Consider the following 70,562-nt stretch of genomic DNA (forward strand, 5'->3'; position numbering starts at 1 on the left):
TCCACCCAGGAGCGAGCCCATCAGGCCCATGGCCTTGGGGGACAAGGTAAAGACCACTTGGGAGGGGCGGGTCAGGCACTTGTGCAGGGGCAGCCAGGCTGCAGCACGTGATGCCTTGGAACCAACTTCCAAGAAGGAAACATGGTTAAGATGTAGAGTCACCTCCTCTTCCTCTGGGACTGGAGAGGGCTCTGGAGGTGTGTGCAGGGCACATGTGCACACCTGGGTGTGGGCGAATGCTCTGGGTCAGGGGGTGGGGCGTGCTTGTGTATCAGCTGCCCCTGCTCCTGAACTCTGCCTGCAGAGGAATTAACTGCCCTGCCTACCGTCCAGGTGCGTGGCCAGCACATTTATTGCACCTGACGTTTTCAACCTGCCAGGAGTGTGGGCCCTAAGCCCCCGGGTGGCAGGGTTGAGAGGGGACTTCATTTACAACACTGACCCTTCTACTCTCAGGCATCTTCCAGCCAGTCCCCAGGAAGTGACTGTGGAATTTGTTTCCAAATATAGACTCTGGTGGCCCGGGCTGCCTGTACACGGCCCCTTTGGCCTCCTGGCTGAACAGCTGGGCTGTGACTGCCTTTCAGGAGATGCAGGGGTGCAGACCTCCGCTTGGCGCTGTTGGTAAAAATAATAATCATACAAGTGGCCCATAAAAAAGGAGGGTAGCTGAACACTAGGTTATGAGCCCAGGACACCGGTTGCCCCGTGATGATCTTTGGGTGGTGGCTACCCTGCAGGCTATACGCAGACACAAGGCATTCCACAAGGACACGCGGACCCACACCAGCCTGCACCATACACACTCGGGGCCCCAACACCGTGGAGTCACAAGTGTTTTCCCATAAGGAGATAAACAGAAAATATATATATGTATTTTCAGTGCTCTCTCTCAGGGAAGGACACACAACAGCACACACACACACAGAAACACAACAGCAGAGAGACACACAAAGTCCCTCCTCAAATGACACACAGTCATCCAGAGAGACTTAAGGATAATATCATATCCTTAAGGAGGAGACACACAGCCCACCTCTCCTGGTGGGTAGTAGAATCTCCGGCTTTGTTACAAGATGGAAACTGGGCAGAAGGTTGGAGAGTGAGCTAGAGCCAGCCCTTGCCTGTGCTCAGATTCAGGTGTTGTGGAGTCAGACACCCACTCCTGCGTCCTGGGCACTCCCTAAGATGTACCAGGAACCAGTCCTCCTTGGGGCAGCTGTTGTTGGAGAACTGGCATGGGAGAGGTTGGGGATAAAACCCCAAGAACCCAGCTGGTGTCTGTCCCCCAGGGTCCTGGAAGTGGGAGGTATGCAGGTGGTGCCGGAGGTCCTGGAGATGGGGCAGCCCAAAGGAGCGCGCCTTTTGCATGGAGGAGGGAAGCCTTGGTCCCTGAAGGCCAAGGGGTCCGGCAGGTCCCGGGAGGAAGCTGGAGTGAGGATCACTTGTGCCTCCCTTTGGGGCGCTGTCCTGGGGTTTGGATCTCAGAGTTCCTCACTTTCTAAAGGAGTCCCTCCCTTCCTAACTTGGATTTGCGGCAGCCGGTGCTGCGCCAGGAGCCGGTGTGGCAGAGGTGCGCTCCCGGGCAAACGGGTGGCAGGAAGAAGGGTCTAGAAGTGGGAAGGCGAGGCAGGCGCGGCTGGGGAGGCTGCAGGACTGGTGCCAGGCGCAGACTCCTCCGAACCCCAGGTCCGGAGCCCCTAAGAGGTCTGGGACTTCCCTGAGACCCACGCCACTGGTGCACTCTCTCCACCCCGAGCATGGAGCGTCTGGGAACTGCAGGCTGGCTCCACGCCTTCAGCAGGCTGAGCCTACAGGCCCCGCACACTCCCAAGCATCTAGGGTCCCCTTTCAGGCTCCTCCTGAAGGCGCAAAGCCCAGGGATGGGCACGGAGCTGGGTGAATTTCCAGCAGAGGCTGTGTGACTCTCCCCACCCTCTCTGAGCTTAATTATTTGTTTCAAGAAAAGGAGCCAGGCGCATCTCCTCTCCCCCTCTATCCTACCCACCCTATTTCTCGCCCTCCAGGGGACAGCGTATACTGGCTCGAAGCTGTGATAAATACGGGCCAGGGTTTGCGAACAGAACGCTGAGGTCTGGAGAGGAGGACTCAGCATCTCCCCATCTTCTTTCCCATCCTGCAAAGTGCTGTGGATCTGGGGCTGTGTGTCCACAGGCCCTCTTTTGGGTCCCTCTGCCTCCTTGGTGAGAGTGGGGAGAGGAGATGGTGACACGAAAAGAGATCTAAGCCTTTATCCCACGACTGAAGGAACAACTGCCTTCAGCTTCAGACTGTGCTGTTAGGTGCTTACAAAGTGCCCTTCGCACCCCCCCACCCCGCAATCCAAGAGACCTCTTCCCATTCCTTCCCTTTCCCTGGCCTTGTCTCATAAAAGAGGAGCTCCTGGCTTCTGGAGTCAGAGTGCCTGGGTTCAGGTCCCACCAACCAGCATGTGACTGGCCAGGAGCCACCTTCTCATGGAGCTATTTAGAACTAGCTGAGCTGAGTGAAACCATGTTCCAAGAGCCCCTGGCCTGCCATAAATGTTAGCTCTGATGGCACCTCGAAAGCTAGTGGACATTTGAGCCTCTCTCCTTGTGGCTGTGTGGACACAAGCAAATACGAATGCAGAATGCTGGGGAGGAAAGAAATGGGAGCTTGAGTGTGCTAAGGGAACCCCTGAAGGTTGTCTTCCAGACTCAGATGCAAAAAGTGGGTAGCAACATTGCAAGGCCAGCCCAGAGTTTTTGGAGACATTGGATGCCCCATTGGAAGTAGAGGGAGAGAAGTTTTGTCTTTCCTGACCAGCTGGGAGATGAATGAGGTCCACAGCAGAGAGTGAAACGAGGTGGGGGGGTGGACCCAGAACAGGACTTGCCCTTTTGGCTCCATCCATTCTGCCAAACCCGGCCGTCCAAGCTGGTCAGCAACCTGGTTCCTTCTGGGAGCTTACTGCCTCCAAAATGAGAACAGAAAAGTTGTCCTGTATTGTCCATTGGCCACCCCACAGAGGGGCATTTCCCCCTGCAGGTTAAAGGAGAAAGCAATGCAACCCCCAAGTATTATTTAATACTCTTTATAATCCAACATTTTTACAATCCAACATTTTTCTCTCTTAAAGGAAAAGGAGTATGATTTATTTTTTCTCTCAATAAGATCTGGCAGACATGAATGCCATGAGTTTTAGCTCCTAACTTCTCTCCTCCCACTTTGGAGACTTTTTCCAGGCAGGAGAAAGGGTTGCCTGGACGGACGCGCGGGGAGCCTCAGGTGCCATGGGGGTGGGCAGTATGCGTGAAGAGACCCCCTGGGATTCCTCAAGTCCCGGGTCCCTAGCTGAGATGTGCCTGATGCGGGCTTGGATGAAAGTATCCCACCCGCTGCGCGAGCGCACGTCTCCGAGGTCATTCGCCATTCAAAGTGGGGGCTTTTGCTGGAGACCCGAACCTACCCAGCAGAAGTTCTACTAAATCTCGATTTTCTCCCCCAGTTTAAAAAAAGAGGGGAGTTTTTCAATCCCTGCCGTGTTGAACCCACTGGAGAGGCTCCGGGAAGCCAGGAGCGAAGGACGGAAGCGCCTCGCAGGCCTCAGGGCGCGCGGCAAAAGTGCGCGGCGATTGTCCTCTGGGCGCCCGGTGGTTGAGAGAGGTCGAGGGGACTCCAGGGTTGCCATGGCGACCAGGAAACCCAGGGCCCTTGTGGAAACAATTGCCGGGAACTTTTCCACCGTGAACCTCTGTCAGTTGCACCCCACGGCCAGCCTCTGTCGGTTTCACCCCCGTGTTTTCCGGGTGTGATTGCGGCTGTGTCGCAGGAGCAAGGCGTTTGGGGTCCCCGCTTCCGGAACCTTCTGTCGCTGTCGAGGTTGCCCCCAAAGGCCAGAAACCCAGTACAAGGAGCACAGAGGCGACCCGCTGGGGCGCTCTCGGCCCGAGCTGAAAGGGAAGAAAAATTAGAGGTCTCGACCAAGCAATCGTTTTGGTGATGGATCCGTCTAGTTTGGGGTTTGGCTGCCCTCGTCATCCACGCCCCCACCCATCTCCCTTCACCTCCTCAAGGTCATTAGTAGAGTTTTCACTCGCAGCTCCAGGCGGGGTGGCCTCCTCCAACCTCCACCCCTGCACCGGTGCAGAACTCCTTTCCGGCAAGTTTATCCCAGAAAAGAGGAAGGGATGTGAGGTTTAGCCCGGCAGATGAAGCTGCCTATTCCCGCGTCTACAAAACAGCCTCTAAGGTTCTCTTAAAACAGATAGGCCCAAAGCCTGATCAGACCTTAGGGTTTTCCAAAATCACTGGCCTGGCTCACCCTGGCCATAGGGTGAGTGTTTACCTGAATCACTGGGTTGATTGGGAGATAGCAAGCTGAGCTTTCTTAAAGGAGGTAAATATTCTCACAAGTGCCATCTCCTGTGTCTTCTTTGCTGTTACGTGTTCTGCCTCTCCGCAGGTAGACGGAGAGAAACCATGTCCCTTCCCCCTTAAATAAAACGCTTTATGAAACATCGGATCGAATTGTCTCCGGTGGGGATGCCATGCTCCGTGAGACCCGGGCTGGCTGGAAAGAGGCCCGCGGGCAGCCAGAACTGGAAGAGTCAGAGTTTCGTCTCCGTTTTGAATTCTGCCCTTTGAGCAAGCTTAACACGTGTGGATTTAATTTCCCTTTCTTTCTTGCTTTCTTCCCCCCAGCCCGCCTCCCCACCTTGTGAGGAAACAAGAAAAATAGTCTGCCGTGTCGACAGCGCGACACAGTTCCCTTTGCCAAAGAAAATTTGTCTTTCCAGAGCCCCGGAGAGCAGCAGGCTCCCAAGTTTCCACCGCACCCTCCAGCTGAGGGAGGGAGTATCCAGACAGCCACCTCCCGCCCCCCATCCCGCCTGCATCCCAGACCTGGAGGTATTAGCCTAAATCTCTATCTTTCCGGGGTCAGAGCCCTGGAATGTAGTCTTTTCCCCACCCCCCACTCCTTTCGGAGCTGTGGGGACATTGTGACCCTGCAGACATGGTGACTAAATGAGGAGGCCTTTCTACAGGTTCTAGGCTGCGGGTACGATTGGAGTTCTCAGGCTCAGAGCAGCCTACGGAATGGGGGAGGGCTGTGCTCCAGGTTTTCTCAGCTCAAGACCCTCGCCCTTCTCTTCCACTGGGGACTTGCCAAAGTGAGGGAGCAACAGCAGGGGCTCCTTTGCATCCAAGTGTGGTACTGCCTTCTCTGTTCTGCGGATCTCCAGCACTGATATTCTCCAGGCTGAGCCTCTCGAATGAAGTTCCCGTAGCCCTTTCTTATTTCATTAACCTGACTGGGGGTGGTGGTGGCCGTGGGGAAATCTCGTCCACCAAACGTGGGGGAGTGGAGGGGAATATTTCCAAAGCCCAGGGAGCAACATCAACATGCCTAATCAGTAAAGTAAGTAACAAAACTAATTCTTGGTGGAAATATTGGAGAATAGTGGATATTGAAATAATAATAACCTCCAGTGTTCCCAGATACTTCTGGTCAAAAGGGAGGAAACCAGGTACCGAGTAAAACATTGGGAAGGAAGATACTGCAGTCCTGGAAAAAAATACAACAGAGCCATATTTAACTAGGCAGCAGGGAAAGTGACCGCCTGAGAAACGAGGGAATTTCCCACCCTCAGTCTGACCCTCTCTTCTGCAAAACGAGTTGGTCGAAGTTTGCTTTCGCCATCATTTCTACTGTTGTTATAATTCTTATTAATTTTCCCAGTCCTATCTGCACTTCTACCTATTTTTTGCCTTCGATAGAGATCCGAGTCAGGCGGGGACACATCGCGGAGAGAAACGGAAATGGGGTGAATTCTTAAGCGAGTTCTCTTTTGGGAGGAAAGAAATACGGTGGTTTGGAATGCGACTTTCTTAAAAGTAGAAGACAAGAGTGAAGGAAAAAGATCAACAGCGGTCGCCCTTGCTTTTATTGTTTTCGATTTTAAACATAGGAACCTGTGCTTCCCTATCCATTGCAATATTAAAATGAAGGCAGGAATTTTGCAAAATGAGGAAAATACATTTCGGGAGGAAACCGAGCGCGGGTGGGGGTGGAGATGGGCGTAGGGATGGGGGTGGCAGTTCGGGGAAAGCATCCGAAAGAAGGAAGGGAGGTTGCAGATCGAAGCCTCTCTTTCAAGTTAACTGTCCAATGACTGGGGAAATAATGGAGATTCTCAAACCTAGTTTAGGTCTTCAGTTTATTCTACCAGTGGTGCGGCCTCCGGACCCTCTGGGACAGCGGGTCCGGAAGCTGAGCGTATGGAATCCTTTGTGAGTCGGTCCGGGTCGTTGCGGGGCCCGCGCCAGGGATGCGAGAGAAAGGAGTCAAAAGGAAAAGAGCTCGCCCCGCTCGGAGTTTCGCTTTCCCCTTCCCGTCTCGGCGGGGCCCAGGCCTCCGTTTCCGGCCCACCTCGGCCCAGAGGTCAAATAGAAACCCATCTCCAGGGTCTGGGCGAAGGATTTGGGGTTGCGCTCTTGGGCATCTGGGAACAAACGCTGCACCCAAAGGGCCTCGGAGTGGGTAAAAGATAATTATTAATAATTTGGGAAATGAAAGCGAAGCTCGGGAAAGTCACTGCGGCCTGGCCGAGAGGAGAGACACGGGTTCTGCTTGCTGGAAGCAGCAGAGTCCGCGGCCCGACTAGCCCGGGCGCCCGCGTCCGGCGCTGGAAACCACTGCCAGGTCTCCCCGCGGGCACGACCTTAGCTCCCGAGGCTGCCCGGTCGACTGCGTTCCTGCACTTTTTCTTGCTGCTCCAGCCCCAGACCGACGGGGCCTGGAGCCAAGCCGTGCTTCGTAAAGCCCGGGGGGTGGGGTGGGGCTGGGGGCACGCGCGCAACCCAGGCTCGAACCCCGAAGCTGCGGGCAAGTCCAGAGTCCGATGTCCGGCTCCTTCGGGGCCCCTAGGAGGGGAACTTACCCTTTCCAGAAGGCCGGGCGCTCGCTCGCTCGCTCCGTGCTGGGTAGGCCTAGCTCTCCTTTCAGCGCCGCCAGGGGCGTCTATGCGGTACGTTTCGCAACTGAACCTAGTGTGTTTCCAGTTGCGCGCAAAAGCTTGTGCGCATCCGCCACGCGGCTGCTTAGAAGTTATGCCCCCTGACGAGACTAATATTAATAATAATAATCGTCATTACAAAACAAAATAGAGCGCCTCGTCCCTCTAAAGGACCCGGCACTACAGTTTTTTTCGGCACAAATCACCCTCCCGCCCCCCGCCCCCGCCCCCGCCAGGCCACGCTGGGACCAGTTGCATCCCCCGACCTAGCTAAAGGAGGATTCGCAGAATGGATTTTTTCTAAGCGAGAAACGCTGCGGACGACTCTCTCTTGCTCCAAACGTCTCTGTCTCTTTTCCCCTCCGCGATTAACCCAGTAATTACTTCTATGCACGCCTGCAAGCGGGCAGTGAGTTATCGCGTCCCAAACTTAATCAGCTAGAGAGGCGCCTCGATAGTCGTATGCTGAGAGCTCCTCCTGGGAAAAAATTGTTTTTAAATAATGAGAAGACTCTTACCTCCTGCGAGAGACCTCGATTCCAACCCCCCCCCCAGCCCCCGCCAACTCGGTTTTTTCCCAATCCATGGGCTGATGTGTGCTCCCACCTCCCTTCGCCAAAAGACCCCCTCCCTCTCCCTAAGAAAATCGATCTTGGCTCTATTGGTGGCTGATGTCCGCCACCCCCATTTCCCCAGAGAGCGTTGGATTTGTTTATTTCTTTATTTATTCCCGTGGCCCAGGCGTCTGAGACTTGTGGCTGCGCAGACCCGGGCGGGAGTGATAGGCGAAGACGGAAAGGACTCAACCTCGCGCCGCTGCCCCCCAGTCGAGCGTGACAGCGCGCGGGCCGGTTGCGTGACTCGTGACGTCTCCAAGTCCTATAGGTGCAGCGGCTGGTGAGATAGTCGGTATCGCCTGGTTGCCTCTTTATTTTATTGGGGTATGCCTGGTAATAAACAGTAATATTTAATTTGTCGAAGACCACAAACCAACTTCGAGCTGGGAGGTACACACTACTCTTGAAAGACGCTGGAAGAAGGCTTGGCCTAAAAGGGGTCTCTTTTGGGGGGTCCTTTCCAAACTCTTCATCTGAACACACCCCTCCCAGCGAGGCGTTACTCTCGGCATCTGCGCTGGAAACAAGAGGTGGGATTTTTGGAGGTGAGTGTCGCCCTGGAGAGCTCTGGGGTGGGGGATAGAGGATTCTCTTAGCACTGGCCTGCCCACGGCCCCTTGGCTTCCCTCCCCAACTCGGCCCTGATGAATCCACCCCACTCCCAGCCTTGCTCGCAAGAGTGTCACCTGGCAAGAATAGATTTGCCCTTGAGATTTCAAAATCCCAATTTAACTTGGTGGCCCGCAGAATCTGCACTTCACAAACTAAGTGAATCTGGGCCAGGCAGTTACTTGGGGGAGTACAGATGCTCCCTCTCGGGAGGGACCTGCAGATTATTTATGGGAATTTATTTTATCCGCAAATCTCTGAGAATTTAAAGGGATTGGAGGGCTCTTTCTGGATTTCCCCTTCCTTTTTGCCAGAGATGCGGAGATGCAGGCTCTTCCTGAAGCCATGTTTGTTTTCCGTCGTTGGCCGGGGGTCGCCCTCTGAGCGAGCCCAAAGTCCTCTGAGCTGACATTTTGGAAGGGTGAGGGTGTTTTCACAAATAAATAAACTGTCTCAGCAAAAGGCTGTTTGAAAGCAAATCTGGGAGGTGGAGTGAGAACTCTAGAGAATGCTTGGGTTGGTTTTCTCCCTAGTTGCCCCACTTTTAGGGTTGGACAATCCACTTAGGAATTTTGCAGCGATGCATCAGGCCTGCGCTGGGATTTTAGTTCCCCGGGCCATAGAGGATGGCACTGAGGCAGCCTCAGATCTCCCTGGCGGTTCTCCTCCCTCCATCCCTCTCCCCAGACCTTGGCCTGCAGGCTTGAATCTCTAGACAGAGGCTGAGAAAAGAACAGGGTGACAGAGACATGGGTGAGAAGCAAAAACGGGGACCCTGACGTTTGTTCCAAGCACTAATTCTTGACTTTCCAAGCTGGGTCTGCTCAGGCTAAGACCTACTGACTGTGTTTACGCTTCTATTGACCTCTTCAACTCGACCCTCAAAATAATACATTTCAGATGGGGGAGGGCAGGGAGAGGAGGCGAGTGGAGATGAAAACCCCAGCCAGCCCCCAGTGACTGTTTGATTATTTTAATAAAACTGGGCACTGCCTTGTGTACACCTCCAGGACGGGAGGTCTGGTGGCCCTGAGGGGGTGGGAGCGCAGGGCGATTTCTGGGCATCTTTGATCTCGGCCCCCATCCCCACGCACCTTCACCCTGCCTTCACCCCGGAGTCTCTCAGAGTCGGGGTGATGAGTGGGGATGGGGGGAGATATCAGGGCGGCTAGCGGCGGCAGGCTGGGCCAGGCGGGGTCAGGCAGTTCTCCGTCTTGAGGTCAGCGGTGGAGAGAGAACGCGGGCGAGGCTGCAGAGGAGGCTCCCAGCGTGTGTGTGCACGCCTCGTGCGTTCCTACTCCGTTCTCTGCACAGCCGCGTCACCCAGATTACTTCCCGGGCAGAAGCCGAGCGGGTTTGCGATGATTTGTGCAGGATTTTTTGCAGCCTCCGAGCCGCGCTCAGAGAAGCAGAGATGGATGGAGGTTGGAGAGCGGGTGGAGAGGAGGGGGTGATCTCGAGGTCTGGGTTTGAGAGTCGTGTTGTGATTTGAGTGTTCGGGAAATCTAATGGAAAAGGTGGTTGGGGGAGGGAGTGGGAAGGGAGAGGGAGGAGGGAGGAGGGGAGGGAGAGAGAGAGAGACCGACAGAGGCAGGCGGCGTGCAGTGGGAGCTAGTTGGATAAGCAATTTCAGTACTTTGTAAGCATCAAGGCAGCCCAACGTCACCGAGCTCAGCTGAGTCGGCTTGTATTTCTGAGAGAGAGAGAGACAGAGAGAGAGACAGAGAGAGAGACAGAGAGAGAGAGAGAGAGACCGACTCTTACCTCGGATTCCGGAACTTTAACCCTGAAAGCTGCGCTCAGAAAGGACGTCGACCATTCCCAGGCTCCCTCTTGTCTCCCAATTTTCCCTCCCTGTGGGCACAAGGGAGAAGCAGGGCACTGAGATTATATTATTGGAGGTGCTCCCGGAGGCTGCTGTTTTGCTTTCTTCGGAGCCCTTCTGGCGCCTGACGACTTGGAAGTCTTTAGGGAGCGCGAGCGCAAGCGGAGGAGGTGTGTGTTGAATTGTGGGCAGTCACTGCCGAGGCTCCCGCGGTGGGTCCTCCTTTGTAGGCAGCGGTAGCCGCTTGTCTGGGGAAGCAGTCCCCCCCATAGACCCCGGAGCCACCATGCCCGCGCCCCCGCCTCGCCGCCGGCTTCCCTGCTAGGAGCCAGAAGGGATGCAGTGAATGCACCGGCTTCACCGAGCGAGGTAACAGTTCCGCAGATGGCCCGGGAGGCTGGGGAGGGAGCCCGCCGGCCGAGCCGGCTCAGGGAGGCGCGGAACGCGGCACTCGAAGCCTGGCCTCGGATTTTGCAGGGCCCGGCTCGCGGAGATTTTGCGAGGCCCGGAGCTGCCCGGCGCGTGGAGCCGAGGAGGCGGCCGGGGCCGGGGGAGAGGCGTTGAGGTTTGCAGGACGCGCGGCCCGGTTCTGTCAAGCCGCATCTCGTTCGGCGCCGCCAGCCCCGAGCTCCTCGGGACCCCGGCCAGGGCTCGCGGTGGGATTGTCCCCGCGGCCAGCGGTGAAATGGAAGCGCACGTGGAGCACGCCAGCCCCACTTTCTTTTGTTATGAGCAGGCTTCGGGGCTCCCATCACCGCCTCCCCCAAACCCCAAGGGCGTGGTGAAAGAGGCGGCTTCGGTGGGAGTCGGGCCTCAGAAGCTGATCTTCTCCTCGGCACCATTTCTGGGTCTCCGGCCACTGCAGACCCGGGGTGGGATCCAGCCTTTTGCCCAAGCGGCTGCTAAGATTTGGGGGAGGGGGGAGGCATTTCTTGCGCCTCCTTCGCAGTCTTCCCGGCTTTTGAGGGAGGAAATCCCTACTTGGGAACGTAGAGGATGTTGGAAGGAGATCAGAGCAGGAGGCAGGCTCCTCCAGGCTTGAACCGTTCTGCAGCTGTTATTTTGCGTGTTCCAACCTCACATGCCTGTAACCCCGGGCCATTCTGCAAGTTGTGTCGGACCTCAGTGGCCGGTTCAACGCCGGAAGCCAAGGATTTATCCGGGCACCACTTTGGCGTCGCCAACCCCGAGCTTGGGCCTGCAGTTCCAGCGAGCCAGGCCCGACGGAAGCTCGGAGAAGCTCCCCTCGGCCAGGCCGCTCGACAAAATGCCCGTCTCGGGCTGGAGAGCCGAGAAAACGAGGAGAACGCGCCCCCAGCGCTGGCCTCCGGCACCCAGCCGCGCGCCGCCCTCCGAACCGCTGCGCCGCCGCCTTCCTGCCCTTTCTGTTTGGCTCCTTTCTACTTTTCATGTTGCTTACGGTTGGGGGAAAGGGGGAGGACTCAATGTTAAAGGACTTTTCATTTCAAGGCCTGTGACTGATAGAAGATGAACGTGAATTCTCAAGACCTGGTTTCTGGATCTGCAGCTCTTTCCTTTCTTATGTTTTTGGTTTTTGCGAGAGGCGGGTTATGTCAGGCATTTTGCCTGCTGCAGAAAAATATTCCTCTTGTGAGTTTTCATAAACAGGGCTCTGCTGGCCTCTTGTAATTTGACGAAGAAAAAAAAATCTCAGAAGGGCACCAGGTTTGTGTTTTGTTTTGTTTTTGGTTCGTACCCAATGGCTTCCAAAAATACCCAGGCCTTATCTTTATTGGCTCTTCCAGAAGTCCAGACAAATTTGACGGGCAGCTCGCTTATCGCGGGGGAGCCTGCGAAGGGGAGATGCGGGCCTCGCCTCCTCCCGCTGTGACGCGGGTCTTTCGCAAGAGGTTGTGCGTGGTCTTAAAGTAATAGTAATGATACTCATAACGGGACCTTCTGCAGCCTCCTTCAGCTGGGGACGGAAGCGCTGGTAGCTGGAAACTGCGGGTGGCAGCCTAGTCACTGCCCCCTCCTGTCACCAGAACTGTGCTTCCAACCTTCTCTTTTTCTTTCTCTGCGCGCCCCCCCGTCCCCCACCATCTGTCTTTCTCTTTCCTTCTCGTCCTCAGAGCAGGACCCCGAGCGGTCACAGGGCCCCGGGCTCACCATGGCCGACGCAGACGAGGGCTTTGGCCTGGCTCACACACCCCTGGAACCAGACTCCAAGGATCTACCCTGTGACTCAAAACCCGAGAGCGCGCTAGGGGCCCCCAGCAAGTCTCCGTCGTCCCCGCAGGCCGCCTTCACCCAGCAGGTAAGCAGGGCCTCGGGGTCCTTTGCAGAAACCAAAGACCCTCTTTCGAGTGTTTGAGCAAGGGGGGCGGGCAGTGCCCATGATCTGCCCCCCCTTTTTTTAATCCTTGCTCGATTCCACCCTTCTCTGCCGTGCCTCCCAAAATGCCAGTATAGTCCCATCCACTGTATTGTGACGTTTATCTTTACGGCCAGAGGATTTTTGAAATACATTGAAGTTGTTAGGGGAGCCTCAAAGATCCGGCTCTTTGGGGCCAGCGAACAATGGCCCAGATTTCTTTCCTGCTGCACTAGGTGTAAACTCGGCTTGAACGCCTCATGAAGGGTCGGGTCAGCGGCCGCTTCAAGCCGGCATGAGCGATGGCTTGACCCCTCTTCAGATCTTTCGTAGCCTTCGCCTTCTCCCGCCTCCTCCGCGCCAGCGCGCAGCCTCGCGCGCTGCACCGTGTGTCTGGCGGCCGGGGCCTGGTGGGCTGGCTCCGCGGGGCCGGCGGCGGGGAGCGCGCACGGCTGGGCCGGGAGGGCGCGGGGAGCCCGGGCTCGCCTGGCTGGAAGCTGGGCCCGAGCCGAGAGCGTGAAGCCTCGCCTCTCGCTCTGTGCCTTTCACCCCCGGCGCCCTGGGCGCTCAAGGCGTCGTCCGCAGACCTTGATGGTTTTGGAATGGGGTGTCAGAGGGCTGGAAGCGGGGTGTCTTGACCACAAAAGATATCTGCACACAGCTAAAACCCTTCTCTGGAATTTGGGTGTCCTTCCTGGCTTTTTCATTGCCTCTCTCCTTTGCCTTTCACGTCTCAGGAAGATGCGCGTATATTTGTAGTGAGATGGTGGGCACGCATTTTCAGAAACGTAAGAGGTTTTCTTTCAGGGGAAAACAAATCTACTTGTTAGACGTTTACAAATTACTGCAAAACGAAGACTTTGTATGTAATTTTTTGGGTATGGGTTTTGTAAAATAACTTGTAGTTGAAAGTAGACATGTTAAATCGCTTGGCCCATAATCCAAACAGCTTGAAATGAACGAAGCTGGATGTGAGGAGGGCCTAGGAGGTGTGTTAATATAGACATTTGAGAATTAATTCTTGTTTGGGATTGTGGAAACCTATTCTATAAATATTTACAATTTTATATTTCACCTATGTCTACATAGGCACTGCCATGGTGAGAATAAACATGCATATATACAGTGCACATCTGTCTATTTTCGTGTGGACATCTGGGTGTCTACGTAAGAATATCCTGGGTGGGTTTTTCAAGATTGAGGCTGGGTTTCTTTTTTTCTTTTTTTCCTTTTAGCTGCCCCTTGGCTAAAGCGGACTGGGGTTGGTCCCATTTTTTTCTCAGCCCTGTCCTCCCCATGCACATTCTGGAACACCCTGATGGCTGGGTTTTTTTCTCTAGCCTTGTGTTGGTGGCATTAAAAGGAGACAGCTCTGCACTGTGGGGTTAAAACCTGCCCGGGAGAGAGCATACACAGGGATTCCTGGGCAGGGGCTGCTCCAGAGCCCAGACAGTGCTGCAGTGAGCTGGGGCCACTTTTCAGCCTATGAGCCCACTGGCTTGAGGGGGAAGGAAGAGAAAGCTCTGTGTTTTGGGGGAGTTTGGGGAGGGAAGGCTCATTGACTTTTCCTTTCCTTCTTATAGGGCATGGAAGGGATCAAGGTGTTTCTCCATGAAAGAGAACTGTGGCTGAAATTCCACGAAGTGGGCACGGAAATGATCATAACCAAGGCTGGCAGGTGAGATGGTCACCTCTGTGGAGGAGGTACAGGGGACTTGTGGGAGAGACTAAGAAAGGTGTGGGAGACCACAAAAGGGGGAGAATGGAAACAGAGAGGGAGGGGGAGAGAGACAGCGCGAGCGAGCGAATATGAATATATTTCATTTGACTCTATTCTGGTTAAAGAGTCCAGTGATCTCCACCAGTGTGAGGAGAAATACCTGAAAGATTCAACTCAGGAAACTGGGCGTTTTTTCCACCTCGTATATAAGAAGCAAGAGCTTGGGAGGCTGTGCTATCTGGATGGATTAGTAATCAGAGAAGGAGGAATGAGGTGGGAGAGCCAACGGGAGAACAGAGAGTTGCAGAGACACACAGAGATGAGACGGGGTTTGGGTTTCATGGGATCTCAGACTTGATTCCTGGCCTAGACCCTCCTTCCCACCCTCCCTGACCTTGGAGCCGTTCCAGAGTCCCACCCGATCTCCAAACTCAGCATCGTTGAATGTATTCGCTACCTCTTTCATTGTTTATAGAAAGCAGGCGAAGCCTTTGAAAGGGAACCGGGGCTCGGCCGGGCTCTATATACAGACACCGATAAACACGGCCGTTTCATCAAGACACTCACCCCGGAGTTCCTCTTAAAAGCTCACAGTTTTAGCTAGAAATGCGAGACTTCTGGGGGAGGGGGTAGGAGGGTCGTGCAACTCGGTTATCTCAGCGTCAGAGTGCGCCCGGGTGCGGGGACAACCCCTCCACGTCCCTACCGGTGCTGGACTGGCCCTCCGCGCCCCTGAGGGCAGAAAGTCCCAGTCTGCGCACAGCAGGCGTGTGAAGCCGAGGATCCGGTAGGCCGAAGCCACCGAGTGTGTGAAAGGGGCGGGTGGAGCCGCCTCGCCAGACGCCCACCGCTTCTGCAGCCCAAGCCTCCCGCAATAAACTGACAACAGTGACATTTATTATTATTTGAAATTAAACAATGTGTGCTCCCCCGCTCGGCCCGAGCGAACAGGAGGCGCGTTCTGTTTATACCAAAGAACTCGGGTCCTCTTCCCATTCCGCCGAGGAAGGAAAGGGCGGCCGGGGCCTCCTTTTTCCCTCCCAAGCCTGAGCCAACGGGATTTAACTATAAAAGGCCTGCGAAGCCTCCGGCGCCTCCGCCTCCAGGCGCGCTCGCTCGGGCAGATAAACACCGCGAGGCGAGGCTCCAAGGCCAGAGGGAGAGGTCTCCACTCACCCCTTCCCGCCATCCCTGAGCGAGCCAGGTTCCAGCAACTGGTCCTTGCGCCCCGGACGGCCTTGGGAAGGCTTGCTTTCCGGGGCGCCCTCCTCCCGAGGCCGGATGGAGACGGGGAGTGCGCCTGTGCGGGGAGAGGGAGCCGGGCGCGGCACACGCGAGGCTGCGGAACCTCCTTCCAAGCACCCGATCCTCGCGCGGGGCCCGATTCCTTCCGAAACTAAATTTCTTTGAGGAGGGACAAAGCGTTTGGACTCCCTAAGGAGAAGTGCCAGGAGCCTCGGAGATGTGGTGGGGGCACTAGGAAGAAATTCCTGCGCGACGCTCGTGTCAGAGGTCACGCACCGAGCTGTACCCTGGGGGCGGAGTGAAGCCGGGACGTGCCGTGGGCACCCACGCGCGGGCAGTCCCAGGGAGCACCCACTTGGGTGCCCACGTGACGCGCAGCGCTGCTCAGAGCGGCCAAAGCACCTGGCTGGGCGGAGGAAGCCAACTTTTTTCTTTTTCTTTTTTTTTTATTTTTTTAACAAGCCTTTTCCTCCCCCAAATAAAAAAAGCAGGTGTCTGGTTCTGAAAAGAGTCTTTAGCAAGAGTTGAAATGCGGGGTCCCTTTCAGGGCTTCCTCGAAACCAGTCTCTAGAAGTCCTCGCCTTCTGCTTTCTATTTCCTCCTATAGATAGGTATAGCCCTAGCCTGCTTTCTCATCCCTTGGCCTTTCTCCTCCCCATAACTTGGAGGGAAACCTGGTATGGATCTTGGCAAGAGCGGAGCAGGGGCCGCGTTTCTCGTCCACGTTTCTTAAAAGATCGAGTCTTGCATTAACATTTGTGGACGCGCTCTTCAGAATATTTGCATTAATTCCCTCTGCCTCTGTGTCTCCTCCTCCTCCTCGTCTGGCCTAGGCGGATGTTTCCCAGTTACAAAGTGAAGGTGACCGGCCTGAATCCCAAAACGAAGTACATTCTCCTCATGGACATTGTTCCCGCCGACGACCACAGATACAAGTTCGCAGATAATAAATGGTAGGCACCGTAGCGGCTGGCGGGGAGGGCGGGGAGGACCGTGCAAACCAAACTGCCCTCTCCCCACTGAACCAATAAACATTGTTTTGAGCTCCTACTGTGTGCTAGAGGTTTTTGCTGCCCCTTCCGCTGCATCCTCCTGACCTCACCCTGAGAAAAAGAAAGAGCAGCCATGAGCCCCCGTTTTATAAACGAGAAAACTGAGGCTCAGAGGAAGTAAAGTGCCCATGTCTGTTGCTGCACCGGAGGGTTGTGGATTTTTAAAAAGGGTATTGTTACCAAGCGTTGGAGCTATTTCTGGGGGCATAAACCATTAACAGTTATTCTTTATGAGTTACCTGCTTTGAACATGCCTTTTTTATGAAATTGCAAAATCAGTCCGGGGTATTTGAGTTAAACAGGCAAGAGAGGAGAGGCCCATTCCTTGGGTACGTTGCTTCCGCGGCTGCCAAGAGTGCAGAGGCTTGAAGACGAAGCCCCTTTGGAAAGCCCTCAAGGAGTGTTCCCGAGACTTTTTTGCACATCCAGGCTTCCAGAACCCGCCAGTTGTTCATAGGCAGAGAGACGCTGCAAAGCTCCCCACAGCGCCCTTGGTGCTGGGGGAGGAATTAGGTGGAAGGAGAAAGAGCCGGGCGGCAGTGGTGGTGGGAGCGCTCGCCTGGACACCAGCCCCAGGCTTTCTGCGCATCTGGCATTGCAGATGCCCAAGCAAGACCTGAGGGTCAGGCTATTTCCAGATCATTCTCGTATTCAGCAGCCGTTGCTTTGCTCAAGAACCAGCCGGCACCACGGTGCACTAAGTCTAGGGGGGGTGGCGCCTCTCCTTGGTCTAGGTCTGTGACGGGCAAAGCGGAGCCCGCCATGCCGGGCCGCCTCTACGTGCACCCGGACTCGCCGGCCACTGGGGCGCATTGGATGCGGCAGCTCGTCTCCTTCCAGAAACTCAAGCTCACCAACAACCACCTGGACCCATTTGGGCATGTGAGTACCTCGTGCAGCTCTTCCTTGTATCTTCAGGTTCACACCTTCTCTTCCTCACCTGTCTCTCCTCTCCCTCTTCTCCAGGACTTTCTCCCTCTTCTTCTTCGTTCCTCACGCCCACCCATGCTTCTTTCTTTGCTCCATTTCACCTGCCTTGGTCTTTTACTCTCTCTCCCTTCTTGACCTGGCCTTCCTTTCTCTTCCCCTTTCTCTCCTCTTTCTCATCTCTCTTTCCTTTTCTCTTATTTCTCACACCTTCTAATTCTTCCTGGCTGTCTCCACCTCTCTCCTACCCAGACATCTCCCCTTTGCAGTCCACCCTGTGGTCCACTAGTCCACGCTCTGGGTGTGTCTTTCCTGAGTGGCTGGCGATCGAGACCCCTAGGTCTCCTGGCCTGGGGCTCTCACCCTGCATCCCTGCTGCCAGCACCCAACCCACCTGCCTTTGCTGAGGGACAGGGGTCATGGGGTGACTAAGGCAGTTCATTCTGGGCCTGGAATTCCTGTTCGTTCAGCCCCATCTGTGACTAGGGGTGGGGAGCAGTGGTTCAGTCCTGCAGAAAACATGGGCCCTCTAGCTCGGCAGGTACTCAGCACAGACTGCAGAGGCTGGACCACGATGGGAGCTGTATACCTTACCTACCTTCTTCCAAATCCTGCCATATTATGGGGATGTTCCGGCTGAAAGGGAGACCTTAGACCCCCTGCTTCCTCTTTTACAGATGGGGAAACCAACCCACCAGAGGCGAACTCCGGTACTCATACCCCTTTTAGCTCGACACTCTTGGGTTTATCTGTTTTTTTTTTCCCAACTTCCAGCTTTCCCGCCTCCTCCCACCATGCCCAGAGTGGGCAAACCAAGATCAGGGTCCTACACCTGGAATCTGGATTGGCCCCGAGAGAGAGGGGCCTGATGAACTCCCTGAAATTGCAGGATATTGAGCGTGCCGTCCCCCACCCTCCAAGAGAATGTGTAGCTTCTAGTAGATTCTCTATAGGGTATCATCCTCTCTTCCCCCAAAGAAAAACAAATGAACAGAACACTGATTTGAGGGAAAGCGTCCCTAAATCTCTTCATTGGAAATAATCACCAGGACAGAACGCAGTCTCTGAATTCAGAGTTTACAACCCTTCGTTTGATGATTCCACCAAACAAGTAGGCTGGTTCGTCTTAGGGCATTTGATCCTCATAGCAGCCTAGAGAGGAGGATGGAAACACACAGCCTTTATATGGAGTCCGGGGGGAGGGGAGGTTACCTGCCTGAGGTCACACAGCTTGTATTTGGGAACAGGGATTTGAGGCCAGGTCTCTCTAATTCCAGAAGTGACCTGCATCCTGCCACTTTGGAGAATCAACACACAGGGTTCCCAGTCTGGGGACATGAGGGGACAGGGTACGAATGCATTTGATCCGGAGGGAGGACAGTTTGTGAAGGTCCAAATGAGAAATCCGTTCTTGTGGGGCCTTAGGGCTGAAGCACTGAGTCTGTGGTGGGAAGGAGACCAGGGCCCTCCACTGATGCGCTCAATGCCACCGTACACGTGGTTGGTGTGAGATCGGACTGTTGACCACTGGAGAAGAGAGAAGGAAGGCCTATGCCCCTTCTACGCTGTAGGAAGGGAGAGGAAAGGGGCGGGGGGGTGGCGCGTTTCTAGGCAAAATGCCGGGCCTCCTCTGCGTTTAAACCAGGGTGTTTTGCCTGCAGCGGCCAGCTTGTGGTGCATCCCAGTGCAGACGTGACCTCCACCTTGCGTGGGTGTTGGCTGGCTGACGGTGTACCTGCTGTCCCTGCGGATGCTGAACGGATGCTTTAGGTTAAGCGCTGGGGAGAGAAGGGACCATTTTGTAAAGGTCCTGCGTGCATCTCCCAGGACCGCGTCCTTCTGGAGGCTGGGCCTCCGTGGCACCTTGGTCTGGGCTCCTTAGCTTTCCCTCTGCGGCCCGGGTGTGCCTTTGGGGTGGACCCCCGGGGAAGGCGCGCGCACGGTCCCGAGCCCTGGGCGCCCCTGTGAGTTTCAAGTCCTTCCAATTCCGCGGAGGAGGGCGCGGTGCTCTGAGCCGCTCCGGACTCCCCAGTTGCCACGCATTCCCACCCCAAACTCCGGGCTTTGAGTCCAGAGCCGCCCTAATGAAATTAAGGGCCACTTAGATCGCCCTCGCGCTGCTGTCTCCACACTGTCCCCAGCCGTCAAAGCAATTTGGCTAAGCCGGGACGGTGACCGCGCCGGCTCGCAGGGCCCCGCTGCGTCTCTCTGTCGCCACGCCGCCCCGGCCGGCGTCGCTATCGGCCAGGGAGGCGGCCGGGCCGCGGCGGCCGGAGATTAGAGCCGCGCGGCCCGGGGTCGGGGAGCCGCGGGGTCCCGAGCTTTACGCCCCTCCCCCGGCCTAGTCGGGCCGCGCTCCCCTCCCCCTCCTCCAGGTCGGTTTCAAGGGTTGGCCCGAGAACCCTGCCCCAGGGTCATCCAATCAAAGACACTGAGACTACCTCCGCCGCTCAGTTTGCGGTCCTGGGGAAAAAAGCAGGCCAGATTTTTCAGCTCGTGAAACGCGGCAGTTCGCCCATTCGGTGGGTATAGATCAGAAGGTTTTGAGAAATATTAGCGTTACCAGCTTCCCGGGAGCATCAAAAGCACGGCGCCATCAGAACAACAAACTCAGTTTTTTTTAGTAAAGATGCTCATCTTCTCTGGATAGTTCCGCTCCAGCAAGAGTGTGGTGACTGCAGACCCCCTCCTAATATTCACAATGGTGGCTGTAATAAGAACTGCAACAGTGAGACCCCCCCACTAGCCCCTGGGAACCCTCCCCCCCCACCAAGACATGGAGAAGATAGAAAGGAAGGAGAAATATATTCCCCCCAAAGCAGATGCCACAGTGCTGTCTGGGGCCAGGTCTGGGGATAATTCCAGTGGCGGATCCTGAAATATTGTGAAGTTGGAGACAGGGAATCTCAAGGGCAACCAGACCCCCGTTTGATGTTAGGGGTGGGGTGGGTGCTTCCCTCCCACCCAACTCACACCCTAGAGTCTCCCCCTCCCCACCATTTTCCTCTCTTTTTCTTGTGATTATTTCTTCCAGTTCTGCAAATGCTTGGTCTCTTCCTTTGCATCTCTTTGAGCCTTTTTTTCTTGGGCGGGGGATAGTCATATATATATATATATATATATATATATATATATATATATATATACATGTTTATTTATTTGTTTCTGCTGTCCTTTCATTCCAAAATTGTTGCCCAGGCTTCCTTGAGGGGGGCACCAATTCCTTGCCCCAAACTTGCTTCACTCCCACTGGGGGGGGGACATGCCCTATGCAGGGAGTTAATTTATTAAACTAACTTTATTAAGCATTCTGATTTACTGCTGTGTGTGCTTTGGGTAGATTCCTGGAATATTACCCTGGCTTTTTCATATGGAAATTGTCATTTTTGAAATGTTTCTTTTTAATGAAATCACTGGCTTCTTTTCAAAAACAGGAGAAAAAAATGGGACCTTTTCTCCGAGAGCCTATATAAGGAACGTAATTTTGGGGTGGAGAGTGGGGCTTTATGGAAACAAAGGGGTTTGATTTTTCTTACAATCTCATTTTCTTTATTATTTTTAGATTATTCTAAATTCCATGCACAAATACCAGCCAAGATTACACATCGTGAAAGCGGACGAAAATAATGGATTTGGCTCAAAAAATACTGCGTTCTGTACCCACGTCTTCCCTGAGACTGCGTTTATTGCGGTGACTTCCTACCAGAACCACAAGGTAAGCCCAGTACCCAGGAACCGGCGGGCCTGGGGCCGCCCGCTTGTTTGCATGAATCACAGCGGTCTCCTGCTAAAACCTTTAGCTTTATGGGCACCTTTATTCCTCCGCACAGTGGGCACCAACTTCTACTTCAGTGGGCTGGGGCAGGGATAGAGCTGCAGCCTAAGGAGCACAGCTGTTTGTGCTACGTTCATGCGGTTGGCACGAAAGTCACACACACACACACACACACACAGCCCAGATAGAAACGACATGATCAAACCATAGATGACCACGTGGTATCAATGCTCGGTACTCAAACGTAACAAGGAGGCATCTCGCTGCAGTCGTGAAGTGATCAGTGAGAAGAAAGGTCCCCGTATTGGCCAGCTCCGTGCTCTTGGGTGGGGACGTGGTGTCACCCTTCCTGGGACCGCCTTTTCTGTGGGGGGTCAGTCTCCTTCCCTCCTCCACTCTGCCTTTTGGATGCATTTCAATTCCAATCGGGCCAGGTGGCAAAGTTGCCGGAAACCTTGAGCTTGGGTTTTCCCAGATGCTTCCTTAATTGTTTCAGCGATTACTGACCCTGGACCACATACTAAAGCAAGGTTAGCATTGCTTAAAAGCAAAAACTGAGCAACCCGTGTCACCAGCTGCCTGGATCAAAGCTCTGGGGACTTAAATATGATCCTTCAAAAATACAGTTTGGTGAAGGGAGGCATGCACGCGACCAATGCATCATTTGGTGGCTGTAGTGTGGTATAGAGGTGGGATGTCGCAGGTGGATTGTGGCACTGTCAGACCCCCACGCTGTTCGAAATCCGGGCCCCGATTTGGGCCATTCAAGGCTTGACCGTGATGTTGGGACAGGGTGCCCCATAACCGCAGGTTGGGGGGAGTATCTTCTATTCTTGCTCAGGAGAAAGGGCTTGTCTTGACTTGTCATGGTTCATGTCTGTTCTTTAGAAACCTGAAGAACAGGTGGATTCATTTTATTTGGGGGGGGAGGGCAGGACTGAATGATTCCTAAGCCTCATTACGGAAAGATCTGGAATCGGGAAAGGCAAGATATAGGGGCTGGGGAGAGGCCACTGCCGCTGTGGGATTGTGGACCTTTGGGAGTATTATGAAGTGATTTGGGGTTAGAGGGCTGTGGGAGGGGAATAGGGGGTCCATATGGGATCAGTGAGGGCGGGTCATGTGGACGACTTACCGAGATGGACGTGGGGATGGGGTGCCCCTCCCCCTCTACAGCTCCTATCCCTCCCCAACCTGCAAGGGAAGAGTGGGCTGGAGGGAAGGTATAGGAACTGTGGAGCCATGCAGGAGAGGCCAGGGAAGGGTGAGAGATGGGCTTAGCTCCCTAAAGCCTCCAGTCACCCCTTGAAGGTCATTTCATGCAGGCTGTGTGTTGGTTAATCCCCACCGCCCCCTGCCCCCATGAAGCCAGGGCAGTAACGAAATGCTGTGGGTAATCTCCAAATTCAGATTGTCAATGACCAAGGCAAGCTGTGATGGATGGTCACTTCCAGGCCACACGGCCTGTCTGGGATCCCAGGCCTTGAGAGAGCTTCCTTTCAGCAGAAAACTCACTCCCCCGCCCCATGCAATTACTTTTTAAAGGGAAAGAAGGATTCTTTTTTTGTTTTTTAAGTTTTTCCCACTCGTTGAACCAGTAAGAGCGAAAAAGGAAGGTCAAGTGCCCTGAAAGTTCCAGCACTGTTTCAGGCTAATTTGAGACTGGTTGCTAGAAACCTGTTTCCTCAATGGCTGCTATAAACCTATGTTTAACTTTGTGGTGATGGCCACAGGGCAAAAAAAAAAAAAAAAAAAAAAAAAAAGGAAAAAATAGCAACCAGGTTGCTCAGTTCCTTATATATATGTATGCTTAGAGCCTGTTAGTCCTCCCGACAGGGGGGTCCAAAAATATGTGGGATCTTTTTTTTTTTTCTGCCAAGGAAACCCATGTTCATCCACAGAGGACAGGAAGTGATAGACACATGAAAGTGATCTGTTAAAGAAACACGTGGGTGTTCAGGTCTTTTGGGGGAAATTCCTAAGTTCTATGTAATAAAGATCTTAGGGGTCCATCAGGAGTGGGTAGATCTGGGGAACCACGCATTCTTTCTCTGTTTATAGCTTTATTGAGGCATAACTCTCATACAGTGAACTGTACTATTTGAAGTATTCAATTCGCTAAGCTTGACATATGTGTATACCCATGAAACTATCACTGTAGACACTTAGGAACATACTCAACATCCCCTAGATTTCTATTAAAAAAAAAAAGTCTTCTCCAGTGAATATATTTGGTGATCTGTGTGTGTGGAGTGCCTGTCCAATGGGGTGTGTATGTGTGAGTTTTGAACACAGTCTAGGAGGTTGTGTATCTAAACGCTCATGGGTCTCAGAACGTGGGCCTCCAAGTATGCATTTGGATATATGTATTTTGTTTTTGTTTTTTCTTCCAGTCTTATTGGGGTATAATTGACATACGTACTGTTTGAGTTTCAGGTGTACAGCATCATGCTTTGACTTACCTATATCATGAAATGATGACCATGATAGTTGAGTGATGGATATAGCTGTATTTGAGGATCACACAGGAATTACTGATTTTCTTCATTGGTTGGGCCAGGGAGCCTGGTTGTGCTGTACACATAGGTCTTTTTAGCCAGCCTGACATCCAGAAGAGGGATTTCATAGGAGAGCACTTTCAGTCACTCTCCCCCATATGAGGTTTCCCCAGTATTTAGTTACTGAGTACCAAAGACACCTATTTTCTTTGTCAGGAGGAAGTCTAAGGCAATGGATTTTTCCAGTAGAATCCAGGCCCTTGCAGACATTCCCCGCATGGATATACGATGTGTGACTTAAATTAGCAGGTCAGGTTGAGTGTGATTTGTGGACTCTGTTTTGCTACTTTATTGTCCCACCTGGACGGGATGTTGAGACTCCTGGCTTCATGGGTAGAAGCCACCTGAGCTGTTCCTCACCCTCCTGTAGGGTTAGGGTGAGAATCTGCAGGCAGACTGCCTGGGTTCAAACCCATTTGACTTGGGCAAATTATTTAACTCAGTTTTCCCCATCTGTAAAATGGGGATAAGAAGAGAATTTATTTTTATTTTTTTTGTTATTGTCTTTGTGGGGATTAAAATGAGATAATCCGTGGAATGTGTTTTGTGCAGAACCGGGTACAGAATCAGCACGGTGTTAGTGATGATTCCATTGATCGACTACTTAACTGATCAGTTTATTAACTGGGCAACTCCATCCAAAACACGCGTGTTGGAAAACTCTTTGCCTACCCTATTTTAGAATCTGAAAGACTGAGATTTTTAAATAAGTTCTTATTACTGTGGTTGAAACACAACTACAAATGTTAGTCTTTGTGGTTGAGTTGCTTCATTCCATGGTTGCATTGTCAGTCCAAGGACTGTTTGCCCAGCGTTATGCTTTGGATAATTGCGCAGGGAAAGAAAAGCACTCTGTGAGATGAAATTGCCAGGACAATTTGGAAAAATACGAGCCACCAATTTTGGGTCCACAGGGCTTAGTGCCTCCAGACTGATGTGTGGAGGCAGGTGCCAGGTACCAGGTGGAGGCAGGTATGTGACCGGGTTCACTCCTTATGCTGCTGTCAGACATCCGTATACCACGGGGTTCCAATGACACGACGTATTTCCTGAGCCCAGCTGTGATCCCAAGCTGGATTTGGGAGTTATTCCCTCAGATGGTTGACAGCTTGAAACAGATACTTAAACGCTCGACTCTTCCCCAGCGACTGTTCACTCTGTGAAACATGTTTTGGTAAGGTTTGCGCTGCAGTTGTCGGCAGCTCCCAGAGCAATCCCTAGGAATATTTAGGTGTTAGAAAAAGGTCACATGGGCATTTCATTTCCCTGCTTTTGCAACAATGGCTTTGTACGCAAGCATCTCTCCCCCGATATTAACTTACTTTGCCGTTAAAAGGCATTTTCCTCCTGCTTAAATCATTGTGTATGGAGCCTGTATTTATGAGGCATGAGCTTTCTGCTTGGGACCAGGAAATGAACCCCTAAGAGAGAGACATAATTAAGACTTTTGGCCCTCACGAGGGTTTTTTTCTTTTTTCTTTCAGAAGTGAGAATTCACAACAATTATTCTCATTAATTTGTACAATCTCTGTCTCACTGGTTGGAGCTGGCATTTATATTTGTTTCCCCCCCCCCACCCATGCCCCTCCCCCGGATATCCGGTTTTATGCTGATTGTGGAGGGAGTACGTTTGTATGACGAATGGAAGTCAATTTCAGTGGAGCCTTTGGGTAGAACTCAGACATCCAGGTGTATCGGTTTATGTGCCTGTGAGTGACTAGCTCTGTGTTAGGAAGGGAATATCATAGACAGGGTTATGGTAAGTGAGGGGACAAGTATGAAATAAGTATGAAATCAGATGGACATTTTTACCTGCACCTGAGCTTGCATGTTAACTTTTCTCAGGGGTAATTCTTATGTCCAATAGGCATCTACACCAAGACATAGGTAAGACCCACACACCTAAGTGTATATCTAGCAAACTGTGCGTATCCATTGCCATCGTATTTTTGGAAGCTATGGTGATAAGAGCAAGAATTAGGTAGTAGTTAATCTGTTTGACGTGCAAGGAATGGGTTTGAGCAAAAAATTTTTGCTGATAAAATACCAAAGCCACCCTTTTCTTTTTTTTTCTCAGGGTAATTTTTTTATCCTGAGCTCTTGGTGGAACAGTGACGTCATGGAATAGGCATTAATTCAGCCCTGATGCCACACCCTCATTGTCTTACTGTCCTCAGTATATTCAGGGGGCTGCCTTCCGTCACCGGGTGGGTGGGAGGTACAGAAAGCAGGGTAAGGATTCCCTCCACCCCTTTTAAAAATGATCTGATTTTTACTTAACTTTTTAAGAATTCCCCTCTCCCCCTTTAAAAAATGATTTATGGTCAATTGGGTTGCATTTTATTGTCATAAAACCGGAGTGAGAAAGAAAACCCCACTAGGTGATGGGCTTTTGGACTCAGAACTGGCTTGAGGAGTACACATGTTCAAGACTGTTTTCCAAAGAGATTTTTTATTTTTTATTTTTTATTGCAGTATCGTTGATCTACAGTATTGTGCCAACCTCTGCTGTTTTCCAAAGAGATTTTACAGACGTTTCTACTCATTCTGAGGAGTTAATTAAAAATCAAAAAGTTGCAGGAATGGGTACAGTTAAAAAAAATGAAGGAGGAGGGAATGTGTATACATAGAAATACCCAGACATATTTAAAAAGTTTTACAATTGATTTTATTCTTTGGAGCAGTTTAAGGTTCATAGTAAAGTTGCGTGGAAAGTACAGAGAGTTCCTGTATAGCCTCTGTCCCCCTGCATGGACAGTGTCCCCTGCTCCCAGCATCGCCCCCCAGAGTGGGACATTTATTACCGTTGATGAACCTACATTGGCACATCATCACGCAGAGTTCGTAGTTTGCGTCAGGGTTCGCTCTTGGAGTTGTAGACTCTGTGGGTTTTTTTTTTTTTTTTTTTTTTTTTTTGGCTGTGCCATGCAGCTTGTGGGATCTTAGCTCCCCGACTAGGGATGGAACCCATGCCCCCTGCAGTGGAAGCGTGGTGCAGTGGAAGCGTGGAGTCCTAAGCACTGGACCGCCAGGGAAGTCCCTAGACTCTGTGGGTGTAGATGAATGCATAATGACACGTCTTCACCATGATGTATCCTACAGAATCGTTTCACTGCCCTAAAAATCCTGTGCGCTTCTCTCGTTCATCCTTCCCTTCCTCCTAACCCCTGGCAACCACTGATCTTTATGCTGTTTCCGTAGTTTTGCCTCTTCCAAGATGTCATATGGTTGGAATCACATAACATTTTAAAAATGTTAATTTTACATATATATTTTATTGTGAACATACACACATATGTAGTAATGTTATGTTCATGGTAGAGTCTTGGAGTTAGAAGGAAACTTTATAACACCCCCTCTTCCAGAAAACTGAACAGACCAGAATGCTTGCCCCCAAATGGACAAATTATGGGTGCGTTCATTGATTAAGCCTAGTTTCGCAAAGCAACTACTTGGTTTCTCAGAGTCTACAACGATACTACTGGGGGTAGAGGAGATGGTTTTGTGGGTACTTGAAGATGATGGAATCACAAAAAAAAATGTTCTTGTTCCAATTATCTTTCTATTCATTTATCAGAGAGGAGTCTTATTTCAATACCAGTTTATGATAAATACTTCTCTAAAAGTGTCGAATTTCCCCTTGCAACAAAGAGAAGGCAGGCCTTAGGTTTGGAACTTTCCAGGGGTACCAGTAGAGGGAATTAAAAATTTTTTTTTAATTAATTAATTTTTGGCTGCATTGGGTCTTAGTTGTGGCATGTGGGATCTTTCATTGCAGCGCGCGGGCTCTCTAGTTGTGGTGTGCGGGCTTAGTTGCCCCGTGGCATGTGGGATCTTAGTTCCTTGACCAGCGATCGAACTATTTCCCCGACCAGGGATCGAACCTGTGTCCCCTGCATTGGAAGGTGGATTCTTAACCACTGGACCACCAGGGAAGTCCCAGTAGAGGGAATTTGATATACTTATTTTCTTTTTATTGACTAGCAAGTGATTCCACTTTGACGTATAGAGAAGTGATCTAATTATTTTTATAATATAAATTTAAATCAAAAGTGGTTTGATTTAAATAAAAATATTAAGCAGACCAGTGAACAGGGACTATATAGATACGATAATGATGGTGAAGGTGACCTTTGAATGACTGGCCTCTGATGAATGCTGCCCTGGTTTCCATGAAGTGATTATATATATAAAAATGCAGTTCACACACAGCTTTTAGGAAATACTTCTGGCAAACTCCATAGGGAGTTTTACCTAGACTTGCTACTGTACGCTCACGCTAACGGAATATGTGTTGATGGTTTCCATGAAGGTTCTGGACCTTGAACCAAAGACCCTGTTCTATCACTAAGTTTTGTATAGTGCAACAAAAATCTCCAAGAAGAGGGCTCTCTCTTCCTTACCTAGACAATTTTTTTTTTTTTTTTTGGCCTTACCGTGCGGCATGTAGGATCTTAGTTCCCCGACCAGGGCTTGAACCCCACTGCGCCCTGCAGTGGAACCGCGGACTCTTAACCACTGGACTGCCAGGGAAGTCCCCTTACCTAGACAATTAAAGAGGTTTGAAGCTGTTTGGTAGCTATCATATATGTTATAATTTTATATGTTGGTCCTTATTTAATTAGACACCATTTTCCACCTGAGCTAGCGAACTGTATCTGTGAAACTATGAAATGAACGTGAAATGAGGCATAGTAGGATTTTGAGAGCAATAATCAAGACCTTCCCAACGGAGATTGCCATGCTGTAGGAAGTTGACACCGTGTCAACATGGTACAATTTTCCAAGGAGCAGGGGGTGTACCAAGTGTTGAGGCCAAGATTGTGTTCGAAACACAAAACGCTACGATTTAGAAAAAAAAAAAAAAAAAAGCCACTCCAGCCGGAATGATGCAGAGTAGGACTCCAATTAATGGGCAAACTGAAACCAGGTTTTCTTCCCCTTTTAAATACAGTCTGATCTAGGACATTTTTCAAAGCCTCCTTTCGAATGAAGTGGTGGGTCCCGTTGATGTGACTGGCCTAACGTGCTTCTTTGGGTTGCCAGAGGTTGCGTTTCCATGACCCTTATTATTAGCCGGGTCCCGAGGTAGTCTTGTAACAATCAAGTGAAAACGGAACTCTCTCTCTCTCTCCCCTTCCTTCAGATCACCCAGTTAAAGATTGAAAATAATCCCTTTGCCAAAGGATTCCGGGGCAGCGATGACATGGAGCTGCATAGAATGTCGAGAATGCAAAGGTAAGAAAACGGTGTCCTCCGCTCGCCCCCACCCCCCGCCGCCTCTGCACTCCCCACCCCCGCTAATTACACAGGTGAGCCATCAACACCAGAAGAGCAGGCACAGAGAAATGGGACCCTCTTTGCCATCAAGAAAAAGGAGAAAGAGCCGCTTCAACCCCACTTTCTGGTAACCCTCCAGATGGGTGGTTCCCTCTATCAGGCAACGTGGAGCGCGTAGCTTTAGGGGAGAGCATGTCGGAGGGAATGTGATGGTCTCCATCTGCCTCGGGAACAAAAGCTACAATCTTGTCCTCTTTCTCTGTTGTCTCTCTCCCGCAAGTGAAGTCTGCTCCCTCTTTCTTCCCATAAGTCACAGCCGATGAATGATGTTCTTTTAGGCAACAGCTCTTGATAAATGAAAGGGAAGTTAATGGCTTGAGTTCCTGGGGGTGATATACAGGCAAAGTTGACACCACGTGGTGTCCCAGGCATGGGGGATTGGAAGCTGGTGATAAAAATTGCTCGGTGTTTTTACATATCCTGTGGTCACGGTCGCTGATATGATGAATAGAAGGGGCTGTGGAGAATGGGAATTTGGTCTGATTTGAAAGGATTGTACAAGCGTTGCCAATTTTGTTAAATATTCTCTCTACCTCTTGGTAGAGTTCCAAAATAACTTACCATATGGCAAGAGAATTAGAAATACATCTCGATCCCTTTGACCAAGAAAGTTTTTTTCTCCCCTTTTGGTTGGGTTTAGTATTTCAAAATAAAATGAGGTCATTTAGGAAGCTTTTCCTTATCCCTTCTGGAAGACACGAAAAGGGAGAGTTGGGCAAATGGACAGATGTAGTCATTCAAAGGAGGACAAGAGACCTAAGAAAGAGAAAGAGAGAAAGGCCGCAGCTTTGTGGTTTGAACATTGGGTTTAGAAATACATGCCATGGAAATTGTTTTCAGATAGCGGGCTTACCAGATCTAATTTTGCATGCTTTTACAAAATAAACATGCTATTATCTTCAGATGGTACACGTACACCACACTCATATGAATTCCTGCCTTCATAACTGGTTTCCTTCACAAGTGTGGATGTGTAAGATGCTTTTTGTGGCGAAAATAACCAAGTTCTTAAATGATTATTTAGAAACAGTTTTGGCTTTACATGTCTGCATTTGGGAACTGGAGTTGGGTTTAATCTATGGCCGTTGGAAGAGTTGACAACAAATACCACTTAAGGGTGAAAGAGGCCAAAACTATTTTCAGCCGTAGGCTCGGGATGCCAAGTTTTTATTTCTATGGTGTCTAAACCCCCATCCTATCCTGACGGTCGTCTGTCATCACAGCAGCTTCGCCGTTAATGGACCGTCTCATCTTGGTCCTCCTGCAGGTAGGGGTCCAGGCTGTGCAGGTAGGGACTGGTTCCAGCCTGCAACTGAAGACCTTCTTCCCTCCCCCACTTCTTCCCTCCTTCCCACAAGGTCAAAAGCAGGTGGGATCATGGGTTTACGGCGTTGCGAACCGCCCCCTCAGTCTTACCCAGTCACCAGGTCCCGTTGATGCTACCTGCTTATCACATCTCTCAGGTCGCCTCCTTTCTCCATCCAGGCTGCCCATTCCAGCCACCACCAACCTCGCCTGCTGCAGCGTCCTAACCTCTTTAGACCTGACGTCAGCTCTGTTCCCCCCCCCCCGGGGGACGTGCTCCAGGCAGCTGCCAAAGACATCTTTGTACCACGCAAATCAGACACGCTGGCTGCACAGCCTAGACCACTCCCAGGCCTCCTATTGCTCTCAGCGTCAGGTCCAGACTCCTTGGTGTGGTGGACCACGCCCTTCCCATCCAGCCTTGCCACGCCCCCAGCTCTGTTCCTCACCAGCGTCCCCTCCCCCTTTCAATCACGCTGAAGGAGCTGCTCCAAGTCTGTCTTCTTTCCATTATTTTTGGCCCTTTGAACACCACAGTTGGTCTGCCTCTGTGTTTCTCCCCTCGTTTTCCATCTCCTGCCCATCACGAAAGCCTCTCCGTAGCTATTTCTTCCTCCAGGAAGCTTCCCCTGGCCACAGACTGCGTAGTCAGGGTGTGTCTAGTCCCAAGAGCCCTCACTGCTTTCCTTTGTCAGGCCGGGGCCCTGTGTTCTGGAAGCTGGTTGGGCAGATGATGGACATCAAAGGAAAGGCAGGTGGGGAGGGACAGGTGTTTGAGAGCTCACGTGTCAGCGATCCTGGGGACACTCTATTACAGCTCTGAACAACACGGCTGGTTAGATATTTAGGCAGATGACTGTACTTTGGTCTGAGCGGGCAGCCCTAACCATCCCCTGGTTACTGCAGATTGGCTGAGGGGTCCTTTCCGGGTAGGCCCTTGGAGACGGAAGGAAGGCAAGGTGGTTGGTCCTCAGGAGTCAGTGATTGACGTGTTGGATCGAAACTCTCAGCCTCCGAGCCATGTGTGTCTTTGTGGCCGCGTTAGGAGTTGTGCTGGGGAACAGGGAGTGGACAGGGTCATGCGCCCAGTTCTCTGGAGATGGCCCCTGGGGAGGAGAGGGAGCAAAGCAGAGAGGCTCCAATAGGCTTTGGAGTCAGACAAACCTGGGTTCAATCCTTGCTCTGCGTTTATCGACATGTGACCTCAGGCAAGCAATTTCACCCCACGGAGCCTCAGTATCCTCGTCTGTAAAATGGGCATAAATAAATATAGCTTCCCCTTTCTGGGGTTCTTGTAAGAATTATATGAGAAAATGCCTGAAGAGTGCTTGGTTCTTAGACCACGCTCCAAAACATGATCCAAGCTGGGGAAAACTCCTCATGACTCCCAGTTTTGCCCTTGTTCAGAATTTATTCTGGGCTGTGGTCCCAACTCCCAGCTCGCAGTAGGTAGTGACAAGTGGGGAAGATGGCTCTCCGGAGACGGCTGTGATAACAGCCTGGCTGGAACAGCAGGCTCACTGTTGATCTAGTAATCCTGTTTCCTGTCCCCCACACACCCGGTGACAGCTGGCTCAGGGAGCAAAGCGGGAGGAATGAAATTTCCTCTAATTCCAACAATCGGATGAAGGGAGAAGGGTGGGGTTAAGGCGGGTTGAGCCTTCACTTGCAGTGATCCCACTGCGATAAATAACGTTTGGATTAGCTTGGCCAGTGTCTGGGCACTCACCGCCCTCTCCTCCCTCTTCACCCAGCAGTCTGGGTTTGGAACATGCAGAGAGTGTCTTAGTTTTTCAACACTGATGTGTGGTTTCTAGTTACAGAAGTAGTAACTGCTTATTCTGAAAATGGGGGCACAAAAGGAAAGCACCAAGAAGAAAATAAAATCATTCCACAAATCCTGCCTCCGGCGGCTGATTGAAATACATGCCAAGGTTATTTTGAAAGGTTAGTCTGTGGCTTAAAAACTTCTTATCCCTAAAAACCAATATTTCCCAGATTGCAGTGCCCCCTCCCCTGGTGAGAGATGAGATGATTTTAGAGGGTGCCCACAGACACACAGCTGCATCAGGCTGATTTCATAGACAGTGTTGTTTAGAAGGCGACTAAGTTTGTTTCTTTTGGCTGCGCCGTGAGGCATGTAGGATCTTAGTTCCCCGATCAGGGATTGAACCTGCGCCCGCTAAGCGCAGAGTCTTAACCACTGGACCGCCAGGGAAGTCCCCGAGACTAAGTTCTAAGGAAGGAAGGGAAAAAAGAAAGGAAAGAGGAAGGGAGGGAGGGAGGAAAGTTAAGGCTGATTATTTAACGAAAATATTAACTAAATGGCAGGACAGCTGGGGAACATGGCCAAGGTGATATGCATATCGCAGAAATCTGGGAGTTGCACCTAAATAAATGCTCACCTTAATGAGAAAGTGTGGGGGCTTCACTGTCAAAGGTGAACAGGAACTTCCTTGGCCTATGGGGCCAAGGCCAGGGCCCTGGGGTTGGGGAGGGCACCTTTATGGAGAGGATGGGATCCAGGCATTGCCCCAGCAATGGGATTTGAAACTGTAGGGAGGAAGGGTTTTCTGGGTTGGATCAGGGAAGCAATGGACAGGGATCTACCTGTCTTGGGCTCTGGAGGAGGCGTCAGACTCTAAAGATCTCTGAAAGCCGGCTGGCGTGGCACTATGACAGGGAACACTGTTCCTTAGAAGCGTGGGGTTCTAGAGGTAGAAGGGATCCCGGGAGGTGGCATCTGGTCCAACCTTCTTCCTTTTGCGGAAGGGGAAACTGTGGCCCAGACACTCTTTTATTCAGTTTTTGATCTGTTGCTTGTTTCTTCAGCTAACACACATTCATTCAGGGCTTACTCTAGGCCAGGTCCCGGGGATGCAAAGGTGAATCCATGCATCGAGGGGCAGGGTCCACTGATGGTAAAGCAGGCTCTGGAGCTGGGGTCCAGGCTATCACGCTGATTAGCCCCGGGGCTCTCCTACTCCATGGGGCTTCTATCTCCTCATCTGTAAAATGGGAGATAATTATAGAACCTACCTCTACAGCTGTTGCAAGGATGAGATGAGGTAATGCAGGTGTCCTAATCACTATTGCTACGAAACGAATTACTGCTAAATTTCACATGGACCGGCTGCGAAGCCCTGCGCTCTGAGCTGTGCCATCAGCTGTGTGTGTGAGAGACTAAATCCAGGACAGCCAGAGCTGTAGCACTTAGCTTCCGACGCCTCCACAGCCCACTCAAGGGGGAGGAGGTACAGGCAGCCTCGGTCCTTCCATGGGGAGCTCAGAGGCCATCACAGTGCTCCAGATTTCATCCACTTGCAACCTGCTAGCCCTCAGGAATGCTCCCTCAGTGCTACTTACGGTGGAAAGACCAGGGATCGCTCGCTGTCGTTGTGCATGAGGTGAAGCAGGAAGTCCCAGGGAAACACTTTGGTTTCGTTCAGGATTTGTGGGTCGGGAATTTGGGAAGGATGCCTCTGGGCGGTTGTTGCTCGCTGTCCGGTGTTGGTGGGGACGGCAGGTATCTGAAGGCCAGACAAGGCTGGACGTCCAAGATGGCACACCCCACGACCAGCAATTGACTCTGGCTTTTGGCTGGGAGCCCATCTGGTTGTCCACTGGAGCGTGTGCATGTGACCTGTCCAGCACGGTGCACGCAGGGAAGTTAGACTCCCTCCGTGGTGTCAGGCTGCCCATGGAGAACCACAGGGCCTTTGCTCGCTAGACCTTGGGAAGCTGTAGTGTCTTTTCTGCTGCGTTCTGTTGGTTGAATGGGACTCACTGAGGCGGGCCCAGATTCCAGGAGGAAGGGCATGGATCCTTCCTCTAGATAGAAGGAGGGTCAAGGAGTGTGCCCACATGTTTTAACACTGCCCCAGTGTGCCCAGGAGCGCCTGGCACGGTCCCTGGCCTGGAGTGACCCTGGATCATGTTAGGTGCTGAGATGGGATCCTTCCCCTCGTGGAGCCAGAGGCCAGGTTGACTGCCAGTTAAGGTGCAGAGGCCTGGCTGTGAGCTTTGTTTCTTTTGGATGGAGAGAATCCCCCCTCCGCCCTGCCAGGCCACCACTGGTCTTTTCGGAATGACAAACCCCAGAATCTAAACAAACAGCAGCAGAGTGCTTCCTTGGGCACTTCTTGCTTTAATGCACACGGAGTGGCCGTGAGCAGTGCCTGGTCGCTGCGGCATACACAGCATTTACTGAGTATTACTGGGAAGCTAGCAGGGTGCAGCAGTGGTGGCTTCAGAGCTCTTCGTGGGAGAATTGCGGTTGCCTCGACTTCCTCAGGTTTTTACTGGACTGCCGATACCTTGGCAGGAAGTCATCTCCAGAGCTGGGGTACTTGGAGTCTCTGTTTGGCTGGCCTGGATTTTGAGCCCCTCAACCAGAGAGCACATAGAAAAGCTTAGAACCCAGGATGTCCCAGGTAGAGCCAATAGGTTGGTTTTGTCAGCCCCAGGCCGTGGACGTCTCTGCCCACCCATGTGAGAAACCCACCATTGTCCCCCACCTCTGCAGTGCATGTCACCTCCTCCTCTTCTACCTTTAGGGAGGGGCTTCTTAATCAGAATCTAAGATCCCGTTGGGAAATCTGATTAAAGCAAGGAACGCTGAAAATCTCAAAATATATAAATAGAAAAAAAAATGTCAAAGAATTTCAAGGGATTTTTATGGGGTCCGGGACCCTTCAGAGGTTAAAATCCTTCTATTGGAGCCATCCCTCCCTTTCCAGCCCTTTCTTCCTGATTTCAAATGAACGTTCAGCTCCCTAACCTCAGACGGCCTCTTTCAAATGAAAGTCTCAGCGCTCTTGTATTCTCATGCTTGTGGTTAAAGGTGATGGGGAAGTCCAGTTAATGAGGCGTGATTTCCAAGACAGCGTCCTGGAGATGGCGTTAAATCCCCACTTCTCGCTGTACTTTTGGCTAGGCACGTGGCTTCTCTCAGGAAATTGTGAAGTTATGTAAAACAAGAGGGGGGTTATGTTTGGGAGGCCAAGCCAGGCTAACTTGTGAATGGAGGTTTGTCCCGAGGGGTCCCATCCTGAGTCCTGGTTGTCCACCATGTCCACCATTGTTTAAGGTTTCCCATTCATCTGCAGCATTGTACCCACCCCTGTCCTCCCCAGCCCCTGCCCCAGCGAACCTGCTCTTCAGGGGTAGTGTCTAAGGGCAAACCACATTGAAGCAGTGTTTCTCAAACTTTTGGCAGACATCACATTAGCTGGGGGTGGGGAGGCTCGTGAAAAAAGCAGATTTCTGGGTCTCACCTCAGAGGTTCTGAATCAGTGGCTCTAGGGAAGGGGTCCGAAACTGCCCTTTAACAAGTTATCTGATGGAAGGGTCCCCTGGTCACACCTGGATAATTTGTTTTGGCCCTACAGAATGAGCAAAGACATGCAGGTAATGGGTGATCTTATTTTCTGGAAATAGAGCTCTTGGGCTGGGCTGTTTTATAAAAAAAAAAACCCTTTTCTCTACTTGGTGGTCAACTTAGGCTGAATATTAGGAGTTCCTAGAGTGTGTCCCAGTGTTTCATTATGAAAAGTGTAAGACATATAGAAAACATGGAAGAATTGTATGGTGACCACCCATATGCCCACTGATTAGGGTCTGCAGTTAACATTTTGCTATATGTTTGCTCTATCACACATCCATCCACCCATCTGTCCATCTGTCCATCCATCCATACACCTACCAATCTATCCATTTATCTATCCATCTATCAACTCATACGTACATTTATTCTTCCACCAATCTATCCATTCACCAATCCATCCATCCATATTATTTTTTATTTTTGGATGCATTTCAAACTCAGTTGCAGACATGAGTACCTTCCATCCTTGTGTACTTCAGCATGCATACCATTAACTAGGGTTCAGTTTTTGTTCGTGATTGTCTATTTCAGGTAAAATTTACATACCGTGAAATGCACAACTAAGTGCGCCCTTCACTTCCTGACAAATACCCATACCCGTGAAACCCAAGCCCGTATCATGATACAGAACATTCCTTCACCCCGGAAAGTTCCCTCAGGCCCCTTCTCTGTTAATTCCTCCTCCACTTCCCCACCAGAAACAGTCAATATTCGGATTTTTTTAAACTGTAGGTTAGGTTTGTCTGTTATAGAATTTTATATAAAAGGAATCGTCCAGTGTTTACCCTTTTGCTTAAGGCTTTTTCTTCCCGGGTAGCTTTTTAAAACTCCCAATGTCCGGGCTGCACCGCAGAGCAATGGCATCAGTATTTAAAAAAACATTCCCCAGGTGACTGCAGGATGCAGCCAAGTTTGAAACTCACTTCTCTAGAGAGATTTCCCTATCTCTACCCACCGCACCTTAAGCCCTGTCTCCCAACTATCCCATCAGAGTGGTTAACTTTCTCACATTAGGAATTTGTTTTCCTAGAGACCCATTCCCCCATAGGTGTTTTTTGGTCGGTTGGTCTTTTTCTAAGGGGAAGAGGCAGACTTTTATTTTTTTTAACATCTTTATCGGAGTATAATTGCCTTACAGTGGTGTGTTAGTTTCTGCTGCATAACAAAGTGTATCAGTTATACATATACACATGTTCCCATATCTCTTCCCTCTTGCGTCTCCCTCCCTCCCGCCCTCCCTATCCCACCCCTCTAGGTGGTCACAAAGCACCGAGCTGATCTCCCTGTGCCATGCGGCTGCTTCCCACTAGCTATCTACTTTACGTTTGGTAGTGTATACATGTCCATGCCGCTCTCTCACTTTGTCACAGTTTACCCTTCCCCCTCCCCATATCCTCAAGTCCATGCTCTAGTAGGTCTGTGTCTTTATTCCCGTCTTACCCCTAGGTTCTTCATGACCTTCTTTTTTTTTCTTAGATTCCATATATATGTGTTAGCAAGAGGCAGACTTTTATATTAGTCCACAGAACATTTAGTATTCCTGCAGAAGTGGCTTCTTTGGGGTGACTTTGTCAAGGTCATCATTCCACTGACGGGCATTCTGCATATGACCAGGGGGCCCCCGTGCTGCCTTTCGGAACACAGGAGGCCTTAACACGACCCCTTGAGTACAGGAAGCAGTTTCAGAAAGGTCCCTGTCCCAGGTTAGTCCCGGTCCCTCTGCACTCTGGCTTCCAGAAGGACCGAGGCCCAGCCTCAGAAGCCACCCCTCTACCTTCTCATCCTCCCTCCAAAATCATTAAAAACAAAGCAAAACAAAACTAAACTAAACTAAACTAAAACTAAAATCAGTGAAGTATTAAGCTCTTCAATTTAGTACTAGATACCTGGCAATACTATCTGATGTACTATTACTAAGAGCCCGCCACAGGTTTAGTTTGCTTTGATCTTTCATGACTGTAGCTTCACATCCAGCTTTTACCTTGGGGCTCACAACTCAACTGTGACGGAGGCCTTGTTATCCCCATCTGCAAAGGGAGAAACTGAGGCAGAGGGAGATATCCTGAATCATCCACATAACTGGTCCAGGACTTTTCTCTTGATTCTGGAGCTGCTTCTGTAGGGTTACTCAAAACCTTTTTGTGAATCTCAGACCCCTTCAGAGTAACCGATGCAAGTATGGACCTCTCCCTAGAAAAACTGACAAGCTCTACTCATCTGATATTTAGGGGTTGGGGGGGGGCGATTCATAGATCAGTTGAAGCCCTTGCAAGGTAAGAACTGCTTCAAAACATAATTGTGTGGTTTATAAGCTCGTGTTTATTGAGTAGTGTGTCCCAAATATATGCGAAGCCTTTCCAAACATTGTATCATTTGACCATCCTGAGAGGCGGTGAATCTGATATTCCCATTTTACAGACAAGAGACTGAGGCTCAGAGAAAGGAAGAATTTAGCCAGCCCCACAGTGGCCAAGTTGGTGGCTGGGTACCAAAGGAAGGTCCATCCACACAGCCTGACTTCAGAGCTGCAACTCAAAATGACCACCCTGGTATGAACTTATATAGAGATTTAAGAGGTTGCCAGCCAAAGTTGTCATACATGGTGGGTGCTTATGGCTGGAGAGGGCAGTGTCTTGGAGTTTCTTTTTACTTTTCTTTTCTTTTTTTTTTTTTTTTTGGCGCGGCATGCGACATGCAGGATCTTAGTGCCCCCGGCACCGGAAGCTCAGAGTCTTAACCACTGACCGCCAGGGAAGTCCCAGTCTTTGAGTTTCTTGCTGTCCCTTACATCAGACTGCCCTGGTTGAATCAATGGTGGGAAATTCACATTACTTCTTTGTGTCCCCCTGGCCTCGCCAGCGAGATGGAGCAGCCAGTGTTCACCATGCTTTTCTCCAGCTCACTGGTGTGGTGAGATCTGAGTCATAAAACGGTCGTGAAGCACTTTGTAGACGACGAGGGAGCGATCCATTATTTGCAGAGCAAAAACCCACTTGGGGTGAGCTGCCTCCTGTCTCCTGAGTGTCCACACACGTTAGATCAGAATCGCTTCCCCAAGCGTATCAGAAAGTTAATAAACCGGGAAGGCTCTCATGGGATTCTGGGGCCCCCCTTTACATTTTAATAGCAGATTGAAGTCCTAGTGAGAGGAGGAATTTGCTTTTCGAGAACAGAGATTTTACAGTCCCCAGCCTTGCCCCAGTGCGCTGCTTTAGTCGTTTGAGAAAGGCTGCCAGAAACTGAGTAAGCCTCGCCAGGGGAAAACAACAACAGAACCCTCCCGGCACCCCAGAACCTCTGCCACCTGCTCCCGTGAAAAGGCCAATTCAGTCGGCTGCAGTGGAAAACATTCCCGGGGCCGTTCGTTAGCAGGCTGCGACGCCCGTTTGGCCGTGGATTTCAATATTCCCTTGTAACGTTTTACAACCCAGACCCGGCGACAATGGTGTCATTCATTGCATCCGCTCACGTGGAACAGAATGTGAGAGGGAGGCGGAGCTGGGGAGAAGCTGGTCTGCAGCCCTGACACCCAGGGTGAGCTGAGGGACTCAGGACCCTGGTTGGTGTCCAGGCTGGGCAGAGCGCGTCTGTGTCTGCAGGACACAGCAGAGAGCAGTGGTATTTGACATTTGGTAAAGCGGGATTGATTGACAGTTTGACCGGTAAAGGTTGATGTTGCCCGGTGTAGCCAGTATCTAACTCTGGCATCCTAGAGGAGGATGCTCTATGTAACAGAACGGTTGTGTCATCCCAGCAGTGATTGGAAGGCAACAATTCCCTATTATCAAGTATAAGTCGGCAAGAGCTTTGGAATAGCCCTGACCTGGAGTGCAGCTCAGCTTTACCTCTTCTTAGCCGGGTGATCCGGGGCAAGTTGCTTAACCTTTCTGAGCCTCATTTTCGCTATCTCTAAAGTAAAGCTAATCATAGTGATGAAATGGGATTCTTGCCAGGATCAAATGAGGGAAACCATGTAAGTCAACCAGTACAGTAGCTGGGACATTAGGACGCACGGAGAGAACAACGTGGATGATGAAGAGGAAGATGAGGAGGAGGAGGATGGAAAAACAGTCCCCAGTTGCTGCCCTCTTCCCAGACACACGAGGGCTCTTCAGCTTTCACTTTAATTCTCTGGTGTCCTGGATTCTTCCATGATGCTCTCAAACTGTGGAGGAAAACAGTTTATCTTCTCATCGTAGGGACTTTAGAGGCTTTTGCTGTGTTGCTACTCACTGAGTTCCTTGGATTGGTCCACTGATGAGCCCATGAAGAACAATCCCGGGAATTCTCTGGCGGTCCAGTGGTTAGGACTCGGCGCTTTCAATGCCGAGGGCATGGGTTCGATTCCTGGTCAGGGAACTGAGATCCGGAAAGCATTGTGGCCAAAAAAAAAAAAAAAAAAAAAAGATGCCAAAGTTGTTTGCTGGTACCATTTTCCCCGCTTTGCCTCTGTAACCCCATCCTGGTTGAGAAGTCACTCTTCTCTTCCATGCCTCAGTTTTGACACCTGTCAGATGGATTTGGGGATGTTGTCTTTCAGACATCAAGAAAGATGTGCGTGATTGATGGTGGGAATGATGTTTCAAGTTCTTCAGAGAGGAACAAACGGAGAGGGACAAGTGGTTATTGGGATAATATGCCTTTCCCACTTCTGTGAGTGTTCGTAATCAAAAGCAGAATTTGGCCTTTCCAGAGAGTAATTTTGCAATTTGGCAGTGCTGGAAGGGAGAATTCCATGGAGTCCATTGATACATTCTCTTGTAAATTCCCTCAGCCAACATTTTTTAAGAGTTATTTTCTTTAATTAAAAAAATAACGGTCTCCATTAAGAATATCAAACTAAAAGAGATTCCCCCCTTCCTGTTGGATCTCTGACAGTCCAGTACTTGAACTAAGCAAGACCTAGATAGAATTGCCAGTGAGATTTGACAACTTTTATGTTTTATTATTATCATAATTTTTCTTCCTCTTCTTCTTCTTCTTCTTCTTCTTTTTCTTTCCATTACGTAGCTTCAGCAGCCAAGGGAGAACTATAAAGCTAATTTCATTCCTTTCAGCCTCCTGGGCCCAGAAGGAGAGTCTGAGCAGTGGCGCTGCTCAGGATGGCCCCAGCTTTAGTTCTGAGATGACACAGGCCACGGGAAAGCTGGGCTAGGAGACCCCTGGGTGTCGTGAGGGTGTCTATAGCCTCCTGGACACTTGGCAGACACTCCATTGTCCCCTGCCTGGTTACTCTGACGTACTTTCAGATGACAAAGGCAGGGGCCCAGGGTGGAGACGGTCATCCCCCTGAGGGATGGGAGAAGCGAGAGAGGAGTCTTGGGCCCCAAACACCCACACCCCCAAAAGCATATTATGTTTTAAAATTGAAAGAAGTCAGTAGGAGATTGGCTAGAAGTAATTTGGGGACAGTTGGGTTAGAAATCTGGTGGTGTCTCTTTGTAGCTCTGTGATCCTGGGCAAGTTATTTAATCTGCCTGGGCCTCGGTTTTCTAATCTGTAAACTGGGGACTAAAGCAGTACCCACTTCATAGGGTCATGGAGAGGACGAAGTGGGCGGATGCAGCGTTCTTCAAAATGTGCTAGGTGTAGTGCTCTTCGTACATAAGATAATTTCAGGTGTATCTTTTGATTTTAATAGGTATTTACTTTAAATTGCATTAGAGGAACTATAACTAGTACCACAAACCCCTAATTTCATGCATATTACTACTCAGTGAGGCAAAATATATTTAGATAAACAATTCATTTTAAAAATGGAATAAGTTAAAGAATAGTTGGTTCATGGCAAGAATCACAGCTAAGTTCGAGATTTCCTGATACATATTTCTTCTAGAGAGGCGTTCTTACTCTGTGTCAGGCCATGGGCCTCTCTGGCAGTCTGGTGAAGATTAGGGATCACTTCTTAGAATAATCTGATTAAATGTGTAAAATAAGATGCATCGATTGATGCAATAAGATGCAAGGAAGCCAGTTATATTAAAATGTAGCTGTCGGGGCTTCCCTGTTGGCGCAGTGGTTGAGAGTCTGCCTGCCGATGCAGGGGACACGGGTTCGTGCCCCGGTCTGGGAAGATCCCACATGCCACGGAGCGGCTGGGCCCGTGAGCCATGGCCGTTGAGCCTGCGTGTCCGGAGCCTGTGCTCCGGCAACGGAAGAGACCACAACAGTGAGAGGCCCATATACCACACACACACACACACACACACAAAAAATATATATATATATATATATATATAGTTGTCAAAATCTTTTCTAAATGGTGATACAGTAATATGCGCACTTTATGAACGTCTTAAGTAACAGGATCTAGTGGCAGGTCAAAAACGACTGTATTTTTGTGGTCATCATGAGCATAAATGGTGTCTGGAGACACATACAGCTGCAACGGGATGTGAAGCTATTTTGTTTCTGTTGATGACAGTCGCTAGGGCTGCTAACTGAACTGTGGCTTGTTGCCGACACCCGAACAGAAAGAAATACTAAATTCCAATTCAAGATTAGTGAAAACAAAGACATCATTTTGAAAATCTAAGTTTACACCCCTAAGTTTTTCCCCAAAGTTAAGATCTCCAAGTTAAGGAGACAGACAGGCTTATGGCACTGCTCCCTCCCGAGAAATTTTATAGGCTGAAAGCACGAGTCATTTTATAACGGCAGTCACGATAGTTTCTACTATGTGCCAGACATTTTCTAGAGTGTATTGTTGGGTAATTTCAACAATCTTGAGAGGTAACTGACACTCAGAGAGATTGTGTCTTGTCCAAGATCACACAGCTGTTAGATGGTACGTCTGGTATAGAACATATATTTTCCTGAATCTAGCACCTTTATTCTTCCCACTATACCCTGATTCTTAGATACTCAAGTAAAAATCACAGTCCAGTGGGTTATCAGGGAAGGGAAGGTGTCCAGAGGACTCAGGGCTGACTGCTGTGGTTTCTCCAAACTATCTCTGTATTTCTCCCATTTTGCAGATGAGGAAACTGAGGCTTAGCTAGGTCACCTGCCAACTCTATGACCTTTAGCTGAGCTCTGTGCTACAGACTTGGTGGATTGGAGAACTCATTTCTGTGGGTTGCGTGAAGAAGGGACATTTCCTGAGGGGTATTGCTAGCAGCTTTGCTGGATCCACAGATGACTGGAGATCGGATTCAAATCCTGTTCTGCCCCTCTCACTTCTAGGGACCCGTCTTGGGGGAAATGCGGGGGAAGCTTTGAGTATCTTCAACTTCATTTTCATTTTGCTTTCCAGCCAAGCAGGTCCTCCCCTGGGAATTTCAGCTCTGTTTCCATTGCGTTTTGCCAGGCGCGGTGGTGCGGTGGGTGGGGATGGGGATGGGGGGAGGATGGATGGAGAGCCTGGAGGGTCACACGTCACTCCAGGAGGCTGTACGCTCTTCCTTTATTTGTGTATTCCTCCTAAACTAGTCCTCCGGCTCCACTATAATAATAATTATTATATTAATAATTCATATAATAATTCTGTTAATAATCGGTAATAGTAATTATTGTTTTCAACATGGAAGTATTCATCTAAACTTCGTAAGTGCTCACTGTAAAAAGAGCCAAGCCGTGCAGACGTACAGAAAGCAATAAGTTGATCTAAAAGGTCTCCCGTAACCCCAGCTTCTGGAGGGAACCTCTGGGATTCATTTCATAATCTAGACCATGTTGTTTCCCCCTTCTTTAACTTAATTCAGCTCACACAGATTTCTGAATTTGTGCATATCCAGCCTTCTCATCCCTTTCAAGGCTGCATAATATTCCATTGTTTAGCTCTATCAAAGTTGACGCTGCCATTAATGAGGATATTTAGGTTATTTCTGGCTTTTCCCCTTGTTACAGACAGTGCTGCAGAGAAAATCCTCATACTTACATCTTTGGGTACTGACCTGATGGCTTCTTGGGAAAATCCTTTGTAATGGGATTGCTCGCTCCATGTTATTGTATATTATTATTATTTTTATTATTATTATTGTTTTGGCCACGCCTTATGGCAAACGGGATCTTAGTTTCTTGACCAGGGATGGAACCCATGCCGCCTGCATTGGGAGCGTGGAATTTTAACCACTGGACCACCAGGGAAGTCCCTGTATATTTTAAAAAATGGACGCTCTCGGGAATTCCCTGGTGGTCCAGTGGTTAGGACTCGGGGATTTCACCACCGTGGTCCCAGGTTCAATCCTTGGTCGGGGAACTAAGATCCCACAAGCCATGTGGTGTGGCCAAAAAAAAAAAAAAAAAAAAAGGGTGATATCATATTGCCTTCCAGAAAAGATGGGCAAATCACCCTTCCATCAGCCTACACACTGTACTAGTTACTCTCCTGAACAAGATATCCTTTCCCCATCCCAAACATTGGCAGCCCCCTCCTCTTTGTGCACGTGGGAATATTATGGGTCGGGCCATTCTCCTCTTATACACCCCGGATGTTTCTCTCAATTCTTCCTGTTATCTTTGAGCTGTCCCTCCTCTCAGCTCCTTGGCAAGCTCCCACTCTGATCCTTCCCCGACCCACCTGGCTTCCTTTGGGACTCTTGTGATGCTCAGCACCTCTTTCTTCCTTTCCAGGAGAGGTTTCTGTTGAATTTCCCAAACTCTTATGAGGAAAAAAATGGTCTGAAAGCTGAAGGGAAGGAAATGTGGAGGACGGATCATAAGAGTGTGAGGGGCCAGATTTTGAGCACTTTGGAGGAGGCTGTACCTGTGGTGTCATAAACTGAGGCTCAGAAAGGTTGTAGTCCAGAAGTCTGTAAGTGGTGGAGATGGGACCTGAATTTGGATCTGCCTGGTCTTAGTTTCCATGCTCTTTTCTCTGTCTGCTTCGTCCTCCTTTTTCTTCTCCTTTTCCTTCCCTCTCTCCCTCTCCCTCTACTCTGCCTCCAAAACTGTGACAGTCCTGCTGATGGCTACCATTTGCTGTGACAAACACTGTTTTAAGCCTTTCACGTGTATTAACTAATTTCCTCTCTCAATAGCCCTTTGAACCTGGGGTTTTTTATTATCCCTTTTTTACAGATGGGAAACCAAGGCATGGAGAAGTTAAGTGTTGTGTCATTGGCGACAAGTACAGCAACTCAAAAAGAACGTCTAAGGCATGAGGAGCAAACTATTCAGATTAGGGTAACCTAGGTTCTTATGTGACTACCCCAGGTGGTCAGCAACCATTCTTTACTGATGTTGGGCAAAGGCCACAGCCCCATTTTAAAGATGGAGACCCAGAAGTTAAGTCTCAGTGTACTCTCAGCTCTTTAGCTTTTGAATTAGGGAATTCAAAGATGTCTAGAATAGGTTGAACTATTTCAACTGCCACGTGTGTTTATGGATTGTTGAGAGGGGTCTCAACTGGAGGTGCTCATTTACCTTTCTGCATATGTATAGAACTATTCATAAATCTACTTGCCTAATGTATAAGACATGAAAAGGTGGCGACTAAATATATACGTATAGGATAGGATGCATTGGATGCGCTTGAGTATAACTGGATCTATTCATTCATCAAAGATCCCTTTGTTTCTTACTCTGTGAGTTTTCTGGTAGAGTCTTTGACCCTGTGGTTCAGCCAGTGGGAGGATCTCTATCAGGCCACTGATCAGTGTTACTTTGCATCTTCTCTCTTTCAGTAAAGAATATCCCGTGGTTCCCAGGAGCACAGTGAGACAGAAAGTGGCCTCCAACCACAGTCCTTTCAGCAGTGAGCCTCGAGCTCTCTCCGCCTCATCCAACTTGGGGTCCCAGTACCAGTGTGAGAATGGTGTGTCTGGCCCCTCCCAGGACCTCCTACCCCCACCCAACCCGTACCCGCTGCCCCAGGAGCACGGCCAAATTTACCACTGCACCAAGAGGAAAGGTGAGTGTGACAGCCCTGCCCTCCTGGCCACTGTCTGTACTTCCTCCTTCTTTTCCTTGAAAAAAAAAGTACACATAACTACGTGTATTTACTTTTAAAATGTAAGCAATACAAAACTACAAAGAGATTGTAAGAAGTTCAAACGATCCAAGTAAAGCTAAAGATTCCTTTGACATGTCCCCCCGCTTCCTTGGGGAAAACTTATTTGGAATGTTCAGACCCATTTATTTATTTACACTTGCACACACCCACAAATACAAAGAGTTTTGCTTTTAGTTTTAACAGTTGATATCATACTGCATCTATTTTGCAATTGGCATTTTTTTAAACTTTAGAATGCATCGTAGATATCTTTTCGTGAACTTAGAGTGGCCTCACTCGTTTTAGCCCTGAAGAGGAAGTATTGCCCCAAAAGGATAAAGCTGAGTTTATGTTGCCACTAGTCGTCAGGGAGTGTGCTTCCAGGGAACCTCCTTGGAATTGGATGTGCCCTTTAGTTCATGTGCAGGGTTTCTCCCAGGTGGATTCTGAGCTCTTCTTTCCTTTCCAGATCAAATCAATACCGAAAAAGGCGGGGAGGGAGAGAAAAAAATCACAATAGATTTTTCTCTCCTGTGCATCCCCCTCTTTAAATCGACTAGGCTGCTGTCTGAGACACAACCTCGTTTCCTTTGCCAAATGAGAAATGGATGATTTTTTTCCTAAGTTATCTGAGTCCAGAGGGGAGGTTGAGGAAGGAAATTTCTGGTGGCAGTTTTTCGAGGCAGAATCGAAGGCGTTGATGCGGGCAGTGGGACCAGAGGAACAGAAGTGAGTCTCAACTCTGCCACCAGCTTCCTGTGTGACCTCAGGCAGGCGTCCTAGCCCTGCTGTGTGTCAGTGTCTCCCTTTGTAAGTGATGCTAAGTTCCCTAGAACAGTTGGTGCTTGGTAAGCTGGGTGACAGCTATGAAGGAATGAGTGGCAGGTATCCCTCCAGAAAGTGAGTCCTGGGAGGAAGTGAAGAGAAGGCTGCTCATCTAGGTGAAGGTTTGGGATAACAGACATAAGGGAAGGTGGGCTCGTGCTTACGCCCGTGGTCTGGAGAGTCAGAAAAGCAAGATGAATCTTACCTTTGCCATTTTCAAATGTTTATGATTAGGTGCGAGTTACTTAGCAAACATCACTAAAAGTTACTCTAAACATCACTAAAAGTCATCTCTAGGTTCGGGCCCGTGATTGGACCTGTCTCATAGACTTGGTGTGAAGATGTCATGAAATCATGCTTGTCCTGTGTTCAGCACGGGGTTGACTTAATAAACCGGCCCTGTTTCGCTCCAGCAGGCCCACGGCTCCATCTATAGAGTGGCCCTGTTGGGCCTCACAGCCCTAGCAGCCAACATGACGCCTGTCAAAGCCCAGTCCCTGGTGCCTGGACCCTTTTTTTTTTTCCTCTTTTTTTTTGGGCTGTGCTCGTGGCACGCAGGACCTTACTTCCCCAGCCAGGGATCGAACCCGCACCCCCTGCAGTGGAAGCACGGAGTCTTAACCACCGGACCGCCAGGGCAGTCCCCCATGGGCTTTCTTTAAAAAAGCAAACAAACAAACAAAACCCAACAACTCACTAACCAGAACCAATGGAAAAGGCTGCTTTGGCAGCTTTCTCTGGAATAGGGGTGACGTGAGGAAAGGAACACGGTTTGGTGACTTGACATTTACCAAAATCACGTTTTGAAAGAGGGAAGAGCTATCACGGGTCCAAGCCTGGGGCTGGGGAGCTGACTTGGGTGAGACTGAGCTTTCCAGACTTACCTGAAGCCCATCCAAGCTCCTTGGATCTGGAAGTCCTGAGCAATATCACCCCCAACAGGCCCCCTGGCCCAACTCCCAGCACGACCGCTGCCAGATGGGCTGGAGACCAGATGCCTGCAAACATGCCTCTTCAGGCACAAGCAGGGGTTAAGAATGTCCCATGAAACACAGGTCCCTGCACAGAGATTCTGTTTTATATTATATTTAAGGGTGCCCTGCCTAGGTTCCAGACCACAGCCTTTTCAAGAACGTTATTAAGTAGGTACTCTTATTAACCCACTTTACAAACGGGGAAACTGAGGCCCACAGAGGGAAAACTGTGAGCTAATGGTTCTTGAAGGCAGCATTTGAACCCAAGCCTGGTCTGCAGACTCTGCCTGGGCCCTGAACCACTGCCCTATCTGCCTCCATTACCTTTGCTTATGGGCTACGGTCTCCAAATTTCATCGCCCACCAGAGATCTGCTCTTGAGGCTGGGTCAAACACGCTGATTAAGAGCTCACCAGGTTTGAATTAAAGAGCTCTTTCGATTAAATTAATGCCAGACCAGCAGAAGAGGAGGAAGTTACAAAGAATCAGGGCGCTGTTTTGAGTTCAGTATTTACAGCAGCATCCTTGTAAATGCACTCCTGGAGGATGCAGGGTGAAGGCTTTGAATGCAAGCCTCATGAACCCTCTTTGGGTGATGTGAGGACTTGGTTTGCGTGGGGGTGTTGTCCGGGATCCTCGAGTGAACTTGGGATCGACTTGAGGTGGCCCCTGGGGAAGCTAGAGTCAGTGGCTGGTCTGTTGCAGTATGTTCCAGCAGCTGACACTTTCCAGCAGTGTGACCAGGGGTCAGTTGCTTCAGCTTTCTTAGCTACCTTTTCTGCAGAATGGTACCTACCCTGCAGGGTTGTTAGAAGACGAAATGAGGTAATCCAGGTGGAGCACCTGAAAGAGTGCCTGGTACCTGTAAGTCCTCTATTGGACGTGAGTGAGCCCCGCCCTTGGGAGACTCACACGGTGGCAAGCAGCTCACACATTCAACAACTCATTACAGATTGTTTGATGACAGTGGTGATTGAATGCTCGGATGCTATAACGGAGATACGGAAAGTGTTAACACAAAGCAAAGTGGGGTATCCATCGGACTAGGGTAGGGCGTCAGGGAAGAATTTCAGCTGAGGTCTGCGGAGAGTGGGGGTTGGAGAGGAGACTGGGATGCCGAGTGGGTGTCCAGGCGTTGAGAAGAGCATGCGTGCAGCCCCTCGGAAGATGGGGAGCCCGCTCCCGCTGGGGCAGTGGACAGGAGGCCAGGGTGGCTGGAGCACAGAGCAGGGGAAAGTGACGGGAGGGGAGGTCGCCGAGGAAGGCAGGGACTAGCACGACGCCGGCCCTTGTGAGCCATTTTGGGGGGTTCGGATTTTAGCCTAACACCGATGGGCGACCACTGGAGGGGTCTGAACCCCTGAGTGGCAGGATTCAGGTCGTGCTTTGAGGCGGTCCCTTTGCTGTGATAGAACTGATGCCAGGGCCCCGTTCAGAGGCTGTTGCAGGCTCTGAGGTGTGAGATGACGGTGGCTCAGGCCAGGGTGTGCCGAGAAGAGCTGGCGGTGTCGGGAAAGTCAGGACCTCGTGACTGGTTGAAGATAACAAGGTGAAGAATTGCCCCTCGTTCACGGATGCGGACACTGAGGCTCAGAGAGATTGAGACACTTGCCCAGAGTCACCCAGCTAGTGAGCCGGTCCGCCCCAAATTCATACATACTGAGGTCTGTGCACTCGGGGTGCCAGGCTCTTTTCACCTCTGCAGAAACCTCGGCCCTTCTCACCTCCCTCCACCCCCCAAAAGGGAGCTCCCAGGGACGGAGAACATTCCAGCCAAGCTCGGTCTGTCCTGCCTGCCTGCCTCGGAGACAACAAAAAGCAATTCATCATCAGCCTCCATTGTAAAGCGATAAGGAATCAGCCAAGGTTTCCTTCCAGTTTGGGACTCCCGTTAAGTGATAACTCCATGGGTGGCTTCCCCCGACCCCGGCCCCTGACTGCCCCACTATCTGACTTCCCCTCATTGTCTGTCTCCTTTCCAACCAGCCCAGGAGGCAGCCCCAATGAAACGTCAAAGGGCCAGGCCAGCCAGAGGGCCCCTTGTGTTTGGACCCAGCTGTCTCCAAACTATCTCTCTCGATGGTTGGAGCCAAAAAAGCTGGGAAGGTCTTTTATCAATGCCACTCAATCAAATCCAGGACCCCAGGGCCTGGGAGAGCACTTGTCTGTCTTTCTTTGCCCCTCCCACCCTGACTACCCTCCCCACAATTAGAAACCAAAGGCAACCCAAATAAAGATTTTAGCAAAGCCATTTTCTGCACTGGTATGGAGAGGGGATTGGATATAGTAAAGGGTTTTGCATCTTCTCAGTCTCCGTAGTTTGTAGAGCGATTCTACCTCCTTTTCTTCACTGGATCCTCACTGCAATCTTTGAGCCATGGGAGATGCCCTCCCATCCCCATTTTGCAGGGGGGAAAATAGAGGACTGGGAGCTTGGATTCCCAAGGTTATGTGGCTGGTGAGCGGCCAATCTGGGACGCGTTCATCAAGTAAATATTAACGGTACACTTCCTTTGTACTGGGCACTGTGCTGTGTGCCGAAGACAAGGGGAGAGTGAGATGGAAAAGGTCCCTGATCCCAGGAAACTTGTATTCTCACTGCGGGAGACAGATAGTAAGCAAGTCAGTACATTTCATGGCTTCAGATAGTGGCTGAGATCTGAACGGGAGTCTTTTGATTCCCAATCTAGGATCTTCCCACAATACCATGCTAGTTCTTTGCACTTTAAAGTTAAGAGCTAACAGCGTGGGGACAAACCCACACACAAATCCATCCATCCATCCATAAGTGTCAAGGTGGTTACCACCATCCATCTGTCCATCATCCATCCATCCATCCATAAGGGTCAAGGTTACCACCTTGTCATACTCTCTGAACACAGTGGGTTGCATGAAGGCTGAAAGGTTGGGGCCATCTAGCAGAAGGAGCACTGTCTGAGGAGTCCAAAGGCCTGAGTTAGAGACCTACTTCTGACTTGCTGAAGGTCACTCAGCTGAGTCGTGGCTGCTCACTGCTTACCTCCAGGGTCTCTGTCTGTGAAGACTCCACCACGGTCTTTCATCTGAATGAACTCCATCAGCAAGGGACATGACCCATTTGGGAATGGTGACAATATTTACTCAATGGCATCAGTGATTTGAAAGAAGCTCTGTGAGTTTTCTAGCTCTGGAATCCACCCGAACACCTTCAAGTATTGGATGACCTTCACAGAGCCGTCTGTCCAGCCTTCCAAGAGGGAAAACAGAGTCGACCCGCATTACTTGGGCAGATAAGACTTGAATACTTACTTTAGGTACCAGGAAGATAGAAACTAGACTGCACTGTTATTATCTCAATGCCTACATGAAATTTAGGTATTATCCCCACGTACAAACAAGAACCGAGACGGGAATGGTCCAGTGGTTCGCCCAAGGTTGCGTAGCCAGTGAGTCAGAGACATAACTGTGCCCTAAGATCTGTGTTCTGGATTCCTCATTAAAGTCACTTTATCCAGAATCAACAGCATCCAGAAACACGCAGGGCACCAGGGTTTCTCACACTGCTATGTGGTGATCAGTGGTCAGAATCACGAAGGGGTTTACTATTGGCCAAGAGACTCCTCTGGGCTCTGGACATTATATCAATATAATTGACCACCCTTAGGCAACTTTCTGAAACTAAGCCGTGGACTCATCTGATTGAGGACTTGACCCTTGACTACAGCCCATTCCCCAACCGTGGAAGAGAAACAGGACTCGTCTGGGACAGAGGTCTTTGCTGTTGATCAGTTATCAGGCTCCCAATAAAAAGATAGAAACCAAACCATCACGAAAATAAACACAGAGATTACATCCCGAGCATTTATCACGACCGACGTGAAATTTGGATCCTGACTTGGGAATTTCTTTACAGTGTGATGAGGACCAAGAGGCACTGGAGAATGCTCACGTCCTGTTTCCATCAATAAGCCAGCATTGAGTTTTTCTTAGGACTCTGCATCAGATCTTTGGGGTATTAAGGATTGGAATGTGTAATTTTACGATTTTCCAAAATGTGCTCTGGCATTTTTCATATTATTCTTCCTTTTTTACTTGTAACCAGTCTGGAAGGGGATCAGAAACTCGGGAATGGTTAGTTTGCCTTTTTTTTTTTTTTTTCTCTCTTGCCAGGGTACTCTGCAGCTGTACTTTCTATTATTGAAGAGGGGAACGCCCTGGTTAAATGGAAAACCCAAAGGTTATGATTCCAGCAACAATGGAAGCATTCAGATTTATGGATCTTGGGGGGTGGGTGGAAGGAAGAATAGAGGGAAGGAATCAAGGGAGGAGGTGGCCAGGACAAAAAAAGAAATAAGTCAAGAGAAGCAGTGTCTTTAAGATGCCCCCAAAACGCCCGGTTGAAAAGTGAAAAAATGTGGACACTTGCTCATCTGGATGTCTTCAAACATCTGGATGGTTGGCATCATGTAGCTAGGACACTTTTTTTTTAGACCAATGTTTGGGCATCCTACGGGTCCCAGAGGTGTCCCAGAAAGAGTCTAGCTAATAATAAGTTTGCTTGCTGTTAGGTGGGTACAACCTTTGTGTAGATATGTGTTATTTGGGGAGATTTTTGACTTACCTGGGGGTATCACTCGGAGAATGATGTGAGTAGAGGTGTTTGGTGGAAGCCACACCTGTTGGTTTATAGCCCAGTGTGAAGCCGTAGGACTTCCTGTGGGGAGAATGACTGACTTGGAGCTTTACATCCAAGGAGCACCTGCTCTTCACACAGTGTCAGCCTCCTGCCCTTACAGGTCCTGCCCTTGTGCAGGGGAGGATGGAGAGGGGCCAAGGATGTGTGCCGAGCAGGACCACAACTACCAGTTGACCAGCACCTGGCACTTGGTAGCGGCTCAGTCAGTATCTGTTGGATGACTTGAGTGAGTGGCGTTGCGTAGTAGAAATCGGGAGAGCTTGGAGGCAAGGTGTGGTTGGCAAGGTGAAGCAGACCCAGCTTTGATTCCAGCCCCTGCTCCTTCCCAGCTGCATGGCCTTGAGCAAGTCACTTCTCTGAGCTTCAGTTTTTGCCTCCAAGAGATGAGAACGAGAGCAGCCACCTTGAGGAATGACTCTAGGAGATTAGAGTCAGGTCACTTAGTAGGTGCTTAATAAATCATAGCTCTTCTTTCTTCCCTTACTTAGTCCTGCGTCCTGCCCACATGCCATCAACCATCACAGTGGTGACAGTTGTGTCCCAGTGTTTCATTTTTCTTCACACTTGCCAAACTCAGGCATATTTCTTTTTTTTTAAATTAATTAATTAATTAATTAATTTTAGGCTGCGTTGGGTCTTCATTGCTGCACGCGAGCTTTCTCTAGTTGCAGCGAGCGGGGGCTACTCTTCGTTGTGGTGCGTGGGCTGCTCATTGCGGTGGCTTCTCTTGTTGCGGAGCACAGACTCTAGGCACGTGGGCTTCAGTAGTTGTGGCTCGCGGGCTCTAGAGCGCAGGCTCAGTAGTTGTGGCGCACGGGCTGAGTTGCTCTGCGGCATGTGGGATTTTCCCGGACTGGGGCTCGAACCCGTGTCCCGTGCATTGGCAGGCGGATTCTTAACCACTGCGCCACCAGGGAAGACCAGGCATATTTCTTAACGTTATTCATTAGAAAGAGATCGGAAGTGAGGAAAGAAAAATCGCCAGTTTGGGGAGTAAAATTCCAGCCAAGGAATGAATCCGTGTGAGGTTTACATCTTGGTAGAAACTCCCAAGTATTGCTTCCCTTGAAGGAAACACCTGGAGGTGTGTTATTACAGACGAGGTCTGCTGTGACACAGGTGGTGTTACCCTGGTAACAAGAGCTGCCCTTGGTGATGGGTATCAGGAGATTTACATGCTCGATTTTATTCCTTAGCTGTCCAGTGAGGTAAGTATTGCTAACTCTGATTCAAAGGTGATAAAAATGAGTCCCAGAGATGGCGGGTGCCTTGCTAGTGTCACACCGACATTAAGTAAAAGAGCCGGATTCAGACTCACGCATGTCTAAGTTTCTTAACCTGAGGTCTGCATTTTAGGGAGTGCTTGAGCCCCCTGAAGTTGGTGCATGACTTTGGTCTATACATACAGTTCTCAAAACTTCGTGTTTCAGTTTATTTTTCTAGGAGAGAAAAGAGCCCAGCTCTTTTGTTAGTCCCCAGAGGGGTCAGTGACCCCAAAGTGGTCGAGGAAGACCCTCTTTCAGAGACAGAACTCTCTCTACTGCTCTGCATAGGGATTAATCAGTGCTTACAGAAGGGAAGTGACTTGTTCAGGGATGAAACAGCGACACATGAATTGGTACCAACTCAACAGATCATAACTGGGTCCTTGTTCACATAAGGCATCAGGAAAGGATTTGGGGATTCATTTGGGCTCCCATCCATTTATCCACTTGTCCATCCACTGTTCCATCCATTGCACAAGTATTTGCTGCGTGTCTTTGTGTCTAGCATGGCATGGAAGAACAGGAATTTTGTCACGAGATTCCTAGGATTCTAATGTTAGCTCCACTGTTTATCAGCCATAGAAGACCTTGGGCACGTTTCTTGACCTCTGTGTGTCTCCTTTCATCTGTAAAATGAGGATACTGAGAGAACCCACCTCACGGGGTTCTTGAGAAGATTAAACGGGTGACCTCGTGGAGAGTGCTCAGAACCGTGCCAGGCAGAGTAAATGCTGTATGTGTTTTTACTGTTATTGTTGATGCTGTTGTTATTATTTTTGTCACTAGGTACGTCCCAGATTCTGGGAATACAGTGATGGGTAATCCAGACCATGTGTTGCCTTCATGAAGTTCACATGCTGGGGAGGATGGAAGATAATCATAATAATTGTTATTTATTGAGTGTTCCCTTGTACCAAGCTCTGGACTAAGTACTTAATCTATATTTTCCCATTTCATTGTCAACACTTCCCTTTCTACAGGGTGCTGTCATGACCCTTTCCATTTTACAGATGAAGAAACTGAGCTCAGTTTCCCCAGTTTACTAGAAACTATACAAAGCATCTTTTCTAATGATTGCATTAATGTTCTATTGAGGGAATGTACTGAAAATTATTAAAAAAAAAAAAAAAAAGGAAACTGAGCTTGGAAAGGTCAAACTGTTTGCTTAGAACCCCGTAGCCCAGAGTCTTAGCCGTGACAGTCCACCCTCTTTTTATCAGAATGGAGGTTGGAGCTAACCATCTTCCGGACTTAATTCTTCCGTCCTTGGGCCAAATGGCTGTCTCTGCCTTGAGCTATGGGGTGGCGGATCCTGGCCTCACGGGTGTCTGTCCTTCTGTCTCAGCAGATGAAGAATGTTCCACCACAGACCATCCCTATAAGAAGCCCTACATGGAGACATCACCCAGTGAAGAGGACCCGTTCTACCGCTCCGGCTACCCCCAGCAGCAGGGCCTGGGTGCCTCCTATAGGACAGAGTCAGCCCAGCGGCAGGCCTGCATGTATGCCAGCTCTGTGCCGCCCAGCGAGCCCGTGCCCAGCCTGGAGGACATTAGCTGCAACGCCTGGCCCAGCATGTCCTCATACAGCAGCTGCACGGTCACCACCGTGCAGCCCATGGACAGGCTACCCTATCAGCACTTCTCTGCTCACTTCACCTCGGGGCCCCTGGTCCCCCGGCTGGCTGGCATGGCGAACCACGGCTCCCCGCAGCTCGGAGAGGGAATGTTCCAGCACCAGACCTCCATGGCCCACCAGCCTGTGGTCAGGCAGTGTGGGCCTCAGACTGGCCTCCAGTCCCCCGGCAGCCTTCAGGCGTCGGAGTTCCTGTACTCTCACGGCGTGCCAAGGACCCTGTCCCCGCATCAGTACCACTCGGCCGTGCATGGAGTCGGCATGGTTCCAGAGTGGAATGACAGCAGCTAAGGCGAGGCCTGCTCCTTCACCGCCATTTCCAGAGGGAGGGCAGAGAGGGAGAGGGACAGTCGCAGGGAGAACCCCAAGGACGAGATATCTCATTTCACCCCGTGTTCACGTCTGCACTTGAGAACCCCCCACCCTGCCCCCAACACTGATGTAATCAGTCGCTTGAATCCACAATTCAAAAAATGTGACTTTGTTTTGTCTCAAAACTTAAAAAACCGCCAAGAGGAGATGAGTCTCTGCCCGCCCCCGCCCCTCCCCCCCACTGCACTCATCAACCGGCCACATTCACACCACCTCCAGATGCCCTCCTTGATTTCTTTTCTTTTGGTCTCCAGAATGTCCTGCCTCCTGGAGTGTTTGATCCTCATGCGTAGTTAGAGTCCTTCCCTGTCTTGGTGTTAATGTTGACGTTGTTATATAATAAATAATAATATATTTTTTTTCTTTCCATTTTCTTAACGGGACCCAGTCCCTTATTTTGGGGGAGGTCTGAGGCGAGTATGTTTCAAAATATGTATTTGTGCAGTTGCCCTCAAATACTCCTCCACCCCCAAACCTAAATCCGCAACCCTCCGTCTTGACTAAGAAATTACCTACCTCTGCCATGTGGTGTCTCAGATGCCGGCCTCCCTTCCCCATCCTCACGAAGTCCCATTTCGCCTGCTACCAACCAGTGGAGTCAGGGTAACACCAGACTCCATCTGGCATCCTATCTTACTCGGCCCTCCCTGTCTTCCCGGCTCCGTGTTTTTCCCGTCCGCTAAAACGTGGCCTATAGCTTCCCCACCGGAAAGCTTGCTTTGAAAAACTTAAAAAAGCCCCGGTTTACATGCGGGCAGAAGGCGCAAGCTCTGTGCTGACAAGAGTTGTGAAAAAGCCAAAATAAATATTCGTCCTGATAAAAAAAACAAAGCCAGCCCCCAGCTTCCAAACCTCCATCACTGACAACCCAATCTGGATACAAAGGCAAAAGCCACCATCCTAAAGAAGCAGCCAGACGTGCTCACTGGGGAGTGTTCTCCAAAGACATCACACCAGCACCAAATGCAGGCCCAAACTGTGGTTACTGAAAGCAGAAAACAGTATGAAAAAAAGTGTGTAAGTAAAATGTTATTGCAGGGTTCTTCAGATGTAATATTTTACTGGTACTATTTATTTATAAATAGGAGTTCTAATTAAGTGATAACCTGAAGTGAAATCCAGCATGGGAGCTGGCCAAAAGCTTTTAATTTTATTGATACTCAAAACCAAGTTTGCGTTTTTTTTTCTTTCAAATGTGCTTTGCTTTCTTGATTAAAAAAGTTCTGTTTTGTGTTTTTTTTAACTGACCCTAATAAAGAGAACAGGGTAATATGTGAGACTGCGTATGTTCAAGTACGTGAGAGCGTGTGTCTGTTTGTCATGTGAGTGTCTTTATGCGATTATGTCTTTTTATGTTGCTAAGGCGGGGGGGTGAGAATTAAGTACTCGTTTCGTATATTTGTGTGCCAGTTAATGCCTAATAAACACCATGTGCTTAAAAAAGTACAGGGACTTGAACACCCATTTTTTCTCCCCTGTTCTTTCAATGGACTGATTTGAGAGGAAATTTGGTGGAGGGAACTGCTTTCTCTGGTTGTTCTCAGGGTTATTTGGAATCCTGTACTTGAGTGTAATGGAGCTGAGTAGGTTTACTGCTGGTTTAGGTCTCTGGAATGGAGATACTTGTTTTAACTGAATTTGGGTCGACATCGGAAAGGAAAAATCATCAGGAATCCCAGCTGATCAAAAAATGATATCGGCCATACTATACGTAACACCTAATCCTTGGTTTTCTGAAGGATGTCCTTTGAGTTAATTTACTGGCAATCAAGGGTTTTGGAGGTCCCAATATAGACAACTTTACAGACCTTCAATGGATATTTACTTAAACCCACGAATTTAGGATGTGTGAGTTTGTCCTATCTAACCCGTGTAGGGCAGAAAAGAGCAGCAAATTGGTAAGTAAATCAGTGCTGCAATTTTTTTCCTATTTTTATAATTTCAGCTCCCACACCTTTCAAATGATCTAGAACCATTGAATATGTCACATCCCCTTAAAACAGGAACAACTGGCTTGTTAATTCCAAATTGTTCACTTCATCAGGTCGCCCTGGACTTTTCCTAGGCAAAGAATTAATTATACAGAAATGACAATTCAGCTTCTTTCAAGTACAATGGAGAAACTAGGTCAATGGCCTTCCTGTCCCCACAGAGAATGAATGAGGAAAGTTTCACTGGATAAGTTCTGACTTTAAACAGATACATACTTTGATGGGTTAAAAAAATCTTTGAAAAAATCACCTTCTAAACTAATTTACCAACTATACAAGATAGGCAGTCTTACTCTTTCTCAAGAGCGTCGTAAGAATACAGAATTCACGTCCCCATCCCCAGCACTCAAACAACTGCCTCATAGGAAAAATCATTAAAAGCATGTCCACAGCAAGTTTCATAAATCAAAAAAGGGACACTGTCCTTCCATAACAGATGCAGGTTGACCTCTTTGTGTTCCAGGCAGTGGTAATAAAGGAGCTTTTCAGGGAATTGGTAGGTTTAAGGATGTCATATCCAAAGATTCATGTGGTTTTTAAATAGTTTAGATGTCAAAAGGCACAACACAAATTACCGTATTTCTATAATATGTTTAGTGGATGTTTGCTCTGGACTGGACATGTGATAATTACTGAGGACACAGTGATAGAGGTTGTGTCCTCCTGGAGCTTATGGTTTACTGAGAAAAACAGCCCTTGGGTAATCATCTGCGTAATTAAAGGATTGCAAAGGCAGGGAGAACTATGAAAGCAGCGTGCATGATGTCATAAAGAGATAAGACATGGAGTCCTAACCTGGGTTAGAGGAGCTGAGTCCTGAGTGATGAGTAGGAATTAGCCAGGTGAAAAGTTGGGAGGGAAACATCTCAGGCAGGGGGAACAGCTTGTGCAAAGGTCCTGAGGCAGAAATGGTGATGGAGAAATGAGAAAACAGATTCATGAATGGGTAGTAATCACTGAGTCTGCATTCATTCATTTGTTCAACAAGCATGTGTTGGAGTCCCAGCCTGTGTGACAGATAGACACCCTTACTTGCTGAGGACCTACTAATGGTGTTGAGGTCTTTCCCAGTTTGTTCCCCCAGCTGCATGTGGCAGACTGGATTTGTATAATACCTGGGAGAGAAGTGTTATAGCATTCTTCTGGCTGCCTTGCCCAACACTGAGGACTCAAGTGCGGGACTCAAAATTATGGGGCAGAGGGTCACCAGAGCCATCAGAGACTCTGATCATTAGTATTCTTGAGCTCAGAGAGGTCGGGAACACCCATAACATCACACAGCTGGTGTGTGGCAGAGCTCAGCATGGAACCTAAGCTTGTCCAAGCCTTAGCTTCCTTGGTCACTAAAAGGAGCTATCTTACCTGCTTCAAAGGACTGTTATGAGGTTTAAATGAGATAATATCTCTGGAAATGTCCAGTTAAGTACCTAACACAGTACGTGCTCAATAAACACTTAAAAAGAAAGACTTTGATCCATGAAATGCAAGTTACATAAAACTTTTTATTCATTGATTTAGCAAATCCATATTTAAAAAATAATAATACAGGGAGTTCCCTGGCGGTCCAGTGATTAGGACATGGAGCTTTCACTGCCGAGGGCCTGGGTTCAATCCCTGGTCAGGGAACTAGGGTCCCATAAGCTGCCTGGCATGGCCAAAAAAAAAAAGAATAATACATGTTGCTAATGAGGAAATAGGAAATTTCGTAAACTCCTGGCTGGAATGAAGATAGATCAACTCTTTGGGAGGAGACTTTAGCAAAACAGATGAAAAGCCTTAAAAAGGTGCCAATCATTTAATTGGACTATTCTGCTTTAAGGAACTGGTCCTAAGGTCATAATCTGGGGTGTGCATAAATATTTATTTTCTGGGATGTTCATCATGATTTTTTTTAATCATACAAAACTGGAGACAGCCTTATTATACAATATGGAGTTGGGGTAAATAAATTAATGTCTGCCCAGACAGTGTAATATCACTTTGCCATTAAAAACCACATTTGTGAAGACGATTTGAAGAAGATTTCAAGATCCATTGTGAGTGCAAGAACGGGTTACAAGAAGCATGCCCACCAGCATCTCAGTTTTATTAAATACAACAGCATTCATTCATGCTCAGTGGAAAAAAAAACCAGGATGTGTAACACAATAATAATAGTGGTGGGAATTGTGAGCGTTTAAAATTTCTTTGTGTATTTGAATATTTTCCATCTTTCTGTGATGAAGATGAATTCTCTTTATAATTAGGAATAGAATTAGTACAATAAAATCGAGTTTATTTTTTGGTTGTTGACCAAATCGAGTCTGTGAGGGAGGTGAGGTGCCGGTGTCTGCTTTGAGGATGAAAGGTTGGAGATTCCATCAGGGGTGATACTGGCCTCGGCAGTGACAGAGCTGGGTACCAGTACCAGTCGGCTGCCTGCTCAGCGTGGAATGTTCTCCTTGGCAGAAACAAGGAGGCATCTGGATGTATCGCTGGCTCCGTTTTCTGGGATTGATTTTTGCAGGCTTGGTCCTCTTATTGGGTTAAACTATTGTCCTGGGAAAACTTCTTGTTAACAAATACACACCCACACAAACACACAAGCACGCACACACACACACACGTATGTTGAATCTGGCAGTTGTAAGAATCTCACCTTTGTTCTCTACCTGACCCGGCTTATAAAATTCACCTTACCACTTAGTGCTTCTGTGACCTTGGGCAAGTCACTTAACCTCTTTGACCCTCCATTTAATCATCTATGAGTCGACGACAATAAGAGTACTTACCTAAAAGAGTTGTTCTTGTAAGGATTCAGTGAGACCTGAGAGTAAAGTGCTGAGCACAGTGCCTGGTGTAGAGGAAATACTCAATAACTTCTAGCTAATAAGAGTATTAATTATTATTATTGTCATCATCATTGTTAGGAGTCCTCCTCCTCCTCCCCTTTTTCCTCCTCCTGCTGGGAAATCTACCCCTATGTTCTTCTTCTATTTTTATAGTAGACTTAAGCTCACTAGGGGTTAGGAAGGCATCACCACCACCATCAGCATCATCACCATCATCACCTTCAACAATAATTAAAACATAGCTTTCCCGAGCAGGCTCCATATTGAAGACTATCTAAATAGTTGGCTTTGTAAGTGGCTTATCAACCCTGAATTTTCTATGGCAACAAAGAAGGAACAGAAGTTTCTACATCTTAGAAGGCTGACAAGCCAGCACCTTTTCTGACCTCAGAATGCATTCTTATACCTCTTCAAAAAGCAGTCAGGCATGTTAATCCTACCGAAGATACGAAGTTAAGAATGCTTGGTCCCTGTTCCTGGAACTGTAAGGGCTGAGGGTGAGAGACAGCCTGGAGAGTAGATTGAGGGTTATTCCTGACAGAATTTTAATATCTGACTGACGCCCCTGCTACTGTTGATACTAGTACCAGTGATAGTAAGAGTGGCTTTCATTTATTGACCATATAGTATGTGCCAGTCCCTGTACCAAGCAGTATACCTATATGGTCCCATAACTGAGATTGTAGGGGCCAACCTGATTCCTGTTTTACAGATGAGAAAGCACCTTAGCAGAGACTTTAGGTGACATGTCCAAGGTCACTCCGCTTACGAGTGACCATTGCATGCTGCCAGACTCCCTTATGTGATGGTTGGATCCAAGCCACCTCTGCAGGACCTGCAGGAACAGGAGAAGATGGGCAGCTGGAGTGTGCCAGGGCATGTGTGCCTTCAGGTGGCATGTCCTTGGAGCCTTCAACCTCAGGGAAAGTAAAGGAGGTTTTGTGACTTGGTGGCTTCCTGGTCTCGGATGCCCAGCTAACCCTCTGGTGTGTGAGCAAGTTGTATTCACTTCCCCAAGCCTCAGTCTACACCTCTGTAAAATGGGGGCAATCAGATCTGCCTCCAGGCTTGGGGTAGGGGTTCAATGAGAGAGTTTAACGTGTTTGTAGAAGAGACACACTAGGAGAGACTTTTTTCTTTAACTTTCATCACAGGTTACCCTTCTTCCTTCGTTCACTGCAGGCTTTCTCTCCTGGGGTCAGGAGAGCTTTGTGAGGGCAGGAATATTCCAGTCTCGTCTGATTGTATTTTCATTTAGAAGGTGTTCGCCGTCTATGTCCTGAGTGAATTAATGAATGACTCAACAGATGTGCATCTCGGAGGACAGCAAGTCAAGGACTCTGTGGCTGGTGATACTCGTGCCCGCTTTTGCGTCCTCTCTGCCCACCTCAAATTCCCGATGCAGTGAAGGGTGACAGTGGAGTGCACGCTGACAGCATGCCACCTCAAACAGCCCCTGAGATCTTTAGCCACAATCAAGGCAGCAGGACAATCAACCACAAAACCCCAGAGGCACGTGTGGAAGAACATTTATTTTTGCGCATGACCTAAGTGAGCCACTGAGTTGTTCTGTTGAATCAGCCGAGCGGTTCTGTGGATCATGGCCAAGTTCCGCTAGTCTTGGCTGGGCTCGTGTGCCGTGATCAGCCGATGGTTCGACGGAGGGCAGGTTGGTCTAAGGTGTCCTTGGATGGGTGACGCGGTTCTGCTCCACGTGACTTCTCGTCCTCACATTTACATTCAAAGCCAGGAGTGTGTCTGCTGTGCCTGTAAGTCATTTACAGGTCTTCCCTTAATAGTTGTATAGCCGGGCTTCAACCAGAGAGGCAGAACCAGTAAGAGATGTACAGATACGTATTAAGAACCTTATTGAAAGGAATTGCCTCACGTTTGTGGGAGCTGGTGGGTAAGTCTGAAATCCATAGGGCAGGCCATAAGGAAGGACAGTGTATTAGTCTGCTCAGGCTGCTGTAACTGAGTGGCTTAAATGACAGAAATTTATTTTCTCACACTGCTGGTGGCTGGGAAGTCCAAGAACATGGTGTGCTTTGTATTATAACCCCAGCTCACTACCCGGAGAACCCCATTTAAAAAAATTGTATTTATTTATTTATTTATTTATTTATTATTATTTTTTTTTTTGCTGTACGCGGGCCTCTCACTGCTGTGGCCTCTCCCGTTGCGGAGCACAGGCTCCGGACACACAGGCTCCGCGGCCATGGCTCGCGGGCCCAGCCGCTCCGCGGCACGTGGGATCTTCCGGGATCGGGGCGCGAACCCGTGTCCCCTGCATCGGCAGGCGGACTCTCAACCACTGCGCCACCAGGGAAGCCCATATTTATTTATTTTTAATTGAAGTAGAGTTGGTTTCCAATGTTGTGTTAGTTTCAGGTGTACAGCAAAGTGATTCTATATATAGAGACTATATATTCTCTCTATATAATCATATATATATATATTATTTTTCATATTCTTTTCCAGAGGAGCCCCATTTTTTTTTAACATCTTTTCTGGAGCATAATTGCTTTACAATGGTCTGTTAGTTTCTGCTGTATAACAAAGTGAATCAGCTATATGTATACATATATCCCCATATCCCCTCCCTCTTGCGTCTCCCTCCCACCCTCCCTATCCCACCCCTCTAGGTGGTCACAAAGCACCGAGCTGATCTCCCTGTGCTATGCGGCTGCTTCCCACTAGCTATTGATTTTACATTTGGTAGTGTATATATGTCCATGCCACTCTCTCACTTTGTCCCAGCTTACTCTTCCCCCTCCCTGTGTCCTCAAGTCCATTCTCTATGTCTGTGTCTTTATTCCTGTCCTGCCCCTAGGCTCTTCAGAACCTTTTTTTTAAAATATCTTTATTGGTGTATAAGTTCTTTACAATGGTGTGTTAGTTTCTGCTTTATAACAAAGTGAATCAGCTATACATATACATGTATCTCCATATCCCCTCCCTCTTGCATCTCCCTCCCACCTTCTCTATCCCACCCCCTCTAGGTGGTCACAAAACACCGAGGAGCCCCATTTCTACCCTGAGTTTTAGGGTCCTGGAAATGTCAGATATTAATACTCTACAGACCTTTAGAGAAGAGGAAAATGAGGCCATGTTAACTCCAAAGTGGAGGCGGTGACTTGCTCGAGGCCGGGAGGCTACTTAGTGGCAAAGATGGGGCCAACGCCCGGACAAAACTGCATTTGTTCTGGATTCCTTGTGTGATGAGTATTTGGTATTTTGTGACCTCCCTGCATCGTTCTTCCTTCTTTGGGAGATGGCACCCCGATTCTTTGGGATGGTTTATATCATTCTCGTTGTGTGTGGGCACAGCAGATGCTGTCAGGGCCCAGCCCTGTCTCCTGGGCCCATCCTCTGGGTCACCTGCAGCTTGGGTGGATGGTCCTCAGACACCAGTGACTGTCTGCTTCCCGCCTCTGGGTCTCCTTGCTTGATGTCTTTCTCTGGCCTTAGGTATGTGCTTGGCCAGGGAATTAAGTAATGAGGGACCGGAGTAGCAACTTGTAAATATCCCAGCTTTCTGGCTCCTTGGCGGGACTATTCTGAGTATGTTTAGCAGTCTCTTACGGGGTCCCTCGCAGGACTGAGTCCCAGTGGCTCACAGAGGTGACCTGCTCGTTACCACGACCTTCATTGGTTTCCTTTCCTGCCTTACCTCGCTTCTCACTCCCTCACTCAAATAGATCACTGCACTCAAATCCTTTTTTTAGGGTCTGCTTGGAGGAAACTTACCCTAGGAGAGGAACACTTTAATCCAGAGCTCTCCCTGGCCTTAGACAAGACGGTGGGAGCCCTTGACCCAAGGAAGGCTTATTGCCTCTCTCTCTCTCCTTCTCCCAGAAAGAGAATCTCGAGTGGAGAAATAAACAGACTGAAACTACTAGTGTACACTCAGTTTAGTCCATAACAAAACACTTTTTTTTTTTTTTTTTTTTTGTGGTACGCGGGCCTCTCACTGTTGTGGCCTCTCCCATTGCGGAGCACAGGCTCCGGACGCGCAGGCTCAGCGGCCATGGCTCACGGGCCCAGCCGCTCCGCGGCATGTGGGATCTTCCCGGACCGGGGCACGAACCCGCGTCTCCTGCATCGTCAGGCAGACTCTCAACCACTGTGCCACCAGGGAAGCCCCCAAAACTCTTTTTTAGTTCTTTCCACCTTGATCCCCCAGACTGTCCCTTTATTATAATTATGATTTTCCAATATTCCCTTCACCTCTGTTAGTTCCCTTTCAAAGTTGCCACCCACTCTTGTAAAGACTGATCAGGGAACACCCCTCAGAGCACATCATTCACGTTGATAGTCTAGCCAAATGGGGCCACCTGAAGTTGTGCAGTGCACACCTGCCCAACGGTTCATGGCGGCTCTGTACCACTGATACTTTCAATACATGCTTTTCTTTAATATTGTACCATAGCAGATAAAACCTTGATATGGAAGTAGCCTTCTGTCTTCAGGTAAGTGAATGTCTAAACTATGGGCATGAGATAGTTGAAACAGCATTCAGGTATTCTTCAGGCTAAAGTTTGTCTCTAAAACAAGAGTCCAGAGGAGAAAGAACCAGGTATCACAAGGGGAACTGGGGATAGAAGATTTGACTTTGCTTTCCCAATACCAGCTGTATTCAGGGAGTGAGCCTTATTTCTGTAACTTTCATGAGGTTGAAATAACCAGCCCGAAGCCCAGCTATTGCCAGCAGCCTTTCCCAGCTCTGTCTGGTATCTACTTCCTTTCTCTGGAAAAAACATTTGTAGGAAAAGAAGGGGAGACAGAGAGAATGACAGAGAGACAGAGACAGACAGAGAGACAGACAGAGACAGAGAGAGATAAAGGAACCTGAGGAAAGTTTTTACATTACTCTAATTTCTGAAACATAAAAACTATTCTTTTAGAGTAAATCCATTTTTTTCCCTGTTGCATTGAGGATTGAGAAATTCCTGGGAAAATAATTTGTCAAGTCCCGACTGATCAAAGATACATATGAAAGGAGCTCACCTTTTTTCCTTCCCAAGGAAAAAACCAGCCCCATCTAAGCTCAGAATGAATTGGCAATTCATTTACTGACTGTCAGATAAAGTAGCACAATCTCCATCACATCTTTAACTGGGACAGGACCAGAAGGAAGCAATTCTGTGCCCACCGAATGTACAAGCTGGGGGTATGTTAGTGATTAAGGACTCCTGGCCTAGGGGGAGGCAGAGAGATATGACTCAGATTCGAAAATGCACCATAAATCTCTCTCTTTTATTCAAAATGTGTGTTTTATAGTCGTTTCCTGGCCAATTGCTGCCTTGAATAAATATATAACATATCTGGATTTAGCTTTTAGGCCCAGAGCTGGGGTTTGTCTTGAGGGCCAAGTATTCTTGATATTTCCAAGAACTTAGCAAAGAGCAAATAATGAAGCTCTCCTTTCTTTCTGACTCACCAGCCACATCCTACATGGAAAATAAAAATAAGAGGTCGGGGCTAATTGGGCAGAGGGAGATAAAGCAACACCTGGTCCGCGGAGCTCATTTCTTGTATCCTCCAAACGGGCTGCCACTTTACCCTCTCCCCCGACACTTCTCAGCCAGGTACACCCCAATGAAGTTGCCAGCTCTGAGCCATTGGCAGCATTTGGTTAGATCGATACATACTAACTCAGACATTTGGTCAAACACTTTGGTTTGGAGGATTAAGGTTTATAAAAAGGTTTTTAGGAGATTTCCGTTTGATTTCATCCATTCTCTTTTTCCCTCTTGTTATCAACTTCAGTTGAGCTTGGAGTTCAAGGCCCAGAGTGCTTTACAGTCCTGATTATTGAGGGTTCATTATATGCTAAGCGTTTTATATGATTATCATGCATAGGGTCCAAACTTGCTATTGAGTGTTTTAGAAGTCAAGGCCAAAAGGGAGGCCTGCTCGGTTACAAGATTCCCCATATAGCCCCGGGAGGTGTGCAGGGACCATTCTTAGCCCCATTTTACAGGTGAACAAATCGAGGCTCAGAGGGGCTGTCAGTCGCCCAAGTTTTCATAGCGGGACTAGACAAACACTTCTAGTTCCTCCAGCCCCGATGCCAGGCACTCGCCGTGTACCTACTGCAAAGCCCAAATGGCACAGTCCCTGCCCTTCAAGAGATCTCAGTCGAGTGTGACATTAAATGTCTTGTGCCTAGATTCCTGAGAGTTAGCTCAGAGCCTGGCAAGAAGTGGGTGCTTAGGCTTCCTGCCAAATTCCCCAATTCCCGACAGCCTGGCTGATCTAACTTGGAGAGAATGTTAATCTTGATATATATGCAGAAGTCATTGAATACTCTCTTATTTCTCAGAGAAAGCTGCACTTGAGAACGCTCGGTGGTCAGAGGAGACATTTGAGGGAGAACAGAGCTGAATCTTGTAGAGCCTTCATGTTACAACACCGTGTCAGGATGTTGGTGTGGAATGAGGTTCCAAAGGCTGAGAATGGAGGCACGTGGGGTGACTCTACCTGCGACAGCCGAGTCAGACTGCCCGGAATGGAACCCCACCTCTGCCACTTCTCCACGATGCCAGATCTGGTAAACCTCTGTAATTTCCTGCGCTCTGGTTTCTCTACATGTAAAATATTGATAAGAGGATTGTTTGTGAATTAAAGCAGTGAAGGCATAAGGAAGGATCTATTTACACGGCTCTCAGCGTAGAACAAACACTCAGAAAACGGCACGGATGACAGGCATTGTCTATCTCCTGCCTATTTCCATCAAGAATCTTTGACTGCAAAAATGCATGCAATCCACAGGTGGCAAATAATAAAATAATGAGGCCAAGAGTGATTAGTATATGTCAGTGAATTCCATTTGGTCACGTGTGATAGACTATATTTTCCAAAAGTGGCCACCACAATATTTTTTGTCCCACGCTGTCTTCCAGGGTCATGGTGCTTCTCCCATCAAGAGATGGAGTCTGGGCTGATTCATTTTGCTGTGCAGTGGAGGCTAACACACATTGTAAGGCAACCATACTCCAATAAAAATTAATTTTTTAAAAAAAGAGAGATGGAGTCTGATTCTCCCCTTGACTTTGGCTGGACTTACTTCTGGCAAATAGAATGTGATGGTGGTGGGGTAATGCTCCCCAGCACTAAGGAGTGAGCTAAACACAGGCCAGGCCCAGGGTAGGCGACAGGTGATGACCCCTTCAGTTGGAAGACCTCCCAAGGCTAGGTCATAAGAGGTGATAAAATTTCTGCCTAACTTGCCCCTGCACTGGGACACTCACTCTTGAAACCCAGCTGCCATGCCGTGAGGAAGCCCAAATAAGCTCACCGGGAGAGCCCATGAGGAGCAGCCCACGTGGAGAGGAGATGAAGCCCCAAGCCTACGGCTAGCACCCAGCCCCAGACGTGCGAGCAAAGAGCCTTCAGGTCATTCTGCCCTCAGCTCCCAGCATCGCGGTACCGAGACTGCCCCGTGCCATGCCCTGTCTGAATCACTGACCCATGGGATCCAGGAACATAAGAAAAGGTTGTTTTACATCACTAAGTTTTAGGATATGTCGCTTCTCAGCCTTCGGAACCGGAACATCCTGTGTAGTTCACAGAAATATATTTGGCCCTGAGTTTTCGAGCTGCCAAAACGAGGAGAGAATTATAGTTAGTTACAAGAGCCCTAAGAGTTCATAAAAGACAAATACATCGAGATGTTTGCTAAACACCAGGAGGGAGATTTTCCTTGGGTTCTTATAAAGATGATGTAGTGCTGTGTAGTTTTTTGGTGATTTTCTTGAGGGTACCATCGTGTTCATGAAGCCCAATAGCAAATATCACAGGACTGTCTCTCTTGGGTTCCCCGGATGTGCTACCACCCTAAATCACAGTTTGACAAAATCAAGTGGTACAGAGGCCAAAATGATAAAATCTGGTTATTAAAGTCTCTGCAGGTCTGGCTTAATGTGGAGGGATATGTTGTAGAGATCAGTAAGCAGTTGGGGTCAAGTCTTTTTTTTTTTTTTGCGGTACACGGGCCTCTCACCGTTGTGGCCTCTCCCGTTGCGGAGCACAGGCTCCGGACGCGCAGGCTCAGCGGCCATGGCTCACGGGCCCAGCCGCTCCGCGGCATGTGGGATCTTCCCGGACCGGGGCACGAACCCATGTCCCCTGCCTCGGCAGGCGGACTCTCAACCACCGCACCACCAGGGAAGCCCTGGGGTCAAGTCTTTATTGTCAGTACCCAGAGCAGAATCTGGCACCAAGGTGATAAAAGTATTTGTTGAATGAATAGAGAACAAATCCTTCATCCAGAGGAGTTGCAAGAAATACCCTGGTTAAAGAGGTAAGAAGTCAGCTTTGGAGCTGAGAGAAATCCACGTTCAAATTCCCCCGACACCTCTGATTAGCGGTGTGGCCCTCGGTGAGTTACTTAATGTCTCTGAGTCTGGCTTCCTTATCTCTGAGACAGGGAGAATCATAGCCCCCATTTCACAGGGTAGTAAGAGCCACAGCTGGTTGTTAAAGGATCATGGGGCCGGATGGCTGAGGTCCCTTTGAACAGCAGCAGAAAGCTTTTCTCTTTTGCTCACTCTCTCTTTCCTGGATTTCACACTCTCCCTCAGCCACTTGAGAAAGACAAGTTTCAGTTTCAAGTGGTTCCCCTGGGAACGGGGCCCAGGTAGGGAGCGAGTGCTGAGCTAAAAACAGGCCTGGCCTAGGGTGGGGTGACCTTCCCCCTCCGAAAGCTGTGTCTTGCTCTTTGGGGAAGCTGGCCGCCAGGGTGCCCGGTCCTAAAAGCCTCACTCACTTCCTCCCCTCCCCCAGCATTGCCTGGTTAGGACTCCTCTCCAGGAGGGGCTGTAAGTACTTTAGACAACAGGCTGATAGTGTCCAAGAGATGGATGGGGCCGCCGTTATCTTGCTTAAAGAGACACAGCTGGCTGGGTCTGTTGCTTCTCCCCTTCCTCTTCCTTCCCAGCCTGTGAATTTAATTTTCTTCCACACACACGCGCACACACACACACACAGACACGCACACACAGGTTAGCACATGCAAGCGCACATGCACACAGCCTCTGGGAATCTTCTTTCTGTTTCTTAGGACCACTTACCTTGTCTTCCTCCCTCTTGTCCATCCTTTTCATGACCTATAAAACTCAGAGGGCCACCCGGACACAGACTGTGGTCTTCAAAAGCCTGAAAAGTGTAGGCTGGAAATTTGAGGTGGGGATGGGGATGAGAGGAGTATCCTCCCCTCCCCTCAGCAGAACTTCCTTAAAAGAGAAAAGGAGGGGCTTCCCTGGTGGCGCAGTGGTTGAGAGTCCGCCTGCTGATGCAGGGGACACGGGTTTGTGCCCCGGTCCGGGAAGATCCCACATGCCGTGGAGCGGCTGGGCCCGTGAGCCATGACCGCTGAGCCTGCGCGTCCGGAGCCTGTGCTCCGCAACCGGAGAGGCCACAACAGTGAGAAGCCCGCCTACCGCAAAAAAAAAAAAAAAAAAAAAGAGAGAAAAGGAGAAGGGAGGAGGGAAGGAAGAAGGAAGGAAAGATATACAGAAAATCAAGAAATAGGTTCCTTCTCACCCTTAGTTGATGGTCCCTTCTACTCCAGACCTCTGGGCTCATATTCTAGATTCTAGAATTGTGTTCCAAACATGATAGGATTCCTGGGCTTCGGGGCTGCAGGAGGTATTTGAAGGGAGAGATGCTCAGGGTTCAAGTCCAAATTCTAAGTCCAGACCCACAGAGACAAAGGGACAGGCTGTTGGCTGGCAGGATATTCCTGGAAAATTAGACATTGTGAATTGGTGCCGGAACTTTAGAGCCATGGGGACTCCAAGAAAAAGTATATATCCTCTGTAACCCTTCCCTTCTGGGTTCCCACTCCAGAGAAGTTGTTCTCAGCCAGGGGCGATCGGGCTCCCCAAGGAATATTTAGCAATATCGAGACGTTTTTGATCGGCATGACGTCTGGTGTCCAGGGGGTGGGGGCCAGGGATGCCGCTCAACATCCTACAGTGCACAGGGCAGCATCCCACCCCAACCAAGAATTACCCAGCCCAAATGTCAACCGTGCAGAGGCTGAGAAACCCTGCCCTGGAAAAATACCAGCACAGATGCGTAAGAGAGGATGTACAAAGAAGTGCCCAGCAGGGCTTCCCTGGTGGTGCAGTGGTTGAGAATCCGCCTGCTGATGCAGGGGACACGGGTTCATGCCCCGGTCCGGGAAGATCCCACATGCCACGGAGCGGCTGGGCCCGTGAGCCATGGCCGCTGAGCCTGCGTGTCCAGAGCCTGTGCTCCGCAACGGGAGAGGCCACAACAGTGAGAGGCCCGTGTACCGCAAAAAAAAAAAAGAAGTGCCCAGCAGGCTTTTTTTTTTTTTTTCTAAATCAGCAA

The 70,562-nt window shown here is 49.3% G+C and overlaps 1 protein-coding gene and 1 long non-coding RNA gene across 9 annotated transcripts; one reads left to right on the forward strand and one right to left on the reverse strand.

The window, feature by feature from the left end:
* Nucleotides 1-3,070: 3,070 nt before the first annotated feature.
* On the reverse strand, nucleotides 3,071-9,410 carry LOC308627032. Of its 2 annotated transcripts, XR_014017343.1 has the most exons (4): nucleotides 9,322-9,410; nucleotides 5,470-7,948; nucleotides 4,050-4,137; nucleotides 3,071-3,935 (listed from the first exon to the last, which is right to left on the reverse strand). It is a non-coding gene; the product is annotated as an uncharacterized lncRNA (long non-coding RNA). The 2 variants fall into 2 exon arrangements; XR_014017344.1 differs by having other exon boundaries at nucleotides 4,050-7,948.
* On the forward strand, nucleotides 7,974-56,812 carry TBX5 (T-box transcription factor 5). 7 transcript variants are annotated; one of them, XM_081252682.1, is made up of 9 exons: nucleotides 7,974-8,163; nucleotides 12,151-12,330; nucleotides 13,971-14,065; nucleotides 16,186-16,305; nucleotides 17,139-17,286; nucleotides 20,894-21,046; nucleotides 28,811-28,902; nucleotides 45,322-45,548; nucleotides 54,714-56,812. In XM_081252682.1, exons 2-9 carry the CDS (start codon nucleotides 12,184-12,186, stop codon nucleotides 55,292-55,294), a joined length of 1,563 nt encoding a protein of 520 aa, XP_081108808.1. In that variant the 5' UTR covers nucleotides 7,974-8,163; nucleotides 12,151-12,183; the 3' UTR covers nucleotides 55,295-56,812. The 7 variants fall into 7 exon arrangements, with proteins under 7 accessions (XP_081108808.1, XP_081108807.1, XP_081108802.1 ...); XM_081252681.1 differs by having other exon boundaries at nucleotides 8,143-8,163; nucleotides 12,146-12,330; XM_081252676.1 differs by lacking the exon at nucleotides 7,974-8,163 and adding an exon at nucleotides 9,512-9,651 and having other exon boundaries at nucleotides 12,146-12,330.
* The last annotated feature ends 13,750 nt before the right edge of the window (nucleotides 56,813-70,562 follow it).

This window comes from Mesoplodon bidens, assembly GCF_964165515.1.
Source record: "Mesoplodon bidens genome assembly, chromosome: 13".
NCBI lineage: Eukaryota > Metazoa > Chordata > Mammalia > Artiodactyla > Ziphiidae > Mesoplodon > Mesoplodon bidens.

Excerpts from the sequence above, each read along its gene's own strand:
- TBX5 (XM_081252676.1), top strand. Across the intron at positions 16,306-17,138 it reads AAGTTCGCAGATAATAAATG|GTCTGTGACGGGCAAAGCGG; the intron begins GTAGGCACCGTA and ends TCCTTGGTCTAG. Across the intron at positions 45,549-54,713 it reads CCACTGCACCAAGAGGAAAG|CAGATGAAGAATGTTCCACC; the intron begins GTGAGTGTGACA and ends CTTCTGTCTCAG.